Here is a 72,089-nt window from a genome sequence, read left to right on the forward strand (position 1 = left end):
CCAGTGTCTTTGCCTTTACAACCTTGCCTGATAGGCCATTGCACACATTTATTATCCTCGATGTGAAAAAGTGCTTCCTAACGTCTGTTCTAAATCTGTTTTAATTTCCATTTATGCTCCATTGTCCTATAATCTGTTCGGAGCTGAAAATAGAACCAAGGTATGATCTTTGCACAACCCCTAGCAATAAATTTTATTAGTATTTTTTTCAAACTGCACAACCTTGCAGTAAATAAGAAAGCTTTATGTGAAGGGGAAAAATAAACAAAATAAACCTCAAACCCCTCTCCCCTCAACCTTCCTAAACTTTCACCGGTATTAGAGAGTTTTCCCTTTCTCTTTTAACCCAATCTTCTTCTGGTTAAAGAAGTAAATCTAATTACAGGCTCATGAGAAATGGAAGTGATCCTCTGCATGTGGGGAATTGGTACTGCAATTTTTTTTCATCAGTCACTGGTCTTACAAAAAGGAAAATATTCCATAGGCTGCTAGGCAAAGCTTTCTCTCCGCGCTCGAAACATCTGGTTTGCTTTGTGTAAAATCTTTAGATGGGTGGGCACAAGTTTTTTCCTTCTAATTGAATTTTAAGTTTATTTCAGGTGAGGATGAAGCTGTTTTGGAGGAGAGAAATAAAATCTTCGGTTGAGCTGCTGCCATAATCAAGGGATCTAGCCCCACTACTCAAGACACATTTTTGTTCCAAGCCATCAAAAGAAGTGCTGACCAGGGCTCCTAGACCCAATGAGATGCAGTCTTGTTGTACTTACAGTATTAGCAAGAAAATCTTTGGTGATAATTTTCCCCAGTCGCTATCTTTTGCACCCTATGTAGGAAAGGCTGAAATACCAAGTCAAGCATCGCCGAAATGCAATGCAAAGGATAGGTCTTGAAGGAAGACTTGCCAAGCGCTCTGTGGCTACTCAGTAGATACTGACTGATTTTAATAATGAAAACAACAGAGGCTGAGTGGTAAAATGGAAAAAGCTTTTGATTTGCTGTTCTAAGTCATGGTTTCCAATTCTGCCCCCTATACGTTTTTGTAACTACTGTGCCGTCTTGGACAAGTCACTTAAACTGCTCTGAGACTGAGTTTCTTGAAATATCAAATCAGAATAATACAAATTGCCCTTGATACTTTATAGGACTGTTTGGAGAGACAAATGAAAAAAGCTACGTGAAATAAATCTTGAATTGACAAAGTACCATATGAATACAATGTTTTATTATTATAATGTCAATGAGGTGAGGCAAGTAATATTTATTGAATAAATGTATTAATAGACTAGGGAGAAGAATCATGATGCTGAACTTGGAGTCAGGGAGTCTTGGATTCAAATCCTGTTTCTGAGACTTAATGCTTAAAAAAATCCTTGGCAAGTCATTTAACCTCTTAGAAACTCAGTTCTTGCTCTGTAAAATTAAGGGACTAGTCTAGATAGACTTTAACTGTCCTCCATATACAAATATGCTATCTAGTGATTCTAAAAATAAGGAGAATATTTGAAACAGAATTATAGGATTATCCCGATTGATTTGCTTTGTTAATTGAAAATCATAATTCAGCTAGCAAGGAGTTGCTATTCAGTCATCCTCATCTGAGGTTTTCTTTGCAAAGATACTGAATGGTTTGCCATTTCTTTCTTTAACTTGTTTTACAGTTGAAGAAACTGAAGCAAACAATGTTAAAACACTTGCCCAGGGTCACATAGTTAGTAAGTGTCTGAGGTCCAATTGGAACTCAAGAAATGAGTATTCCTGATTCCAAGTTGTGGCTCTCTATCTACTGAGCCACCTAGCTCACAGCTAAGTCCATAGAGAATGGAGTCCTGAAAAGGTAAAATATTTATATGTTAACCCCAGAGAACTTCAACGCTTATAATGTCTGCTCTTGCTAATGAGCCTCACTGCTCTATCCCTTTGTCAGCAAGAGAAATGCAAGTAAATCCACAGGCTTTTCTTTGGACCAACCATAGTGTAGGTACTTGGGTTTCTGCATTCCCTCTGCATTAAACACCTGTACATCCCCCATCCTTCCTGAACTGACATATGCTGATTATGCCCAGCAGCATGAAGGAAAGGAGAAAGGCTGAAAATTTGCTGCATTATGATCCTCTACTAGAATACTACCAAGGCTACAGATATTCTACACAAGTGCCATGCTTCTTTTCCTCAATTTGAAAAGAAACAACAGAGGCTGATTCTGCCTAACCACACGAAGGAAAGGACAGAAAATGGATAAATTGGTTAGATGTACTAAGCTAAAGGAAAGGTGACTGAAATTCAAATGTTATCATTCCTGTTCCCCTAGAAAGTACTCAAGGCAGGTGCCTAGGATGGTAACTCCAACCCTCCAACATGAGGTTATTGAAGCTGATTATAGCCTAGCCTTTCAGTATAGGATATTACTCACCATCCAAAGGGAAGGAACCAAAAAGTAAGTGAAGGCATTTAAAAGATAAAAGATGTTACTAAAACATCCTCAGTTAATATCCTGTCCCTAAAAAAGATGATGAGCAGAGAGAATCCTAAAGCCAGAAGAAAGAATGAGTAAAATATCAAGCATTATAATATGAAACAAAATAAATCATGGACTGATGAAATACAAAACTCTATGGATTCTCCAGGGCATCCACCACAACAAACAGTAATTCCAGAATGGTTTAAGAGAGAAATAGAATTCATGAAAGAAATTCAATATAGGTCAAAAGTTTGACCTCAATGCAGAATTTTTTAGAACTGATTAAATGTTTTGAATTCACATTGGATAATCCCTTTAAAGAAAGATAGAAAAGCTAGAGCACAAAAATACTGATGTAGAAGAAAATCTAGCAGAAGAAAAGCAAATGGTAACAACACTGAAAGAACAGAGAAATTCTGCCAAAGAATTGAAGGTAGAATCCTCACAAGAGTTTTAAGGATTACAGGTTTCCTAGAAGAAGAAGAATTATATTATATAATTATATATATATTATTTTGTTTCATATTATAATATACAACAAATCCCAGAAATAGGCGTTATTATCCACATTTTGCAGATGAGGAATCTAAGGCAAACTGGGGTTAAGTGACTTACTAAGGATCACACAGTAAATGTCTAAAACTGGATTTGAACCTTCTGGAATTTTCCTGACGCCAGTTCTGATACTCCACAACAAATCAGAAGTGAATGACTCCAAGACTACCTTAGCCTCTGCTTTAGACCTTATAATAGCTCAGTAAGGTGACATAATAGGAGACAAATGAGATTGAAGGCTTTGACTGCCTCTCAAACTGCCTCAAGTAGCCATTCAAACCCCCTAGTCTTGAGGAAAGGTGATATTTCTAGGATTCTGCTGAAATAGAACCTTCAGTGGCATAGATTTTAAGTAGGTAAGTTGTACAGACTCTGACTTAACAGACTCAGGTTCTCTTCATGTATCCTAAGGAAGTCAAAGAGAGAAAATTAGGTGCCATGTGCAGCAATATATTCGTGCCAGTGTCTTTCCACTACTGAATATTTCCTATTTATAGTGTGCATATATTTGTTTACGTATGGTCGCCACCAATGGACTGTGAACTGATGTTTTCGCTTTACTTTGTATCTACAATGCTTATCACAGGGCCAGGCACATAGTAGGCACTTAATAAATGTGTATTGACTGACTGAGCTGACTGATTAAACTATAAACAAAGTGGGTGTTTACAATTGAGGAATGACAAAATAATGGTGTTGTATTTTAATGGAATATCTGCACTATAAGAAGTGAATGAATAATTTTAAAAAAGCATTTACACATTGAAATGCTGTGCCAAGCATTCTCATGAACTATGGGGAAGGGGGGGGCAGAAAATACAAAAGCAAAGTACAAAAAAAAAAAAAAATTTCAAAAGATCGTAAGCTCCTTGAGGGCAGGGGCTGTTTCTGATTTTTTGAATGTATCCTGCTTAAAGGAACATCAGAGGACATCTAGTTCAATCCTTTCATTGCACAGATTAGGAAGCTGAGGCTTATATAGGTTTAGCCTTTTGCCTAAAGTGACACATATAGGAAGTGTCAGAAGCAGGATGTGAACCCATGTCATTAGAATCCAGAGCAAGTATCCTTTCCATTGTTATCATGCTGCCTCCTAGAATCTGAAAAAGAATGGATACAACTACAAAAAATATAAATTAAAAGAACACTTAAAAGAGGTGAATGTATGTAATTGTAAAGATATATTTTGACTCAGACAAGAAATAAGGAAATGCCCCTTCCTTTTCTTTCGTTGTGTTGGAGAGGTGAAGGATCATGGGTACATAATGCTGTTGATGTCATCAGATGCGCTCATTGTGTCCATTCATTTTGCCTTTTTTCCTTTGCTTTGGGGTAGCTAGGTGGTACAGTGGATAGAGCACCGGAGCAGCAATCAGGAGGACCTGAGTTCAAATCTCACCTCAGATGCTTGACCCTCACTAGCTATGTGACCTTGGGAAAGTCACTTAACTCCAATTGCCTCATCCTGGGTCATCTCCATCCTAAGTGAGTACCTCCATAGACCTTAGCCTAAAGGGGCCAATGTCTCCCAGTGCAACCTGAGTCATCTCCAGTCATCTTGATGAATATCTGGTCACTGGATTCAGATGGCTCTGGAGGAGAAGTGAAGCTGGTGACCTGCCCAGCCCTCCCTCACTCAAAACAAAGTCAAGTGCAAGTCATGTCGTTATTTCTCTGATGACATGGTCTTCTTTGGCAACAAAGCACGAACACACACACAGTTCTACTTTCCTTTGGTTCAAGGGAAGGCTCCCTGAGTGGATGAAGGGCAGGAAAGCAGGGCACATTCAAAAACAAACATGATATGAAAAACATAAACTCAGAAACACAAAAATGAATAAAATTAAACATAAGATGATATCTGGTCACCCTGTTTAAATAATTACCCACTTAGACTCTTCCCTTAGAGGAATATAATCCCACAAAAATTCCAAGAACCATCCTTTTTGTCTACCTTAATATAAATGGTATTGGAGGCAGCATAGTAAAGTGGAAAGAAAGATGGTCTTGGAGTCAAAATAACCTGGGTTCAAGTTGTACCCCTAGAAACATACTACCTGTGTGACCATGGACAAATCACTTGCCTTGGGCAATTATCTAATATTATAATTATTGTTCTGAAATTATTGTTCTGAAAGTAAGAATTTGTTTTATTTCTCTGGAGTTAGCCACAATTTCTGGGTCTTGTGTGTGGTAAAATGAACTCACTACAATGTGGAGTACTGAAGATTGAGCGATACAACTTCTTTGAAATAGCAATTGTTTCTGTTTTGGCCAGAAACCTTGAGAGTCTTCCCCTCCCAGATTGATCCCTTCTTTTTATGACTAAGTAGAAGAAACCATTCTTTGCCTCATTTCTTACTTAGCTTGTTTTCCTGATGAAACATCTAGGGTCTGTTGCCCAGATTGAATTCTGATTCTTGTCAAGTAATGAGATGAAGCATTATCTAACTAGGCATGGATTTAGAGATAGGAAATAGGTCAAAGAGTCATAGGATTTTAAATCCAAAAAGTAGCAGCACTCTAGAATCTGCCATCTAGTTCAGTTTTATGGATGAGGAAACTGATGCCCAGATAAATACAATGAATGACCTGTCCAAGGTGACACAGGTGAACTTTAAAGGTCTTATTTAATCTGAAGATTCAATGGTTCAACAGATAACAGAGTGGGAGGAAGGCAGAGATGACATAGCAATTTACCGGGTATAGAGGAATATTCAAATTCAAATAGAGGTAAAGACAATCCATATCTCTAACAGCAACATGTCAAACTAAGGCAAGAAGATGGAGTCAAAATTAAGGAAAACTGTGCCCCACCCCCTACTTCCCATGTTCCATTCTAAACACACATTTCAGCTCATCATGTGTTGCCAGGTAATAAGAAATAAGAGTTAACGGAGGCCTCTTCTGCCACATGTCAAAGTTAATTCTATTTTAAATCAGTCTTAATTATGCCAGTGAAGTTTATAGTTTTAATGGAAAGAGGCTGTTCACTGAAACTATAACTTTTATTGTGGGGATTGGTAACAATTTAAAGTCAAATTCACTTTAAATGTGGCAGAGTTGAATTTGAAGCTCTAGTATTAATTTTTAAGAAAAGAAAACATCTATCCTCATGAGGTCTCATTTGTTATCCTGATGTTAGAAAATTTGCATGAAAGAAGCCCCATATTTTGTAAGAAATGTCTGGTACTCTGATTTTTTGAATTTTTCTTGGATTCTTAGTTTTTTTAATCAAAATATGTCTTCCTTAGGAATAGGAAACTTTGATCAGCTATATAAATATACAATAATCTGGGGATAGAAGTATCCCTCCCTCTTAAGAAATAACCCTAACAGAAAACCTATTTTGACCTGGAGGATTCCCCCAATGACTTGTAATTCCTACATTAGAGTAGAGTTTTAAGTTATGATGTTTTAGGTTAAAGATCATGCTGTTTTTGGAAGGACTTTGTTAAAATATAACTACTTAAGCAGGATAATATGGCAAGTCACTAGTTATGCACTTATATATTCATTCAGAAAGAAACATTTAGAGAGCATTTCATAGAGAAGTGACCTCTGACTCAGGGGAAAAGTATGTTTAAGGATGAGGAAGTTCCTATTTTGATGAAATCATTTCTATGTTTTAAGAAAAAAATATTCATGAAGATTAATTTATCAGATTAGGGAGCCACTTTAGAAAGTAAAGACCACAGGTTAAGGGGACATGGGACAGTTAAATGTTGATCTTTGGATGTGGGGAAAAGTTCAGAGAATGGGACATGGATTAAGGAAAAGAGGTTTGTGTTGTATACCTTGGGAAGCACGATGTCACCAACCACCTGGTTGAATAGGGTAAGGATGTGAGAAACTTTGAAAGGGTAAGTGGATTGCTAAAAACAAACTATGCATGATGATATGATAGGCTAAGCTAATACACTGACCACATATCAGCCGTGTTCTGGAGCAGTGGTGTCAAAATTAAATAGCAATGAACCCCTGTGGTCACACATTGACTTATAAAACCACAAATTAACATTATCTATGTTACACTATGTTTTTATGGATTTTGTTAAATATTTGCCAATTATATTTTAATTTGTTTCAGGTCCATTTAGAGTTTTGCAGGAAGGAGTTTGACACCTCTTTCCTGGAGAACCCTATGCTAATAAAAGGAAAAACTCAAGATTAGACTGAGATGAAATATATGATACAGATTAACACTAATTATGTACAAATAAAGAAGAATATTTTCCTCTGAGGTTCACTATTAAGTCATCTGGCAAACCTAGTTCTATGATTCTAGGATGGAAAAATTAAGTTCTACTTTGTAGTAAATGATCATCAGTATTATCATTATCACCCTCGTTATCATGGCTGACAGTTACATATCATTTTTTCAATGTTTGCATGGTACTGATCTCATGTGAGTTTCACAGCACTGTGAAATCAGTGCTATCATTATTTTTTTAATTTTTATTTGTTTTTAATTAATGGAATTAAACAAGCATTTCCATAAGATAGTATAATTTTTTTTTAAAAAATGACTACACATAAAATTGCAAATCTATTATACATAACTAATCTTCCTTTTAAATATATAAAATCATGTAAATTTCTTTCTCCCCCTTTTCTCCTTCCCTCCCTTCCTTCTCTGCCCTAGGGCTATTATTACTTCTATTTTGCAGATTAAGAAATTGAGGATCATAACGTTTAAGGAACTTGATTGGAGCTGGAAATGTAGTAAGGATCTGAGGAGGGATTCAAACCTAAATTTATTTAATTTCAGGTACAGCACTCTACAGCCCTCTATTACAAGCTGGTCCTAAGAACTGTCATGACATATAAAATAAGTAGTAGGTTTCCTGGGATCAGCTCTTTTTTCAACATTATACCTGGGTTAACTGTACAGTTTCCCTTGTTAAATGGATTTTTTTTTTTACCACTTCTTATACCAAACCCACTGATACTATGGATTCTGAAGAACAACCTGTGATTGAGAGATCTTTCAGAAGAAGCTCAACAAATATGAAAATACTTAAATAATTTTTAAAGTTTTCAATCACTTTTTTAACTTCAAAAAGTACCAATGAGATGTTTTTAAAAAATAAATCAAAGAAGAATTTCTAGACCTTTTCTTCAGGAGTTTCAGTTCAGAAACCAGATGGTGACTGATTATTGACATTTCCTTATAGTTTCCAAATGAGGTACCAGTAGGAAAGAGTTGGAATAGAGAATCCAGAGTTGCTCAAGTTCAACGCACCATCCTAATCAGGAGCAAACAAACGTCCATGGGACAATTTACAAATTCTTGTAACCATTACTTAATCTTCAGGATGATATATTCCTTAAAATACTTTCTGTCCCTGCTGCCAGCTGCGACTCTTTTGAACGTTCAGTGTTTTCTTTTGAAATAATTAAAGGGAAATGAATTCTAAAAGAAAGACTGACTGACATCTAATATTCCCTAGTATTGTCTTATTGCTTTAGGTGATTGGTATGCTTTAGGAGGGCTGGAGGCCTATCATCAGCCAGGTCCTGACCTGTAGGCCAAGGAGCTTGGCTGTAACCTGACCTGATACCAGGTGTGTGCCTGCAGGTCACAAGTCTGGAAAAACATGTGGTTGCAAATATGCCTTTCCTAAGCTTGGAGTGGTCTTTAACTGTTTCATATCTTACTTAAACTCAGGCATTTTTACATGCAAGAAATGAGACTTCCCATATAATCTTTGAATGTTCAAGCTGGACGGAACCACAAAGATCATCTAGTTTAACCCTCTCATTTTACAGGTTAGGAAAAGGGGACCCAGAAAGGTAAAATGCTCTAGCTCCTGTCAGGGTCAGCCCCAAAACCAGGTCATCTAATTCTGAGTCCAATCTCTTTTCCATTGCAACACATAGGTGGGTCACACATGCTTTTACATCATTCCAAAGGCATTGCTTTTCTCCATTCCTGTAAGTGCCTGCAAAATACACAGTTCTAGCTGAATTCATCGTATTTCACAAATAAAACAGTTTCATAGCCACTTTGTTTCAGGGAATTTGCAGCCTTTTAATATGATCTGGTAAGACCAAGATTATAGGTTCAATTTCCATACAGCCCAATTAGTGATTTTCTTGTTCCATTGAATACAGAGGATAAATCAGTACAGACCATCACAATTATTTAAAACCAATCAAGGTAACTATTCAACTGACAGTCTAATGGACTTGCATTTTCATACATAGCATATTATAGTCACTGTAATAAAATATGAAATTAAAACTTCTACTTCAGAAAGGAATTTGGAGTATGGCTTTTTGGAAACAGAGTTTTTTGAATAGTATATTTGCTTAGCACTTTAACTGCTTAGTTTGTCAATATGACAAGTTTTTTTCTTTTCTTTTATAATCAGTAAACATTTATTAAATACCTACTATGTTCCAGTCACTGTACTAATCACTGAGAATGCAAAAAGAGACACAAGACAGTCCCCCTCCTCAAGGAGCCTACACCTTAACAGAGGAGACAGCATGCAAACAAATATATTCAAGCAGGCTATGTACAGAATAAATAAGAAATAATTAACAAATGGAAGGAACTAGAATAAAGAGGGGTTAGAAATGGCTTCCTGTAAAAGATTTTTAAAAGGAATTCAAAAGATGTTCCTTAGCCAAAGTGAAACTATAATCATATTTGAAACCTGGTTATTGGAACTTGCCATTTTTAGATGCTATGGCACTATTAAGTGACTGTTCTTCTGAGTCTAACTCCAGGTATGGGTAGCAAGAAAGGCGATCTGAGCCTCCAATACATGATGCCAGTAAGCTGGTGAGATGCTGGTATGAAATACATAGGTGATCTCAAGGGAAGAGTGGGAGAGCAGCTGTTCAGTATGGGCTGAGGTAGAGTTCTCCTGACTCAATTTCCCCACTGACACCTGGCAGACTTTAAGCCTGACTGAATGCAAGTGGACAATCTAATCCTGCCTGGAACTGACATGTGGTTGGGCAGATATTGTATCCCTGCAGTGTCCTTACTATTGGTGGCAATTTCCTATAGTCAAAACGTTTGTAACCTTAATACCAGATCTATTCAATTATAGATTATTGGTAGGGGAACATCCAAGGCTGTCTAAAATTAAGCTATCAGCCACAGGACTTTAGACAAACAACAATAAGTTAGGGTCCTTTAATTCTTAGTAATACTGTGGAGACAATTAGGTCAAGAGCTTGTGAAGTTCACAACATAAATATTATCTATGTCTCAGTTAGTTAATGTTTTAAAAAAAATTATTTTGTGGTCCATATTGTCAATGTTTTAAAAAGATGTATCACCTAACCAAAAGTTTGAATTGCTTTATCTGTTATAAACTGTGTTAAAAATTTTAAAAAATAAATAAATAATAAACGGAATTTAGCTGGGACTTAAAGGAAGCCAAGGAAGTTAATTGGCAAGATTGATGGGAATAAGTATTCCAGGCATAATGGGGGTAGTCAGGGAAAACTCCTGGAGCTAAGAGATCAAGTGTCTTTTTTGTGGAACATCCAGGAGGCCAGTTTAATAAAAACTTCTGCATACATAGGTGCATAGATAGATATCTTAATATGTTACCTTATTGCCATACTTATATATAATCAATCAACAAGTATTTTGGTTTGTTCTTTTATATTAGCTTTTATTGATGGCTTCCATTTCTTTCCTTATCTTAGTTTAGCAGAGAAAATATATCATTACATCTAATGAATATATTCAAAAGTCCACAAACATGTGTAATGTGTAACACCTGTGGATCGTCCATCTCCACAAAGGGGTTGGTTGGAGCTGTCCTCACAAATCTCTTCAGCCATACTTGATCTTTATCATTTTTTTACATTCACTTATGATTTTTAATCATAAAAACTTAATCATAAAAACTTTTAATCATAATAACAACTGTGTTATTATTCTTTCCATTTACATTCAACAAATGTTTGTTAAGTGTCCACCATACGGCAGGCACTATGCCAGGGCATGCATGTTCAAAGAATGAAATGATCCCTACTCACAATGACCTTATATTCTGATGAGGGAGGAGAATATGAACACATACATCATGAATATACACATATATAATATGTAGTAAAATGCAAAGTACAATGGGCTGGCCCTAGGAGTTGGGGGTAGGGTATCAAAGAGGCATCATGCAGAAGATGATGCTCAAGCTGCATCTTCAAAGAAGAGAGAGGCTCTATAAGGTGTAAGGAAGAAAGGAGTGCATTTCTAGTATGCAAAATGTGCAAAGGCACTGGATGAGAGATGAAGTGTTGTGATTGAGGAAGAGAGAAAAGACCACTTTGGCTGGATTACAGGGTGAAAAGGTGGATTGATGTCCATTGAGTTAGTACTAGGTTGTGTAGAATTTTAGAAGCTGAACAGAAGAGCTATGTTTTTCCCTAAAGGCCAAAGAAAACCACTAGAGTTGGTTGTGTAGGAGAGCAGCACAACTGTAGATAATAAATATCCCCCTAACCTGAGACCTTGATGGTCAAATATGCTGACTTGACTCCAACAAGACACACTGGTATTTTAGTGTCTTTTGAAGTATGACTTTCTTACACCATACTTCCACCCCCAAAGCATGGGATTTTCATTCCTGTGCCTTCAAAAGCTACAGTATTAAGAGCCAGGCCACTGTTTGCCCTTCCCTCCTCCCCAAAACATCAAGATTTTCTTTCTTCTGCCATAAGTTGAGTTCTTTACTATCAGGATATCTGCTACTGCCTGGCCTTTTGCCACTTTATAATCCCACTCGCCCTTTTCTGCTGTCCAGCACTCTCTCCCCTCTCCTCTACTTTGCTTTTATTCTTGTCTCTTGTCTCCCCTGAAGCTTTTCCTGTGCTTCTTGATCTTTATGATAAAAAGATGGCCTTTTATAGATAGCAGCAGCCACTCAGGGCCTTCTTTTTTTTCCCATTTTGCAAACTGGCCTGTCTCTACACTGATGTAAATTAAATTAAATTTGTACAGTTAGGTGGATTCACAGTAAGTTGAATGGCCAGATCTAGATTAATAGGTCAATGTCAACTTAGAAAGAGTCATTCAGTAAAAAACAAAACAAAAAACCACCACTGATGATCTGTCCTTTACCTTCTTCTGTTGAACATTTTTAGCAATGACTGGGATAACAGCATAGTATCATGTTTTGTTTTGTTTTTGTGTTTGCAGATGACACAGAGTAGGTAGAGACTGCTAACACACCAGATGACAGAGTTACAATCCAAAAAGATCTTGGAAAGCTAGGGCAATGAGTCACAATAGATAAAATAAAATGGAATAGTAATAAGTACAAAATGACTCAAGTTCAAAACACCAAATGCATAATTCCAGGATGGAGCAGGTCTGTAGTTTACACAGAATACAGATATGTCTCTTAGTGTACTGCAAATTCTATATAGTTAATTGTCAACAATTAGCCAAAAAAGTGAACATGATATGGAAATGCACTGGATTAAAGAAACTTGATTCAGAAATCACAAGTCTGGTTTGAAATTTCAGCTCTGCGTTTTGTCACTTACAATTCCAGTTGTCCTTTTCTCAGTTGTCCAACTTGAATACATTGTTCATATCCAGAATAAGGGCTATGATAATCCTACTACACTCTTACATGGTCAAGAGATAAATGGAATGTTGTGCTCATCTCTGAGTACATTTTACAAAGGAAATTGACACACATGTTGATCCAAAGAAGAGTATCCAGTTTATGAAGAGAATTGAAAACTGTAACATAAAGGATATATTCAAGTAACTGGGGATATTTTGCTTGGAGGAGAGATAATCAAAGAGAATATAATTTTCTTCAAGTTTTGGAAGGATTATCATGTGGAAGAAGTTGAGTTTTTTGTTTATTTTGCTTTATTTTTGTTGTTTACCTGCTTTGACTCACAAAGCAGAACTAAGAGCGATAGAAAAAAATATTTTGATTATATGTAAGAAAAATATTTCCTAATAATGAAATATATCCCAAAGCAGAATAAGGCTGCTGCAGAAAATAGGCAGTTTCTTATCAGCAGAAGGTTTTTTTTTTTTGTTAAAGGCTGAATGACCTTTTGTCAGTGATACTGCAACAAGATTTGCTATTCATGTAGGGGATGACTACAGAGATTCAGAGATGACCTCTGAAATTCTTTCTTATTCTGAAATTTTGTAATTTATGATTTTGAGTCATGTTGATAACTTTGCAAAAGTTCTATCCTCACTCTCAGAAACATTCTCCTCACCCTAACACTTCCACTAACTTCAAGATTTAGAATTATGTCAAATGATGGAGAATTCTGATAAGCTAACCTCTGGTTAATAAAGGTTTTATTGTACTAGTGTTGGATGTGAAATCAGAAGGCTTCAGCTTGACTCTTGATTCTGTCACTTATTCCTTGACATTAGGCCTCTTTGGATATCAATATCCCTATCTATAAAGGGAGAAATTTTTAACTAGATGATTTTTAAGTTCCCTTTCAATTCTATGTCTGTGATCCTGGAAAGAATGTGAGGAATAATGTGCTTTAATAGCAAAGATATTGGATGACAAATATACTATATGTGCAGCTGACCTTCACTTTATTTTCTTCTTTCTCTCACCTATAATTCAGGTTGACCTATGTCTAAAGAGTGACTCAGAATTCCAGAAATTCTTAAATCCAAAGAACAATTATATGTATACATTCACTTTACATATATGTATGAACATTTTTTATGTAAGGGACCTTTTAGAAACCTTTTGGGTTTTCTCCTTCAACTTGAAAGATGTTCAACATTAAATTCTTTACAAATCATTCTCTACTAACATAATTGGGAGGAGTTTTTCAGGATAATATTATTGACCTTCCCCAAGTCAGTTAATGCAATCACGAAATGTAAGGGACAAGGCAGAGAAAAGCCAGGAAGTTGCCTGAGATCTCTCCAGTTTTCCTTAGAAATAACATTAAATTAAGCTGCTAAACAGATTCTGGACTGACAGAACCCACAGAAAGACAAAGTGAAACAATTTCCCAGTCTAAGATAACTTAGAAGACCTTTAGGAAAGGTCTATCTCCCTTGAGTAAAAGGGGTGTACAACTCAGAACAGAATGTGTCCAGGCAAGTTAGCAGGAGGCTCTTGGCCCTTGCACAGATCAGAAATCAAGCTCAGTTCTGGCTCAGCAGGCTGGAGGCACAGCAGGCCAGCAGTGAGGTCTCTAGCCCCAGCTCAGAAGGTGAATTGACAGCATTGGAATCCTAGCACAACAGTTGCAACTAAGCTGGGCCACCCCAGTGGAGAGGGCAAGCTGCAAGCACCTGAGGTCCCTGCAGAAAAAGTCAGCGACCAGGCTCCTGATCCCTAACACAAGAAGCCCTCTGTGTCCCAGGAGAAGAGCTCAATATTTTTAAATGAGCAAAGAACCAAAAAGAAGCCTGGCCATACAAAGATAGTATGATGACAGGAAAGATTAAAATACAAACTAGAAAGAGTACACCACCACCAAAATGCCTACATGTGAAGACTTAAAGGAGAATATGAATTGATCTCAAGCCCAAGAAGTCCTCTTAGAAGAGTTCAAAAAGGACTTTAAAAATCAAGTCAGTTATAATAGAAAAATTGGAAAAAGAAATAAGAGTTATGAGGTAGAATTATGAAAAAAAGAGCCAATAGCTTGGAAAAGAAAGCACAAAAATTAACTGAAGAAAAAAATCTTTAAAAAATAGAATTGTCCAATGGGGAAAAACCCCACTGAAGAAAATAATTCCTTAAAAATTAGAATTGGGTAAGGGGAAGTTAATGAATCTATGAGACATCAAGAATAAGTTAAACAAAATGAAGAGATAAAAAAATAGAAGAAAATGCAAAATACCTAATTGGAAAAACAACTGATCTGGAAAATAGATCCAGGAGAGACAATTTAAGAATCATTGGACTACCTAAAAGCAATGATTAAAAAAAAGAACCTGGACAGTATCTTTCCAGAAATTATCTAGGAAAATTGTTCTGATATCCTAGAACCAGAGGGTAAAATAGTCACTGAAAGGATCCACCAATCATTTCCTGAAAGATATCCCCCAAACTCCAAGGAATATTGTAGTCAAATTTCAAAATTATCAAGTCAAGGAAAAAATATCACAAGCAGCCAGAAAGAAAAAATTCAAATATCAAGGAGCAACAGTCAGGATTACACAGAACTTAGCAGTTTCTACATTAAACAATCGGAGGACTTGGAATATGACATTCCAGGAGGCAAAGGAGCTTGAATTACAACCAAGAATCAACTCCTCAGCAAAATTGAGCACAATCTTTCAGGGGAAAAGATGGACATTCAATGAAATAGGGGACTTTTGAACTTTCCTGATGAAAAGACCAGAACTGAATGGAAAATCTGATCTTCAAATACAAGACTTAAGAGAAGCATAAAAAGGTAAACAGGAAAAAAAACACATTATTCAATAAGATTAAACTATTTACATCCCAATTCAGGAAGATACTTGTAACTCTTGAGAACTGTGTTAAGGCAGTTGGAAGGAATATACATAGACAGAGGGTACGGGCAAAGACGATTTTGATGTGACAATATTAAAAAATTAAGGGGTTAAAAAAGGATTGTACTGGGATAAGGAAAAGGGGAGCAAAATAGGGTAAATTATATCACATAAAGAGGTACAAAAACCTATTAAAATAGAGGGAATGAAGGCAGGGGGTGAGCATTGTTTAAACCTCATTCTCATTAGATTTGCCTCAAACAGGGAATAACATACAGTTATTTGGGTATAGATATTTATCTTACCCTATAGGGAAGTAGAAGGGAAAAGGGGAAAAAAATCAGGGGAAACTAAATAATCTAATCCGAAAGAATGAGTGGGTCAAGTAACAAATCTTAAAAATAATCAATAATTTAATCAAGAGAAGGAAAATAATGCTGTAACATACCAAAACTTATGTGATTCAGCCAAAGTGATTCTTAGGGGAAATTTTATCTCTCTACGTGCTTAAATGAATAAAATAGAGAAAGAGAAGATCAATTATTTGGGCACTCAACTAAAAAAGCTAGAGAAAGAACAAATTAAAGATCCTGAATTAAATACCAAATTAGAAACTGTGAAAATAAAAGGAAAGATGAATAAAATTTAAAATTAGAAAACTATTGAACTAATAAATAAAACAAAAACTGGTTTCATGGAAAAATCAATAAAACAAACTTTTGGTTAATTTGATTTTTTAAAAAAGAAAGAAAACCAAATTACTAGTATCAAAAATGATAAGGGTGAATTTATCACCAATAAAGAGGAAATTAGAGCAATAGTTATGAGCTACTTTACCCAAGTGTATGCTAATAAATATGACAATCTAAGTGAAATGGATGAATATTAACAAAAATATAAATCGTCCAGATTAGCAGAAAATGAGATAAAATACTTAATCCCATTTCAGAAAAGGAAATTCTACCTAAATTAATTTACTTATTCAGTGCTCTATCAAGCAAACTGATAAAAATTATTTTATAGAGCTAGAAAAATATAATAACAAAATTCATCTGGAAGAACAAAATTCTAATCCTTGGATGCAGCCTTGGACTGAGTTCAAATTTTATAGAACAAATCCTTTTATTATGGGGATTTTTTCTGTGAAGTTTGAATTAAGTCAAGGGGCTGAACTTGAAGCCTCTAGGCCACAAGTTTCCCACCCCTACTATCGCCATTTACTTTTGTATCTTGTGTACCTAACTTATTCCACTACTCCACAAAAGAAGGTGACCTAGCTATACTAAATTTAAAATTATATTATGAAGTGGCAGCCATCAAACTATTTGATACTGGCTAAAGAAATAACATGATTGATTTAGGTTGGGCATGATTTAGACATAAGGGTGATATCATAAGCAAATTAGAAGAGCAATGAATAGCTTACCTGCAATATCTATGAAGAAAGGAAGGATTTATGACCAAAAAAAGGGATAGAGGACATTATAAAATGGATAATTTTTATTACATTAAATTAAGTTTCTTCACAAACAAATTAAAAGCAACCAAGATTAGAAGGAAAGCTACAGGGAAAAATTTTTACAAGTATCTCTGATAAAGGCCTAATTTCTGAAATATATAGAGAACTGAGTGAAATTTATAAGAATACAAGCCATTTCCCAGTTGGCAATGGTCAAGCAACATGAACTGGCAGTTTTCAGATGAAGAAATTAAAGCTGTCTATAGCTTTGAATAAAAATACTTTAAATCACTATTGATTAGAGAAATGTGAATCAAAACAATTCTGAGGTACTACCTTACACCTATATGATTGGCTAATATGACAGAAGAGAAAAATGATCAATGTTGGTGAAGATGTGGGAAAATTGGAACACTAGTATATTGTTGCTGGGTTTGTGAACTAATGCAAACATTCTGGAAAACAATTTGAAACTATACCCAAAGGGTTATAAAACTGTGCATACCCTTTGATCCAGCAATACCACTTCTAGGTCTATATCCCAAAGAGATCATTAAAATGGGAAAAGGACCTGCGTGTACAAAACATATTTATAACATCTTTTTTGTAGTGACAAAGAATTGGAAACTAAGGAGATACCCATCAATTGGAGAATGGCTGAGTAAGTTGGGGTATATGAATGTAATGAAGTACTATTGTTTTATAAGAAATGATGAGCAGGAGGATTTCAGAAAAATCTGTAAAGACTTGCATGAACTGACCCTGAGTAAAGTGAGCAGAACCACGATTACATTGTACACAGTAACAGCAACATTGTGTGATGATCAGCTACGATAGACTTGGCTCTTCTCTGAAATGTGATGATCCAAGACAATCTCAAGGGACTTGTGATGGAAAATGCTGACCACATCCAGAGAAGGAAATATGGAGTCTGAATGCAAATTGAAGCACACCTTTTCACTTTTTTGTTGTTTTTTCTTTTCTGTGGTTGCTCTCATTGGTTTTAATTTTTCTTTCACAACAGGACTAATATGGAAATATATTTTAAACATGATTGTACATGTATAACCTATATCAGATTGCTTGTTGCCTTGGGGAGGGGGAAGAATAAGGAAGGAGGGAGAGAAATTTAGAGCTCAAAATCTTACAAAAATGAATGTTGAAAACTAGCTTTACAGGTAATTGGAAAAAAATACTATTGGGTGAAAATAAAAGAAAGAAAGGAACAGATAACAGAGACAAGAAATTAGTAGTATCTTAATGATGTGCAAAGAAGGGATTTCATTTTGTTACCCTTTTACCCAAGATATAGAGAAGTTTTCTTTGATGGAAGTAGAGAGGAGCTTGCCACTGAATGCCAAAATTCAGCAATATCCCTGAAGTTTAACAAAACAATGTTGTCAGCTCTGGAGGTAGTAGCAGCCTGCGAGTTTTTAAAAGTGTAACCCTTGGTAGAGAAGCGCCAACTACGAGTTTGAGAGAAAATTAGTACTGTTAGTTGAACATGTAGCTGTGAAACGGATCAGGCCGAGAAATCCCAGCTAAAATAATTCTGTATAGCAGAAATGTTGTGCTCAGAGGGAAACAGCATGAGAATGCCTTGAAAAAAGACAGGACTTCAGGGTCCTGTAGGGTCAGAGGTGTGCTTGGTAACACACACATGCATTATGGATATGCCCATTCATTTCATTAATGCTGTGTGTATTTGTGGTGGAATATATCCAGATTTGTAGGGAATAGACTATTTGTTGTCCCACCATTTCCATCATTTCTGACTCTTCATGACCCCATTTGGGATTTTCTTGGCAAAGATACTAGAGTGGTTGGCCACAGCTCTTTTTCTAGCTCATTTATAAAAGAACTGAGGAAAACAGGATTAGGTGACTTGCCCAGAGTTATACACCTAGTAAGTGTCTAAGGCCAGATTTGAACTTACAAAATGAGTCTTCCTGACTCCAGGCCTGACCCTGTATCCATTGTGTCATTTGCTGCCCAGGATATGTTTTATACCAACTGTTAATTCTGCCATCTCCCTCAGTGACTTTGCTTTGAGCTAGTTGTATCCACTGGATGAAGGGCAATGTTGGGATTCCCTGAGGTATAGTTTTAGGATTACAGATATACAGTACACCCAGATGGTCTAGAGGACTCACCTCCTGGAGAATCAATCTGAATTGGGGGGTCAGTTCTAGGAGGGAGCCTTATATGAATGCAGCTGTTTTTGTTTCTTTTTACATTTGTTTTTTCTTGTGTCCAATAGCGGATAGTGCTGTGAATTAGTAGATTAAGGTTGTTTCTCTATGGCACTAGGGTAAAGAATGACTTATTTGGATTATTTTATGCTAAATACCAGGTATTAAATACTCCAACCTCTGGCATGTAGCCAGCTTATGGGAGATTTCCCAACTAGTTTTGTAGTAATAAATGTGTTTTATGTTTTGATGCTTGCTACTTGAAGTTTGAATATTATGTTAGTGTCAATATATTTATGGAATAGCAGTTATACTTCAACTATATGAGTTATCTGAAGAAAAAAGCTAATAATTTTTATTTGCTTTAAATTAGATTAGGAAGGAATGAACAAAAGAAGGAATGAAGGAAGAAAAGTCACTCATGGAATATGACAGAAAGCGGTAAACAGAAAATTCTTATGTATGAACAAAAAGATGCTATGAGAAGGGGTCCACTTTACAGAGAACCTCAGGAACTGCCAAGTGATCAAAAGTGAAATGGTTCTCTTTGTCTGGAGGGATGTAGAGAATGTCAGAGTGAGTAGAAATGATCTGTCTAAAAATCCATAATTGAGAATTTCAAATGATCAAACTATAAGCCCTTTAAAAATATTTCAGTTAATCAATTACTGTGCCCATGCTTTTTTATCATAAACTCTTGGATCATTCTTCCAGTCCCAACTCTCACCAGCAGGTTGTATCTCTAGACAGTGACTGGCTAGTGGAGTAATTAGGAGTAATTCTCACTGATGGAAATTTCTAACACCACTGTACAAACCTCCACAGATTATCAGTTGATATAAATTTTCATTGCAAAGTTAATTAACTTTTAGAAGTGGTATTTATTAAATTGATACATTAAGAATAGTTAATATAAAAACATTCCCCAAAAGTTGAGGACACATTCTCCTACAAGTAGACATGAAAGGCAAGGGAAAATGGTCTTGAGTATAAAAAACACATGATACAAAGGGATAATTTAACGCTTGATTGGGTCCAAATCCCTTTCTCTTGTCTTGGTGTCTTCATGAAGTTTTCCAGATGTGTAGCCCTTTGTTGGGCTCTGACATTTGGGTTTTTCTGGAGAGTCCTAAAAATCTCTTTCCACAGGGTTTCTAGTTTGTCCTCTGCCTCCTATGAAAATATTGCCTTTAGCAACTACTCTTCTGGGGACATCATTAATAGCACTGACGGGAAGGTCCAACAAATCTTCTGACTATTTGAATGTTCAAGGTTTTCCTCTGGTCATGGGGAGAAGAGGAAATAGATCGCCTTTCCCCCTCACCTCAAGTGATTCCCTCTCAGGGATTTGGCTGGAACCGCTGCACCACTAACCAGCCTGCTATTGGAATGCTACATTCTAAACCAACTTGCATTTTATTTGTATTCCAAAGGAAATGATTGATTCTCTCCACACAATCCCAATATGCTTCCTATGCATTCTCATCTTATTTCATCCAATAGCTAGAAGCATTTACTTCAATAATATGATTAAGGACTTTTTCCATACCAAATTATGCCTTTGATTGACTTAATTTAAGTGTCTATGGAATCACTCACATCTGCTTTATACCTTGGATGGATTCTGTAACTCAATGGAAGATGTACTTTTGCCTCATAAAGTCATCATGGAGGAAAGCTCATTGATAGCTACATTAGAGTGCCCAACTCACAGACTGGAGAAATCCCAGTTTTCTGTACTCTACTAGAGTGAGCTGGCCGTCACCTTCACACTTACTAAACACATAAACAGGAGCTTCAGCAGTTAAGTAGCTCCTTCATAGGGTTTTGCTTATTTGCCTAATTTCTCAGTTATCAAAATCTGTGCATTGACCACCAAGAGTCTTCTCCCCAAGATCATATCTCCTTTGTCCTCATCTCAAGATTTAAATTGGACAAACAGTTGTATTTCTCCTGTGCAACAAATCAGTCAGCAAAACACTGCGATATCAGCCATTAAGGCGAACAGACTCTTCAGTATTCTATTTTGGACTATTCTGCCTCACTTGTGTCCCATAAATATAGCACAGATATCACTAACAACACATAATGCTCACTAAATACTACATAACAGCACCTCGTCTTATGAAACACTGCCATTTCCATGTTCTATTAGACTCCAGAGTATTGCAAACATTGTATCAGAGACTTTTTTTCCTGTACTATCTGCGGTGTGAAATGAGCAAAATATGTCACTAAGCCCCTCAGAGAAGAATGACATGGATTATTCACATAGTTGTTATGATACCAAACTCAGTTAGAGGGGAATGAGTTGAGCAACTGGGGCATTACATGGAGTACTTTCCTATCATGTAGCAGAGAGCACGGCAGGAGAAGAATTATGGAAGGGTTTGGATGAGAGCTGTTCTCTGTTTTGAAAATGAAATGAAGATGATTAAATTAAGGAGGAAAGAAAAATCGTATATTGGTTGAATTCTTTTCTGCATATAATGTGATGAAGATAAAAGAATTAAAAAGGAACTGGAGTCACACCTTCATTTTCTGGAAGATTCTTAAAGTAACTAGTCAGAATTCACAAAACCTTGACAAATCATTGTAATAACAGATTACATTTAAGTAATGCTTTAGCATTTGGGAAGCATTTTGCATGTGTTATCTCATTTGATCCTTGAAACAATCCTGTAAGGTAAGCAGTATTATTATCACCATCTGACATGTGAGAGAACTGAGGGTGAGAGGCGTTGACTGACTTGCGCATGGTCAAACAACTATTAGATGTCTGAGGAAAGATTCAAACTCAAGACTTCTCCACTTTGCTATTTAACTGTCAGTACTAAATTCCATCTGATCTTTTGAAAGTAAAGTCACATGGTCATAGCTCTAGAGTTAGAAAGGACGTCAGAGGCCAGTTACTCTACTGACAGGATTTTATTAAAAGCTAGAAGGGATCTTAGGGAATCATCTAGCCCACATGTCTATTTTGTAGATAAAGAAAGTGATGTCTGGAGAGGATAAATGAATAATACTAAGGTCACATGGGCAAGCACCAGAGACATTGATTGGTGAGACAGCCCCGATTTTGGATAATCTGCAGCAGAGACATTGCTGTCTCAGGAAATGAGCCAGGGCAGGTTCTATTCTGATCCCCTTGTATGGAGACAAATTATGACTTTTTTTTTTTGTTTCTCTTCAAATTACCAGAAAAACCAGGTAAATTATAAGTTTGGAATATATAGAGAGATAGAAAAATAGATTGTGGATGTGTACATATACATATATGTAAAAATGTGTGTATATATATGCCTATTTACAGTTTACATGGTACACATAAAATACATAAGAACTATCTGATGCCTTATTATGCCTTGGAAGCAACGCTGTGTTCTTGAAAGGTATTCTGAGGGAATACAAGTTGTCAGAGGTTCTACTATCCTGAAAAGTCTTCAGTTATGATTATAGAAATACACCCAATCTTCTTTTGAAGGGCCAGCATAGCTAAATATGGAAGGTCTCATCATGGTAGATTGGCATCTTATTGAAGAATTCATGGCATGGCAACTCATGAAAAAAAGAATGTTTGAAAAATTAAGTAAGCTGGTGAAAAGACTATTCACAGAATAACTCATTATGTTTAACATGCTGCTTACAGATTAGAGCCTGGGACTATTTTCCCAAAGGAGACTTGTCTTAAACATCATAAGGGAATATATAAGACTTCTCCTTTATTAGTTACTGATTTCATCATTCCTGTGTTCCCTCACCACCACCACCCCCATCTTGTATTAACTAGTCAGAAACATAATTTTTAGAAAGGCTTAACTAGAAATATGGATGGTAAATGATATTGAAACTCCCATCATTTTTTTCTTCAATAAGAGGTATCTGAATGAATAGACAATCAGGTTCATGATCTTATTTAATTTCAAATCTGAGCCATATTAGCAAAACTTTTTATAGCATATTTTTCCCCTTTGTCAAATCAAGTTTTCAGTGTTTTTGGCAAAGAGATTCCTGCCATTTCCTTTTCTGGAAACAATTACAAGTTAAGAGAAGTACCAGATTTTTCTCCCTTTACCCCAATGGGACACAGGTGCATTTTCAAGTCCTTCTTCCCATCCTCTGAAAAAGAACAGATTTGTAATCCCACCAAAACTTCAACCTATTTAAAGGATCTTCCTGGATCGAAAGCAGATTTCTTGGGTTTTCAAATCACCAAAATAATGTTCTTCTATGTGAAAACGTAGTCCACTGTGGTCAGTGATGGGTAAATAGAACTTTTGTTAGAGTTTAGAACAGCTATCCAGGTAACCTCCTCTGAATTCCCTTCCCTTCAGCCCCACATCCCCACCAGCTGTGGCACTTCTCTCTTCTCTGAGCTTTCTTGTGTTCCCTTCTGCATCTGGCTCAGTCCATATTGGCATTCTCTGATATTCAAAGAGCTTTTTTTTTTTTTAAAACACATCACTTTGTGGATACCCATAATGGTGAGTTGTACTTAGAGGCTATGGACAATTGCCCAAACTTCAACAAGAAACCCATGTTTGCCATAGAGAGTAATCTGCGGCATGGCCGCTTTATGCTTCATCAGCTTTGGGGGGACAGCTGTGGGCAACAGGGTGGGAGAGTATGTATTTGTATTTGTTAGAAACATCCTTTCCTTATATACCAAGGCCTTGGACACACTGCCTGGCTTTCTGATAAGCTGTCTCAGTTCTCAATCCAGCACAGCTGTAACGTGATATTATCAGCTGAGCAAAAGCTGAGGCTAGAAGCCAAGGATTCCCTGATCAAATAGGCACTGGAAACATATGCCATGGTATTTCTAGTAAAAATTCAAGTGCTTTGTAAGTAATATTATAGAGTAACCACAGAGGGATGCAATAGCTCTGGGTGGGGGTGGGGGAAGAAGGAGGGAAGATTGAGCACATTTCCAGTGTACATTGTTTAAAAGGCAAATATTTTGCAAGAAAATTGTGCCATTTTGGAATGTTGTAGTTTCAGAACTGAGGATTTCAAGCTCTTTTTACTTTGTGAATCTAGTATTTACAAAGTTTACAAAGTGCCTACTTTACAACTGACCTGGGAGATATGTGCTATTATCCTTATTTTATTGATTAGGGGACCAAAAACTAAACAGGAAAACAGAATTTTCCAGTCATATAGATGTCAAGGCCTACAACCTAGACTAGAACTTAGGTCATCTGATCATCAAGGCCAATGCTCTACTCTCACTATTCCATGTGGATTTGAGTACTTTAATTCACAGTTAGCCTAGGTAACAATCATAAAAAAATAAAAATGCTGCTGTTGCTGCTACTACCACTACTACTACTACTACTACTACTGCTGCTGCTACTACTACTATGAGGAAGAGGAGGAGGAGATGAAGGAGAAAGAAAAGAAGAGATATTCATCATTTACAAAGTAAGATTTACAAAGTTTTTCTACATATTAATTTATACCTTCATTACAATCCTGTGAAACTGTGAAGTAGATTCTAAATGCGATGCATAGATTCATCTCAATTTTACTTGCTTCACAGTTCTCAGAATAAAATAGTGTGTTTAAAGCCAGTTGAGGCTTGACAGCCTCAATTACTTAAGCCAAGATGTTAAGGAAGTTAAGGTGTAAGGGTTCGATTCCTCTACAGATCAGTTAAGATAACACAGAGGAACAGTGTTCAGTAGCCACAAAGTAACTCTGACTAGTAAATGGGTGCATTTGGTCACCCAAGAGACCTGAGTGAGACAGTGTGGCTAGTTCGGAAGGAAAATATCCAACATAAATTGAAAAAAAAATAACTCAAAGAAAATGTCCTACTGATGGGCTACTCACAAAGTTTAACAATCAATTTTTGTGTTCAGGAAGAACTATATGAATCTCACCCTCAAATGTTGGTGATCTGGAGCAGCTGCTAGTCACAAAAAGATCTGACCTCAGGTGCAGACAACAGCCTGACATCTGGTTACTTCCAATTGTAACTAATTATTATTCTTAACTAGGTACTCAACTGGATTGTTTCTAAACTGTTGAAAGACTTCAACTGTTAAAAGTACCCTCTAAATTCTGGTGCCCTGGGACAAAACCCCAAGTGCTCTGCATTAGTTATGGCTCTGGTGACTAACATACTCGTATTCCTGTTAGAAGGACAGCACACTTCTCTTAAGAAGGAGATGAGGACTTTCCTAAGGGAATAATACAGTTCAAGGACCCTAGAAGATGAGTTTTCTACAAAATTTAAAAGGAAATAATCTTATTTCTCCATTCTGGCAAGCACTGAAATGATTACACAATTTGCAGAATAAAAGTTTGGACGGACACAGGGTCAGGTGCTGGTGCTACTTTAGGCTGAAGGTATGAATTATCCAAAGAATTTGTGGTCAAAATAATAGCATTTATATTACCATATGGTTCAATATTTTTTAGTACAATAAAGGGTGCCCATGGAAAAATCCGGGTCTTACTGACTGTTTGTATTACATTTTTGTGAGCTGAAATTTTGCAGGTGCAAAGGTTGTAGATGCAAATATTTTTATGTGAATATGAGCCAATTAACCAACAACTACATTTTATGAGGTTTCAACCACCTAATTGTTTTGTGTCTGAAACTAATTATTTCTGGAAGGTTTTTTGCATATGAAAAAATGTTGGTCTAATCACTGAATACTTTGTAACATAGAGGACTGATTGTAAGACCACATGGAGCAAGGGTCACACCATCTCTAAATTCCATTCAACTTGCCCTAGTGACTACTAAATAAATATGAAATGAAAAGGGGAAATTAATCTGGAATTTTTGAGGAATAAATAAAAGACGATGCAACAGTAAATTTTATATGATAAGAATGTAGGATCCATATTCAATTAACTCCATGCGAAACAGAATCCCAGAATGTCACTTTTTAGGAGCAAGTGGCTAAACTTGACTTTTTAAAACTGATCTGCCCAGAAGAAATAGTAAGTGAAGCATGTTGTTTTATGTGGATTATTCTCATTTTTGTTATTATTACAGCTGTTAGCTTAGACTTTAATGAATGATTTTATTGTGCTATGCCCTAAGGCTTTTTTTCAAAGAGTTCAACTTTTTAAAAATCTAATAATTAATAAATGAATGAGTCTAGTCAGAAACCTGGCAGTTTGAATATAAAGGTTAGACTCTAGAAGCAGGTTGCAGAGGGAGGCTTAGACTCTTTCCCAGGGGTGTTTTAGGATAGGATGAACCACTCAGAACTGGATGGTTTATGAAAAGATAGATGAATGAAGTCATTTGCTTCCAATTTTATGATTATATAATTTATTCTCTTTCCTGGGACTATCCTGAGAAAACTTATGAAATAGGTGAAGTTCTTTTGCTTCTCTCTACCCACTCTCAAGGATCCAATGCCCTCATTCTGTGCTGAGTTTCTAAATCCCTTTTCATGCGGCCCACTGCTGCAGGGCCCTTCCTGAGCCCATACCCATTGTATCCACCGTACCCAGGGTCCTGCTCTAAAATTCTTTTACTCCCTTTTCTTCCATCAAAACATTTCTGCTTTTTATTTTCTTATTATACGTAGCTATGAAAGAGGAAAAAAAAATAATCAGTGAAATCAGTGAAAAGATGCCAATGGATCCGTGGTCTCACTGATGTGGGTACTTCTTCCAACAATACAGATGGAAACCTTTTCATACCATGCAATTTTTGTCAATAACCTACCATAAACCTTCCATAAAGGATTTGTCCAATGTACTTTATCCATATGTTTTATTATTCCATCACTACCAATACAGCACTTGTTCCTTTGATATCTTCACCAGGTCAAGAAAAAATGAGGAGGGCCCCCAGAAGGTTGGACAGACCTCTTTGGTAACCATATGGGAGGGAATGACAAGGCATTACACTGGGTGAGCAAGCATGAATGGAATACACTCTGCATTATTTGAAGTGGTAGAAGCATCAATGATTTCACACATCCACTGGAACATTCTCCTGGTGATTCTACTTGTCTACAAAGCATGGCATAGCTCAATTAGTTCAGTCTCTAAATGATAATAATTTGGGGACCATCCAAACACAGTGGTGGGTATTAAACAGGTTTTGTCCTACTAACAATGAACAATTGTATTACTTAAAAGTATCATAAATCTTAGTAAAGGTAAAAGGTAAAGATACCATAAAAGAGGTTTGCCAGCAGAACAACATGGGTTTGGGATGGGATGTGGGGGACATTCATTGAATAGGAATGACTAAGTAAATGGAAAATAAACCCTTTATTAAGCACTATATTAACTGCCATAAATATAAATCCAAAAGCAAAGACAGTTCTGCTTTCAAGAAGTTTGCATTGTAATGATGAAACAGCACATTTAGTAGAGTGGTAGACAAGGCAGTATATATTTGTCTCAAAAAATCTTAGGTATAGGGAATGATCCATAAGAGCACAGATTGACTTACTCTTTTCAGAAGTAATGACCAGAGTTGGCTTAATTATGATTTCAGAACTTGAAAGAAGGGAGGGGCTAAAGACAGAAGATACACACATGGAAGCATTGTGGCTGATACATTAACTGGTAAGGAAGTCATATATTGAACTGGTTCTAGAAATAAAGGATGGCTGACAATTGATCAGCACTCACTTTTCAGGATGGGAGTTCCTGGTATAAAAGAGATGTTGTCTACTTATTGCTCTGGGAATCATGAGGGCTGGTGAAATGGCAGGTAAATAAAACAGAAATATGATATAATACGTGAATATCCTTCATGATGCTGTTTTGGTTCCTTCATCGTATCAAGAGGCCTTTAAAAAGGTAACCAGGACACGGATAAAATTGGCATGGTTTGAAAAATGTACGGATGGGTTGTGAGCTGTATTATTGCAAGGGGTACCAGGATTGATTACATCACAGACCTTTAGATGAATTAAAGACATCAGTACAACAAATATTTACTGAGCATCTCATTGATCTTTACAGATCTTAATCTCCTAATGTTGTGATTGGGATAAGGGGTGAGGATGGAGCAAAGTATATGGGCAATAGACCAAGTCTAGGAAAATTCCACATCACCAGTATTTGTTTCATGCCAATTCTGGTTATGATTCATTTTGCGGGGTTTTAAATATCTTAAAAGGTCACCTCTTTGAATGTTATGTTTTGAAGATAAGAGCAAGTATAATGTGAATCTTGCCCAAGAAACAAGAGAATTTCAAATCTTTAAATATCTTCAGCAATCTTGCTTCATTGTTTAAACAATTTCTAATCACTTTTGTAAAACTGTTGGTATGATGGGTATGTATTTTTAAAAGTGTTACTTTGTTTAAAGGGATTACCAAATTGCAGTAGAAGACAACTGATTGTTTTTCATATCTCAGGACATTGTAAAATGAGAGAATACATTATATGGATTTGCAATTTTTTCACCAATGACGCATTCAGGTCATGTTTCTTTCACATTTTTACTCATTTCAGTGAACCAAGGACTTTTAATGAATGATTTCCATTGGATAGTTATTTTGTTGTTGGGTTTTTTTTTTTTTCCTGTTTCAAGTTTCAAGTTGCTTGTCTGGATTTCATTAGCATTGTAGGGAATTATACAAGAGGGTTTTTTTCTTTTTGTTTTTCTTTTTTTTTTTTTTTGGTCAGCTTGGTTGAGAAACAAGCACTGGCAGGGTATCTGTCATATCTGTCATTGTGGGAAATGGTTTCTTTGGTAGTGGTTATGGCTATTGGACTGGCTGGGTGGAGCATTACTGTGATTTGCAATTTAGTTTGGGTTTTATACATCAAGCTGCAGTCTAAATAATTACCTGTAATGCTGATCACAATTCAGACAACAAAAATGTATCAATGCCTTGACATTTAACATAAAATACAATTAAAAATAAAGGATTTAGAAGCCATAATGGGTGAATATAGGTTCTAGGTAAACTAGTGTTTTATATATTCTCATTTTTTCAGTACTTTCCTTTTGAATTCCAGTATGTTTTGTGATAGCATCTTCACAGTCATAATCAACCTAAAAATGATGTCAAGTATCTTAATTAAGTGGTTTTCCAAGGAGGGTCCAGGTATCCTGGGGGATCATTGAGACCCTTTCAAGGGGTCCTCAAGGTCAAAATTATTTTCCTAATAAGACCAAGACATGTTACTTTTTCATAAAGAAAAAACCTGAATAGATATGAGGCTCATATTTTTAAAAAAAGAGATCTTGACCAAGATGGCAGAGTAGAAAGATACACATATGCTATCTCCTAACACACAGCCCATACTATACCTGTAAAGAACTCCCAACAAATTTGGGAGCAGCAGAAGCCACAGAACAATGGAGCAGAGGAGATTTCTGTTCCAGAGAGACCTGAAGAACTGACCTGAAAGGTCAGTCGCGCACCAGACTTGGAGCAGAGCCCAGCCCTGCCTTGGCTGCTCAGCACGGAGAGGAGCAGATCCCAGCAGGCTTCAAGGACAGAATCTCCAGCAGCCATGCAGGTCCCTGCACCCACAGGTGCCAAAGGTCAGTGAGAGGGTCTTTTCAGCTTGCCTAGAGGGGAGCTGGTTGTCTCCATAACTCAGGACCCCTAGGAAGGCAGCAGCAGAGGCAGCAGCACACAAGGGCTCCCAAAGCAGGCAGGAGCCAGGATCCATTGTTGAAGGTCTCCACATAAACCCCCTGAGGGAGCTGCCACCCTTCCCCTCCCCCCCTACCCGCATCCCCCCCCCCCCCCTGCTATGGCAGCCCTGCCCTGACCTGAGCACCTGAACTTAATCTCCCCTGCCAAAGGCCCTGAGGCTGGGAAGCAGCATTTGAATCTCAGACCCCAAGCACTGGCTGGGCAGATCTAGAGGCCAAGTGGGTGTGAAAAGGATGCTCAGAAGTCAAGTCACTGGCTGGGAAAATGCCAAGAAAAGGGGGAAAAAAAATAACACCGTAGAAGGTTACTTTCTTGGTGAACAGATATCTCCTCCCTTCTTTTCAGAGGAGGAAGAACAAGGCTTACCATCAGGGAAAGACATAGAAAACAAGGCTTCTGTATGCCAAACATCCAAAATAAATATTCAATGGGCTCAGGCCATGGAAGAGCTCAAAAAGGATTTTGAAAATCAAGTTAGAGAGGTGGAGGAAAAACTGGGAAGAGAAATGAGAGAGATACAAGAAAAGCATGAAAAGCAGGTCAACACCCTGCTAAAGGAGACCCAAAAAAATGATGAAGAAAATAGCACCTTGAAAAATAGGCTAACTCAATTGGCAAAAGAGGTTCAAAAAGCCAATGAGGAGAAGAATGCTTTCAAAAGCAGAATTAGCCAAATGGAAAATGAGGTTCAAAAGCTCATGGAAGAAAATAGTTCTTTCAAAATTAGAATGGAACAGATAGAGGCTAATGACTTTATGAGGAACCAAGAAATCACAAAACAAAACCAAAAGGATGAAAAAATGGAAGAGAATGTGAAATATCTCATTGGAAAAACAACTGACCTGGAAAATAGATACAGGAGAGACAATTAAAAAATTATGGGCCTACCTGAAAGCCATGATCAAAAAAAGAGCCTAGACTTCATCTTTCATGAAATTATCAAGGAAAACTGCCCTGAGATTCTAGAACCAGAGGGCAAAATAAATATTCAAGGAATCCACAGAACACCGCCTGAAAGAGATCCAAAAAGAGAAACTCCTAGGAACATTGTGGCCAAATTCCAGAGTTCCCTGGTCAAGGAGAAAATATTGCAAGCAGCTAGAAAGAAACAATTCAAGTATTGTGGAAATACAATCAGGATAACACAAGATTTAGCAGCCTCTACATTAAGGGATTGAAGGGTGTGGAATAGGATATTTCAGAAATCAAAGGAACTAGGACGAAAACTAAGAATCACCTACCCAGCAAAACTGAGTATACTACTTCAGGGGAAAAAATGGTCTTTCAATGAAATTGAGGACTTTCAAGCATTCTTGATGAAAAGACCAGAGCTGAAAAGAAAATGTGACTTTCAAGCACAAGAATGAAGAGAAGCATGAAAAGGTAAACAGCAAAGAGAAGTCATAAGGGATTTACTAAAGTTGAACTGTTTACATTCCTACATGAAAAGACAATATTTGTAACTTTAAACTTTTCAGTGTCTGGGTAGTTGGTGGGATTATACACACACACACACACACAGAGTGAGAGAGAGAGAGAGAGAGAGAAAGAGAGAGAGAGCACAGAGTGAACTGAATAGGATGGGATCATATCTTTAAAAAAATGAAATTAAGCAGTGAGAGAAATATATTGGGAGGAGAAAGGGAAAAATGGAATGGGGCAAATTATCTCTCATAAAAGAGGCAAGCAAAAGACTTTATAGTGGAGGGAAAAAGAGGGGAGGTGAGAGAAAAACATGAAGTTTACTCTCATCACATTCGACTAAAGGAAGGAATAAAATGCACATTCATTTTGATATGAAAACCTATCTTACAATACAGGAAAGTGGGGTAGAAGGGGATAAGCAGGGTGGGGGGGATGATGGAAGGGAGGACAGTGGGAGGAGGGAGCAATTTGAAGTCAACACTCTTGGGGAGCGACAGGATCAAAAGAGAGAATAGAAGCAATGGGGGGCAGGATAGGATGGAGGGAAATATAGTCAGTTTTATACAACACGACTATTATGGAAGTCATTTGCAAAACTACACAGATATGGCCTATATTGAATTGCTTGCCTTCTGAAAGGGAATGGGTGGGGAGGGAGGGATGAAGAGAAGTTGGAACTCAAAGTTTTAGGAACAACTGTCGAGTTCTGTTCTTGCAACTAGAAATAAGAAATACAGGTAAAGGGGTATAGAAAGTTATCTGGCCCTACAGGACAAAAGAAAAGATGGGGACAAGGGAAGGGAGGGATGATAGAAGAGAGGGCAAATTGGTGATAGGGGCAATTATAATGCTCGGTGTTTTGGAGTGAGGGGAGGGAACAAATGGGGAGAAAATTTGGAACCCAAAGTTTTGTGAAAATGAATGTTAAAAGTTAAATAAATAAATTAAAAAAAAAATAATAACCTTCTTACAACTCCAAAAACAAAAAAAGAGATCTTAGTGGGAAACGAGAGTGGGGGGAATTTTTAAAAAAATTTTAAAAATATAAAGGGGTAAATAGTATAAAGAGACCAAAATGTTTGAGAATCACTGATAATATTACCATAACAAGGACTATATTTTGAATATCCTTCTGATGCCATAAAGTTTTGTCTGAAGAAGAAGTTCATAGGATTCACCAGACTATCCATGACATACACAAAAATTAAGAAAGCTGGCCTTGTACCCTTTTCTATTTTTCAAATTACTTGTTTGGATGTGGTGCTGCACACAGGTAATCCCTGCTGCTAGGGAGACTGGGGCTGGTGGATCACATTAAGTCCAACATCTATATGGCTAATTCTTGAGCACAGAGGGCCATCAGGCTGCCTAAGGAGAGGCAAATCAGTTTGGAAATCAAGTAGGTCCAAGCTTCCATGTCAGTCAGTAGTGTGATAGTTTGCTCTGGGTGGCTACTCCAATGCCAACTTGTGGAAGATAAGACACCCAGTAAAAAAAGTATAAAAATATTGGAAGCATCCGTTCCACATTAGTCCAATTCATGTTGAGTTCAAGTAACGCATGATTTTTTTTGTACTAAAAATAAAAAGGTTCAGTAAATACAGTTCAGTGTCACTGAAGCTTCGTATTTAGTAATGAGGTATCCAGTAGTAGATTGATGAATTATAAAGTAATCATAATGTTTTTGAGAAAAGCAATTTATTTCAGGAAGTCATGAATTCTTCTATTATATCCCTCACATCTATCTTCTCTTTTTCACTCCCACTAAAACCACATTTGTACATGACTTCATTTCTTGTAGCTTAGATTATCAAAATAGTTTTATAGCAAATTTATGCCATTTTGTTAGGAATAGTACTTAGGGAAAGGACTACCTTCCCAGCTAGCAATGCATTAAAACAGGGGAAGGAAATCTGTGACTTCAAGACCACATATGGCCCTCTATTGAATTCAGTCAAAAGGCCACACCCAAGGACCTAGAAGGTCACATGTGGCTTCAAGACTACAGGTTCCCCATCCCTGCATTAGATGTTGGAGCAAGTGACCAAGAAATAAAATACTGTCCTCAGATGAGCCTCACTCAAGAAAACAGACATGACTCTCTACTAACCTATTACAAGATCATTTAATGGGCACACTGGGAAAATTTCTGACTGAATGAACAATATGTGAGAGGGAGCCAAGTGGCACAATAGATGCTAGGCCTAAAGATAGGAAGACCTGAGTTCAAATTTGACCTCAGACCCTAGCCAAGTCACTTAATCTCTATCTGTATCAGTTTCCTCAACTGTAAAATGAGGTTCAGATGAGACAATACTTGTAAAGTGTTTAGAACAATGCCTGGCATACAGTAGGCACTTGACAAATGTTTGTTTCCTTCCTTCCTGTTAAAATTATTTCTACAGTTTAGTATAAAATTCTTAACAATAACTGCAAAGATACAGGTACAAGCATTCCTACAGAGAAGCTCAAATTATCTTATAAATCAAAACTCATAGAGTACTAGATCTTAAGTTGAAAGGCACCTTAAAGAACTACTATTAGTTGAGGAAACTAAGACAATATTACTTTCTCTAGCTCACAGTGGCCATAAGTGGTGGATCTGGAATTTGAACTCATGCTCCAATTCTGTTCCCACTTTACCATATTATCTCTCAAAGAGCCCCTGTAGATTTATTTGACTTGAGTTTACACAGTGATAAAAAAAAGATGTCACAGCCTTTGGAACAGTGAAAGGGATAAGTTAGCCTCTGACCTAGAAGCAGGTGAAAAAAACACCAACAAGAAAAGCTGTGATCAAGTAAACTAGAGAAGATTAGGCCTGAAAGTAGAACTCACAGAATCCCAGAATTTGGAAGATGAAAGGGATCATAGTAACCTTCTCATCCAACCCATATACAAAAAGAATCTCCATTATGAGATACATAACAAATGTTGGTCCAGCCTTGGCTTGAAAACCTCCAGGGAAGGGAAACCTACCACTTCTTGCAAGAAAATAAAATACAAATTACTGATCTTGAAATCCAAAATCTTCTACAATTCAACCTCTTTCCAGCCTTATTTCCTATCTTCTTTGTGTATGATACTTGATAGCCAACGTGGATTACACTCAGTTACCTATTTTTGTCCCTGCTCCACTCCTTTTCTGTATGTTTCCTCTTCTGGGACGGAGATCTGTGCCTTTGGAAGTCCTTCCCTTTCTTCAAGGCTCTGCTCTGCTGTGTCCTCCTCTATGAATACTTCTCTGCTCCCCACAGCTAAATATGATTTGTCTCTTCTTAGAATGCTCACTGCAATCCTCCTTTGAATTTATAGCACTTTCTCTTGTATCATAGTTATGTACGTATCTCCCAGTACAACCACTACCACCTTAAAACCTAGGCTGTAATTTCCCTGAGAACAAGGTCTGAGTCCAATATATCTTTGTTTCCCCAGTGTCTACCTAACGTGTAGTAAGTGCTTAATGAATATTCAGTTGAATTGAATTGTTGAGAGACTCCTTCCTGTCCTAGAGGGAAAGCAACTTAGTTACATTTTCCCTCCAATATCTTCCCATATAAATCAGACATAATAGGACCAGTATACCTTATGCATGATAGAATTGCTGTAACTAATTAATGCTTTGAAGTTGCTAATTTATTATTGTTTTATTGTTATTGTTCAGATTAATCTCGTCTTACTATATTACATCAGCATGGGCCCTGTTATTTAAGTACATTATAATAATTTGTTGGCACAGAATTGTTATTACTTTACTCCTACTACTAGCATTAATAGTAATATAATAATTCCATGTGACAATATTATGTATCACATTTGGAACACAGATTAAATTAACACCTTTGCTACAACTTAAATGGTGACTATCAAGAGATGACTGTTTTATACTTTGAAAAATATATTTTTTGACCATGATGCTAAAATGTCTCTGTAATGGCTTCCTAACTACAGTTTCCACAATGGCAAGGGTTTCTTTTTTGAATCTTTTTACTAAAGCTTACTGATATCATTTGTCTTTAGATTGCATTGAATTTACTCTGCAACTCTCCTCTGGTCCTCTCCTAAAGAGTTATCTTGAATAATAAAGAATGTTACAGGAAAAAACAAAAAAAAGAGGAATTTTCTTAAAGCAAAATCAATCGATATATTGGAAAAAAAAACCTGACGTGCTATGTGATATTTCATAAGTGTGAACCTTCCTACCTTGCAAACAAGCAGAAAGATCTTCATATAAAGATAGGATTTTTGTTGGGACTTAAAGGAGGCCATGGGAGTCCATAGGTGGAGTGAGGAGAGAGAGTGTTCCAGGCAAGGAGGACAGCCAGAGAAAATGCTGGGATTCTGGAGATGAAGGGACTTGTTCCTGGAAAAGCCAGGAGGCCAATGTGACTGGATTGAAGAATTCTTGAAGGTGAATAAGGAGCAAGAAGATTGTAAAGGTAGAAAAGGGCTAGGTTATAAAGGTCTTTGAATACCCAAAAGAGTGTTTTGTATTTGTATTTGTATCAAGGGAGCCACTGGAGTTCACTGAGTAGGGGAGCGACATGGTCAGACCTGAGCTTTAAAAAATAATCAGTTTGGTGGCTGAATGGGAATGGGGTGGAATGGGATGAAATGGAATGGAAAGGGATGGGGTGAAACTTGAAGCAGGCAGACTTACCAGCAGGTATTGCAACAGTCAAGGCATTTGGTGATGAGGGTCTGCACTAGAGTGGTGACACTGTCGGAGGAGAGACAGGGCCATATAGCAAAGTTGTTGAGAAGGTGAAATAGATATGCTTTGGCAACTGCTTGAGGGACTAGGAGAATGATGTTGCCCTGTATGTAATAGGGAAGGTAGAATGGGGATGACCTTTCCCTTTAAGACCCCCTCTTAATTCTAGTGACTTCTCTGTTCATTGCTTTCCATTTATGCTGCTTATAGCATGTGTTGAACATATTTGTTTGCACCTTTTTTGCCCCCTTAGATGATAAAGTCCTCGAGGGAAGGTGCTGTCTTTTGCTTTTTTTTATTTTGTATCCTTAACACTTAGCGTAGTGCCCAGGATATAGCAGGCACTCAATAAAGGTTTGTTGGTTGATTGATCTCATTCCTTTTGGGAAGGCAAATCTTGTTTATAATTTTCCATATTCATTTTCAAATGTTTTATGATTTATTGTTATGTTGTCTCTGCTTTCCTCATCAATTCATGTAAATCCATGCTTCTCTGGATCACTCATGGTCTTTATTTCTTATGACAGCAACATCCCATCCTATTTATTATGTACCACCATTTGTTTAGCCATTCCCTTTTCAAAAAGAATCTAATTTATTTCCAGTTATTTGATACCTCAAAAAAACTTATTGTTTTTATTTTGTTTGATGAATTTGGAACCTAAGCATGGAACCTACATATAAGCAAATATTTAGTATTCTTTAGTTAATTGGTCCCAAAATATTTTATGCATTTCATAATTATTTTATGTGGAATTTTCTTTTCTATTATTGCCTCTTGGTTTCGTTATTATATAGAAACTATGCTAATGTATGTAGAATATTCTGGAAGATTTCTACATTTATAAAGGTAGGAAAACAGTGGTAATGTGGTTATAATTCCAGCTGATACCTGTGAGACAGTATCCTCAGGAAAGCAAGGACATTTATTGGATCAGGGTAGGATCTTAGTGCACATTGTCACTGGCTTTCCTGAAACCTTCACAATCCTGCTTTTCGTTGAGAGTCAGTTAATTTTCTATCCCTTAAAAGGAGCTGCTTGTATAAACAACAAGGTACCTTAAAAAATCTGTCCAGGGATCATCAGGGATCATCAGCTCATAGATTTAGAATGATAAGGACCACAATGGTCAAGTATTCCAATTCCCAAAGTTTTCACATGGGGATTGAGTAGTAGAGGTTAGATTTATATTCAGGTCCCTTGGAGTCCAAATCTAGTGATTATTCTACTGTACCATGTTAGAATTCCCTCCTGCTACAACTCCCCCTCCTTTTCTTCCTTTCTTCCTAGCACTAGCAAAGTACTAGACTCTTTTTGGCACCACAACCCTAAACCACAGTGTTCTTTAGTTTGTAACAGACAGCCAAAAACAAGAAGAATCAGGGTTATTACAGCTTATAGGGCCATGGCCCAGTTATACTCACACAGCCTAAGGGTTCTGGATGAGAAAGTTCAAAAAGGCACACTTGACAAATGAAAATAAATGTAGCATCTCTTACTACCCATAATTAAATTTCATTTAATAGCCACTATTTTTCCATGTAAAACATGAATTTTTTTTTACATTCATAAACAAAGTTTTCCCAGTCTTCCAAGTATAGAAAATATGATTTTCATGGAGAGGAAAACTGTCATATATTTCACTATGCAAATGGCTAAAACTTTGTGGAAAAAAATATAGTTTTCAGCCTGAGGCAAATTCATGGTAACAGAATTTCACTTTTTCTTTAAAGAAAAGATGCTTTTGCCAACCAACAAAAATGAAAAAAAATCCACCCAAGGACTTATTCTTTTAGAGAGATTTTTTTAAAATAACTCTCCCACATATGAATATGTATGGTAGAAGGGACAGTAGAAAATTTTGTGCTCAGCTCTAATACGTAAGTAATATAGCTGGAAGCTCTGTTCTTCTCTGAGATGAAAGGAACTGAACGGATCCTTCAGAATTTTTTCAAAATATCTTTCTTTCCAGCATGCCAAACAATGGAGAATTTTTTAAAGAGTTATTTTCCACTTGTGTAAGTATAGAAAAAGAAAACATAAAATTGCTGGTTTTGTTTGTTACCATTGTTGTTTTTAAACAGGCTTATTTTTCTACATAAGTTAAAAATAACATTCTTAAATTTGGAAACCTTGGAACTTTTCAAGATGTTCCTGCCAACTGCGAACCTCTTTGGGGTTGTCATTTTAGGAATCAAAGCAACGGGCTAGTCTCAGAAGCATTGCACAAGGAACAGCAAGGGGGAAAAAGAAATATAATTTCCCCTAAATGCTGACACATTTTTAAAAGAGTAGGTTCCATAACTCTGATCCACACAAGAAGGAGATATTTCACTTTGAAGAGGGTAAAACACAAACTATTTAATTTTCTTTCTAAAGCTATACTTTCTGTATCATATATATGCAGCCTAATATGCATTTTAAAGAATTACCACAGTCAGCTTTCTGGGACATGGGAAGGGTTAACTGGCCTCCCATTGTGTTTTGTTCAGTGTTCTAAACTTTAAAACAGATATCGCTTTGTTTGTCTCCATTAATATCCAATTCCAAGCTCATTAGGGAAGAGGATGGTGCTGTACAAAAATCACTTTGTCCCAGCAAGAGATGTAACACTTGTTATACAACAAACTTCTCATGTTTAATCTTTTCTCTATTCTTCAGAAGACACCCGCCGTAAGGACTTAAGGCTAATGAGCTACTGAGTCTTCAGGTCATGAGGTCAAACTCAGGAGTTATCATTTGATGTCCAGTTGATAGTCAACTGGATGAGCCTCAGTCTATTTCTTTGTGTCCATATTCATCACAAAAGCTTTTTAAGAATTGGAGGACTTCTTTTTTGGCTTTCCCTACCCAGTCAACTTTTTAAGTAGGAAAAAGATACTAAAACTTGAAAAATAGTTGTTCTCAAATCCAGATAAATTCTTGATACTCACCTGAGAACCACTCTACTTTGTAAACACGCTAATGAAAAACAGCTTGTTTTGGAAAGAACAAGTAAGAAAAAAGCAACAAACTCAGACCTCCAATTAGATGGATTCTTCATGTTCCCTGGTGGATGTTGTTAACCAAGGCGATGCTAGAGGATTGCTGACATAAGAATTACATAATAAGAAAATTTTTAAGTTGTCCTAATTGTTGTCCTTCATAGCAACATCTGCCAATTCAATTGCTATTTTTGTGTGGCTTGGAAATCCATTGTGTGACCTTTCCTTTCCTCATCAACCATTTTAGCCTCTTGTTATTAAAAATAACAAGTACAATGACAACACCAAAAAGATTGTTTCCATCTCTCCAACAAGCTATTACAAAAATCTCAGCTAAGCATGCGGAAGGACCTTTGGAACTCTTTAACATCATTAAGAAATGTATCCCCAGTTGATAAATGGTCAAAGGATATCAACAGGTAGTTTTCAGATGAAGAAACTAAAGATATCTATAGTCATATGAAAAGAAAGCTCTAAATCACTATTGATTACAGAAATGCAAATCAAAACAGCTTTGAGGTACCACATCACACCTATCAGATTGGCTAACATAACAAAATACGAAAATGATAAATATTGGAGAAGATGTGGGAAAATTGGAACACTAATGTATTGTTGATGGAGTTGTGAACTGATCCAACCATTCTGGGAAACAATTTGGAATTGCCCAAAGGGTTATAAAACTGTGCCATACCCTTTGTTCCAGCAATAACACTACTAAGGTCTGTATCCCAAAGAGATCATATAAATGGGAAAGGGATCCACATGTACAAAAAATATTTAAAGAAGTTCTTTTTGTGATAGCAAAGAATTGGAAATTGAAGGGATGCTCATCAATCAGGGAATGGCTGAACAAACTGTGGTATATGAATGTAATTGAATGCTATTATTATTGTTCCATAGGAAATGATGAGTAGGTGGATTTCAGAAAAAGCTGGAAAGACTTACATGAACTGACACGGAGTGAAATGAGCAGAACCAGGAGAACACTGTACACAGTAGCAGCACCATGTGTGATGACTAACTGGTAGATTTAGCTCCTCAGCAATGCAATGATTTAAAATAATTCCAAAAGACTAAAGATGGAAAATGCTGTCAACATCCAGAGATGGAACTGTGGAGTCTGAATGCAGATTGAAGCATGCTATTTTCTTGTTTTGTTTGTGTTTTTCTTTCTCATGGTTATTTCTATGGTTCTGATTCTTGTTTACAACATAATTAATGTAGAAATATGTTTAATATGATTATACATGTATAGAAAATATCAGATTGCATGCCTTCTTGAAGAGGGGTGAGAAGAGGACAGAGGACTCAAAATCTTATGAAAGTGGATGTTGAAAACTATAAATAAATAAAATTTTTAAAAACTATACTTTTAATATAAACACTTCTGTTTCTTAGGCCACAGTGAGTGGATTGAGACAGTTCTTTGTACTACTTGCTTTAGAATGACTGTGTAGGGAAGCTGACTGGAGATTTCAAACTCACTAAATATGATGTCTTCTTCACAGTTCTTGACAGATACTTTAGAAATTATTGCTAATTTAGCATTTCTTACAACATCTACACACTACTAGCATAGCATGGTGAGGTAATTTGTATGAGACAATAGATTGAATAAGGAGAGATCTGAGGCAAAATGATCAATAATAATCCAAGAAAGAAGTGATAAGGACCTGTACTTTGATAGGGGCTGTGTGAGTGGAGAGAAGGGGATATATACAAGATATATTGTACAGGTAAAAATGACAAGCTTTGACAACTGATTGGACATGTGGGGTGAGTGTGAATGAAGGATTGAGAATAACACTGCAGTTATCAATCTGGATGTCTGAGAAGAATACAGTGTTCTCAACAGGAACAGAATATCTGAGAAGAGGATAGAGTTTAAAGAGGAAAGATACTGAATATCATTTTGGACATGTTGAGTTTCAGATGCCTTTGGGTCATGCAATTCAGATAGTCAAAAGGCAGTTGGTAATGTGCAACTGGAAAAGAAGGATTAGGGGTATGTAGATTTGTGTATACAGATCTAGGAATCATCTGCATAAATGAAAGTTGATTGAGATCACCAAATAAGATAATGTTGATAGAAAAGAGAAAAAGATCCAAGACAAGGTTTTGGTGAATACCCATGGTTAGTGGGCATAGCCTGAAGATGCAACAAAGGATGCTAGAAAGAAGCTGCTAAGTATATAGGAGTAGAAAAATAGAGAGAAGTGATACAAAAACCTAGAAAGCATTCATGGAGTTACGGTCATCAACAGATGCAAAGGTTGCATGCAGTTCAAGAAGCACAAAGAATGAGAAAAGTACAGATTTGGTGATTAAGAGAATATTGGTAACTCTGGAGAAAACAGTTTCAAGGGGATGATAAGGTTGGCAGTCAAAACTGTCAAGGATTTAGAAGGGAATGAGAAGAAAGGAAGGGGTGTCATGTTGTGGAAAAACATTAGCTGAGAAAATGTAGAGAGATATAATATGAGAGTTTTTTAATTGTGAGGGAGACAAACATTTTTATAACCAGCAGGGAAGAAGCCTGTGGATAGAGAGAGATTAAAGGGAAGAGATAGAGTGGGGGTGACTGTGGGGTAAGTCTGCTAGAGAAGAGAGAAGGAGATGGGATCAAATGTTCAGGTAGAGAGTTGATGAAGGACCACCTCTGCGTGAAAGACAGGAGTAGAGGAAGACCTACTGGGGAAAGCCATATAAATGATTTGTGATGAGGGAGATGGAAAAACAGAACACTTTCTTAATGGTCTCAAGTTTTGTGATAAAGCCTAAGTTAAGGCCCTCACTTGAAAGGTTTAGGGAGAGGAGGGTGGAGGCTTGGGAAAGAATGAAAAGATTTGGAATATTCACTATGACAAATGGGACACTGAATCATTTAGGGTAGGCATGAAAGAATTGTCTTCTGCAGTTAAGTACCCAGTTGAGATTATGTAATATAAATTAGTACTGGACTGAAGGCAGTATAGGAGAAAAAACTAAGGTGAAATTCTGTACCTCCTCTATGCTCTATGTGCATGCAGTACATGCATTATAGATGATACACAGGTAAACATACATAAGTATTTTATATATATATATATGTGTGTGATATTGTATGTTATATAATATGTGTATATGTATACATATATATGAATCTATATGTGTACATGTATACATATATATGAATATATGTGTATATGGGGATTTTTCAAATTAATGGATGTATGGCTCTCTTCCATGGTTCTCTTTATTTTCCCTGAACTGTGATCCTCATGTATCAGAAAAGAAAAATGCCCTTTTGGCCTCTCTGCATAAAAATGTTCAAGATGAAAATGTTAGATTTGATATTCCTTGCAAACTGACCTTTGGCAAAAAGTATTCTATATCCTGCAATTACATATCTATCCTGAGCTTTGGGAACTTCAATTTATTTCTCTTCTAGAGGCCTTGAGAATTTCTGTTGAAAATACGAATGATCTCCATTGAATCCCATTTTATGAAATATTTTCAGATCTTCTACATCCTTCCCTTCCAGACATTCCTTTGTATTTCCTCATATTGCCTGTCTGCTTGCTCTGTTCTATTCAGGTCATTTGGCTTGCATATCTTTTTGCCACTGGATGGTATTTAATCCAGTCCTGATATTTTACAAGTTCAGAAAATAAGGCTCAAATAAACTGAGAAGTAATTCTGTCTGTCTAATTAAATACTGAATAATCATTTACATGGACAAGCAACTCAAAATACTACGTCAAAGGCTCACATCCCATGCTTTAAGGCAGTGGTGGGGAATCTGTGGCCTCAAGACCTTGTGTGGTCCTCTAGGCCCTCAAGTGCATCCCTTTGAATGGATTCCATTAAAAGGCCACACTCGAGGACCTAGAAGGCCACATTTGGCCTTGAGGCCACAGGTTCCTCACCCCTACAAGGGAAATCCATACTCCAAGGTGGTGGCACCATGATGCCAAAACATAGAATTCTGAGGGTTTTAATGACAGAATATCACTACTTCAAGTTCACAAGCTAGTCAGTGACTAAGCCAGGACTAAGACATTTTACTTAAGTTTGAAATTTCTTTAGGGTAAGAATAATACTTCTGATTGTCTTTCAATGGAATATAATCCTATACACTAGTACCAAATATAATTGAATTCATTATATATGTTGCTCCAACTGAATCTTTCCTTACTTAAAATTTTCATAAACTCTCATCACCAACTTCTGATATCCTGATTCTAAGAGGTGGAAATGAGGGAGGAAGGGAGTGCATAGTAGACCCTTACCTAAGATTATGTAGCTTGTTAAGTTCAGAACCCGATTTTTCTAACTTCTGTTTTGGTGTTTGTTTTTTCTCTACCACATTGCTTCTTTCCTAATAGTTAAGGGAAAAAAAAAAAAAGGTCGATTACCTATATAACAAGGGAACCTGTGGGAACATTGTCATTTTCTGGAATTGGACAGCTCCTACAGAGCCAGGCATAAATACTTTTGCCCCTAAGGGGAAGTAACGGTTCTCAGGCTCAGGGCTGAAGGACTTGAATTTGGGGATGACGTAGGAATCCTTTATGGGTCCCATGACTGGAAGCTGAACTGAAAGGATTGACCATGGAACCAGGAAGCATCAACCCTTGTGTGCCATATATGGAATGAGAAGAGATGGCTTTTGTGCATCTTCTGAAGCAATGTCTTTGTTGTAATGTAACCAATACTGGGTCTCCCTTGAATTTCCAGTGAAGTGGGAAGGGGAAATCTTTCCTTTTTTTTCCTTTGCCCCTTCCCCATCCAAGAGCAATGGGGATTGTACACACATGGCAGTTGAGGTATATACTTCTCTAGAGAAGACTGAGACTGAACCTCAAGTTTCTGACAGTCTCTTGCGATTTGTGTTTTGCTCTCTGAGCACAGATGAGTGAACAACAATAGCGACATTAATATTTCTATTCCTGGCAGATACCTTGGGAGTTTGAGAAATTTGGGGTTCCTTTATTCAGGTGTTAGTTGTCCAGCTGGAGTTACCTCGGTTCAGCCTCAGGAGGTTTTCCTCATTACCTGGTTTAGTTGCTTCCAAAATGAGTTAATGGTTAGGAAAATATTGGTAAATGTTTAATATCACATCTCAAAAAAAAAAGTACATTCATCACTTTTTAAAGATTAGACAATCAGCAAAATAATGAACCAAGTCATGATTTGTGGTGTTTGCCAATTTCTGGAATATAAATGCTCACACTGAAAATTTAACAGTCAAGAGCAGGTAAGAGCTGGCTCCAGGACAGCATTAGGTAGTAGATGTTACATTTAGTTTGGCACCAAATACAATTACAAAAAAATACATGTAAATGAAAATGTCTAGTGTCACTAATGACATTGCTAGGTCAAGTAAAGATTCTCTAAAGGGACAGAGAAATTACAGATACTTTATCCATTAAAGTAATAAATAAAGGTCAGATTAATTTATATGGGTCTCATAGGATCCTTCTTTTGCATTAACACTCACTTGCAGCAGAATTTTAAATAACTAAATCTTCCAAGACAAAAAAAAAAAATCATTGTTAATTTTCTCCTGTTAGTTCCTAAGAAGTAAAGGTGAGATGGCATAATGGATACAAAGTTTGCCTCTATGTCAGGAAGACTTGGGTTTAAGCCTCAACTCTGACACGTATTGATTGGACAAGTCTCTTAATCTGTGGAATGCTCTAGATAATACTAAGACTATAAGTTGTAGAACAGTTACAAATCAGCTTGGGTAGAAAGGGTTTCCCTACTAAGAGTTATCTATATCAATCAAACTACAGATTCAGTTACTATCCACCATTTCACCCAAAAAAGTTCCCAGAAAAGGTATGTAAGTATGCAAAGAATAAAGGTTTTTCACTAGATGAATGTTATTTAGAAATTATTTGTCACTTATATTTACAAAGTCTTGCTATGCCTTGTAATTCCTAAAAACAACCAAAAATCTGCTCTTCCCATTAAAAAAAAATAAAAAAAGAGGAAAGTGAAACTCGAAGTTGTGAGGATGATAGGAATGTACTTTGAAAGAATTAGAGAATTATAGAACTGCAAATTAAAGAATTCAGGTGATAGAAATGAATTGACTATGGAAGTATTTTAGTACAACTTCCTCAATTTACAGATAAGGGAACTGAAGCCCCGATATATAAGATGATTTTTAAGTAACTTACTGGAAGAGCTGGGATTATAACTGGTCTTCCAACTCCCAGTAAAATGCTCTTTCTACTGTTCCATGTTGTTTCAACTGTATAAAAATGCAGATAGTTTCTCTTAAGAATGTTAAATGCTTTTTGGCATTTCCCCTAAATGAAATTTTAACATTTTTGGGTTCTTTTACAATGAATTTCTGTGAGATGGAAAATTAAATCAGAGATAGAATCTAGGTTCTTGTATAGGTCACTTTTCATACAAGTGTGTGTTGGAGAATTTGAACAAAGGAGAATGGAACCATTCTGAGTACTACAATGTTCCTAGATTTGAGAGAGGTCATTGGGAGCTTGTAAGACTAACACATTCCCTATTTGTGAGCCAATTTCCAGTACATATTTTATCAAAAATGTTATGGAGACTCAAAATCAGTAGGTGTCCCTGATAGTAAATGATGGTGTTTTCTCTTGTTTGTGAGACTGACAGGTGGTGGGACAAGGTTTATCTGATATCCACCAACCTTGAATATTTTGGTGTGCTTTTTCAGAGTTCAGGAAAGCTTCTGGTTATAATGGGCAGAAAAACACAAGCTGATTACAGCCAGAGGTGATGTTACTGGGGAAACAATACCTGTATTGTACAAAAAGTTTCCCAGCAGCCTAGAAATAGAGTTTGTGAGAAAAAAAAGAAAAAGATTTCTTAGGCAAACAGATTAAAATATTTGCTGTCTGTCTGCCTTGGGTAATGAGGAAAATGCATGTCTTTCACTGTAAATCTCTTTGTGGTGTTCTGTCTCAGAAAGGATGTTGTCTGAGGGAGGGGAGGTGATGAGCAGTTTTCCAAGTCACCTCCAACTATGAGTAAAAAGGCTGAATATTCTGACTTTCATAACCTCGACCTCCTGTTTTGACTTTGACTTTCTCTCAAACCTCTCTAGCTCTTGCTTCCACAGCTTCCCCCACCCCAGTCTTGTTTTCCCTCCTTTCATATTCTCTGAAAATGCAATGGAGAATAAAAATATGGTGAGACCTACTGCAAGCACCTATGCCCTCCAGTTCCAATCTGACAAAAATGTCAAGAAACTGACAGTAAGATATGCGAATAAAATCCCAGCAAACAAGAACAAAACCCAGACTTTTATAGTATGTTTTCAACACACTGTGTCATGGCTTTCAAATAGAAATATCACTTTCTTGCCTAAGTTGTTGGAATCAATATCTTTAAATTTAGCTATTAAATTTTACATTATGAAAATGATATAAAGGATTAAAAAAGGTGACAGAAATCGAAGAAATCAAGTCAGAAAAGGAAACGGATAAATGGACCATCACAGTACTGAAGAATGTTTTCAGAAAACCATGAATAAAAGGATTTTTTCCTGTCTCTCTGCATGTTTATAAGGTGGGAAGGAAGATTCAGGGAATGAGAATTGGCATATGAAGCATAGGTTATATGTACACAATATCAACCTAACTCATCCAAAAAGAAAGAAATCACCACCTTTTTCTCCCTCTACTTGTTTCTACATCCCATGTACACTATCTGATTTCTTTCCCCTTCTCCATTTGACCAGTTGTTCTTACCAGTATGTAAACATAGCTTTGGTGATACAATCTCATATCCAGACCCATTTCTGAAATGAAACAGATCAGCTTATGGGGAATTTCTGAACAGCATCTTCTCCCTAATAGGACAGACACCTTTGTATAAGTTAAAGTACAGTTAAAGATAATGCCATAAAATCAAGCTACCTATCTCAAATGACAATTAAAAAAGGTTTCCTGGTACATGGGAAAAAGTAAATTCTTCTCCACTCTTCCAGATTGAAAAGGCCAACTTTTCAAACTACACCTCAGAGTTCTGATTCTAGATAGGAGGATGTCTGACTTCTTCAGAGCTGAGTCCTACCATAAGAAATCACACTTCATGTAGATGTGATTGACAATTTTCAAGTGAATTGAGGTGCACTTGGCCTCTGTAGGGGCAGCTCAATTCCACCTGCAACCGGGAACTAATGGTCTCTAAAAACAGAAGAGGAGGAGTAAGTAAGAAAAGCATGCCTGACTCATTTGCCCTTCAAATTTGCATGCAACGTTTGGCACAGGCAATTAATCTGTGCTCAGGAATAAAAGGGAGTTTGCCTTTAATGTTATGTGACTTATTCAAGGACACCCAACAAAATGCTGGCAAAACAGAAAATAGAACCCAGGGCTTCTTCTGTGCATGCCTCTCCACCACCAGACAACTTTCTCCGTCATTATAGGTGATAGCAATGACTCTGCACCTTCACTGAGATAATAGCTGTAAAAAGAGTCATAAAAGGGCTATTGAAATCCAAATACCATATCAGTGGAAATATCTAAAGCACATAATGGCTTCAGTGATAACCTCTTAATGTTAAAATACATCCCTACGGAAAGAGGAGATACACAACTGCCTTTCAAGATGGCCTCTTGGAGCTTTGGCACCATGGGAGACCCTGTGAGGCCTTCCCCATGCCCAAACTCCTTCCCACTCTTTCTACTTCATAGAATTTATTATTATTTTTAAAGCCATTCTGGAGAAGAAAGAATAATAGTTTTTAAAATACAATTTACATATGAATAGAAAACTATTTGCAGGTATTGGAGTAGAGCTCCTAGCTTAAGTGGGAGCTACAGAACAAAGGATCTGATTAGGAGTCTTTGTTTAAGGTTACAATGTGCTCATTTATTTCAGTTCTAGTTCAAAGTGATCTGAAGAGGCTAAGACCATTTTTTGAAAACTTTCTTGCACATCCTTTATTTTCTACAGTTCTTCCTGAGTTAAATGGTCCTGTATTGCACTTTACGTTGACAGGGCATATATATCCTTGGGACCCTTCAGTAACATGAATCTATTCTACAATGAAAAGTTTCTTCCACTTCAAACTTTAACAAACTACTGGTGACAAGATGGAAACAGACCTCAACTCTTATTTCTTTTTAAAGCCAAATTAAAGTTATATTCAAATGTATAGGTTCCCTATGTCAATCAAAGCCAGGGTGTTTTATGATCTGAACTCCTTAGAGCATTTGGGGGTGGGGGCAAGGCAATTGGGGTTAAGTGACTTGCCCAGAGTCACATAGCTAGTGTCTGAGGTCGGATTTGAACTCAGGTCCCCATGTACGATGCCACCCAACTATCCCTGTAGCGTCCTTTTTGAAAGAGAAATATAGGGGTTCCTTACATTTTACCTTAGAGGAAACCAACCTGATGCAAGTCTGATAACTGAGGACCAATGTTCCAGGAATAAACACACAAAATTATGGAAATCGCTAGATAATGTGAAATATTTCCTACCAGTACTGTGTTATATTGTCATTTGCCCCAGAAGATGAGATAAGAAAGTAGGACAGTGTTTAGAAATCAGTACAGTAAATAAATCCTAGCTGGTGATACGTGGTCTCATTGGTCATCTTGGCTAAATATTGCATTGTTAGTTCAGCCTTTAATTAAAGATATAAGGTTAAAATTGTTAATTTTTTACCATCACTGTTTTTCCTTCCATGATTGATGCAGGTAACTACTTTATATAAATTAGTAGATTTCCCCTCTGGAAAGTTCATTATGGGGATAGGAAACTATTTGTTAATGAGAACTACTTCCCTTTTGTCTTCTCTCAAAATAAGGTTTCTGTCAATTTACATGACAGAAAAATTATCTTTATTTTCTAAATCTTAAAAAGAATAACCGCAACTGGCAACCTCCATTTGTATAGCACTTTGAAGCTTATTAGGGAGTTTACTCACAAAAACCCTAGGAGGAGTTCATTTCATTATGTGATAGAAAGTCTATTGAGATTCACTAATCTTTGGAAACTTCTCCCTGAAACATGTTCCAGACATTTTATTTACAATCAACTCCTAATTATCCAAGCTAATGAATATCGCAGGAAGGATGATACAAAATTTGCATATTTTGCCATGGACCTCAGAACTACACATCCCAGCTGTAATCACTGGATTATTCATTTCAATTCAGTACAAGTTTATTGAGTACCTATTAGGTGCCAGACACAATTCAATGTGCTGGGGATATGAACTAGCCAATGAATAAGCATTTATTAAGCCACCTGTACGTGTTAGACACTGTGCTAGCCTCTGAGAATACAAAGACAAAAATGAAATATCCCCTGTCTTCAGGGAGTTTATACTCTACTGGGGAAATAGCATCAATCAATCAATCAACAAACATTTACTAAGTGCCCTACATTACATTGTAAATATATACAAAATAAATAGAGGTTAGGATAGGGACTAGTCCTGTTATTACCTTGGTATAGGGAACTTCCAGAGGAGGAAACTCCCTTTACCAATGCCAAGGCCACCATTTTCCACCCATTCATACAGGCTCACAATCTCAAGGTCATCACCCTTGCTATTCAATCCACCATTGAATCTTTTCATTTCTTCCTTCAGGGCATCTCTCCTGCAAATCCTCTCTTTCTATTCACATAGATGCAATCCTACTTCAGGCTTTCATCATCTCTCTCCTGGATTATTGTAACAGTCTTCTAATTGGGCTTCATGCCCAAGTTTCTTCCCACTCCAATTCATCATCCATTTAGCTGCTGATTTTCCTAAAGTTGAGGTGTGATTTCGACAACCCCCTACTCAATAAATTCCAATATTCTCTATTATTTCCAACATCAAATACAAAATCCACTGGCATTTAATGTTATCATAACCTTACCCCTCCCTACCTTGCAAGTCTTCTTATATTCTTCTCCAAGGCACACTAAAAGCTAAAAACTATACACTGATCTACTTACTATTGCTCAAACATATCACTCCATCTCCCCTCTCTATTGCTTTGCAATAGCTGTCCTCAGCACCACAAAAGGCACTCTCCACTCTCCCTTCTCCCATCTTGACCTCTTAGTTTTCCTGGCTCCCTTCAAGTTCCAAAGAAAGTTCTGATCTCATCAATCCCATATTCTGTAGAAGTCCTTTCATGGTGCCTTCCTCTCTGAGATTATCTTATATTTACTATATATAGATATATCTTGCATATTATTTATGTATTCCCCCATGCACACCCCAGCCAATTTAAATGAGACTTAATTGAGTGAGGAAGAAAGTTTTTTCCACCTCTTTTTTAGTCTACAACTTAGCATAGTGCCTGGCACAGTGCTTAATACATATTTGTTGACCAACTGACTGCAAGTTGCTACCTTCTCTGCAATGTATAACCTTAAAGAATTGACTATGGCATCTAGAGGTTATGTGATTTGGCAAGGCAATACATCCAGTATGTTTCAGAGACAGGACTGAAACCCAGGTTTTTCTGGTTCTGAGACCAGCTCTTTATCAACACTCCAGGATTTGTGGAGCTGTGGGTACTTTGTTAAGAAAGAGGTAATATTTGAGCTGAGACTTGAAAAATAGCAGAGGCAAAATTATTTTATTTTGACATAAAACTGTTATGCTAAAATACATATTTTCATTTATTCAGTTCATTTAACAGATATTTATTGACCACTTGTTTTGTAAAATATATGATACTATTAAGTAATAAGACAGAAAATATGGTCACTAATCTTTTTTTAACATTTATATATATACATATATGCACATATATGTATATATATAAAATTTCCCCCAATTACACCTTAAAACAATTTTAATATTTTTTTTAAAGTTTTGAGTTCCAAATTCTATTCCTTTCACATCCCTCATATCCCCCCCTGCCTGAGACAATAAGTATTCAGATATAGGTTATACATGTGCAATCATGTAAAGCATTTCCATATTTGTCATTTTGTATAAAAAGACTGAAGTAAAAGAAAAAGAAGGAAAGAAAGTAAAAAAATGTGTGCTTCAGTCTACATTTAAACAATAGCAATTCCTACTTTGGAGGGGGATAGTATCCTTGATCCTTAACAATATTGTTGTTACTATGTTCAATGTCCTCTTCTGGCTCTGCTCATTTCACTTTGCATCAGTTCATGCAAGTCTTTCCAGGTTCTTCTGAAATCATCCTGCATATCATTTCTTATGGCAAAATAATATATCATTAGAATCATATATCACAGCTTGTTAGCCATTCCCCAACTGATATGCATTCCTTCAATGTTCAATTCTAACCACCCCAAAAAGAGCTGCTATAAATATTTTTGTACAGATGGGTCCTTTTCCCTTTTCTGAGCATGCCTCTGGGAGATAGACTTGACAGTCGTATTTCTGGACCAAAGGATATGCACAGTTTTATAGCCCTTCAATCACAGTTTTATAGCCTTCCAAATTGTGCTCCAGAATGGTTGGATCAGTTCACAATTCCACCAGCAGTGCATTATTGTCCCAATTTTTGTATGGTCACTGGTCTTAAGGAACTAACACGGTAGATTTTCAAGTCATTTTAAAAGGATGCTCCCTTTTTATACTCAAATATGAATATCATCAGCTTATAACTTTATTACATTTGAGCTGATGGAATTGGGGATGTCTGGAACTATATTTCATTAATACAGGAAATCCTTGATGAGAAAAGTATTTCTACTAAAACAGAGGGTTGTTTGTCAGCTGACAATCTTACAAAATTGCTTGGTCACTGAGAGATTAAATGACTGTCCTTGGGTCACCCAGTTTGTATGGAGTGAACCTCGTACATGAACCCTACTCCTTCTGACACTGAGCCTGATTCTCCATTATGCCACTTTGTGACTCTATATTTTCAAAATTAATTTTCTGTTTTTAATAATCTGATTGAGGAAACTATAATTTTATGGCACAGGAAAAAACCTACAACTCATAACTCCTAAAATCTGACTCTACTGCTCCATCTATACAAGAAGGAGACTAGGCAATGTTTCCATAGCTTTCAACTAGTTCAATAAACATCAGTTGTAAAGTTAGAAATTCACTTTGTTGAAAGTATGTGCTGTGTTTATTTCAATTTCACTACTAAAAATGTCCCTCCCTTCTTCACAATAATAATATAATTGTATTTCAGGTCTTCCATAAAACTTGTAGTAGAATCTTTGAAAGTTCTGAACCTCCAAAATGGCTTAAAATTTGCTGTGTAGAAGGTATCCCAAAGTGTTGATCAGATCAATAAAAACAACTCCCCATGGCAGTCGAATGAAACAGGCACAGTATAGAAAGCTCTCTCATATTCTCAGTTTGCTCCCTAATTTGTCATTTCTAGAATGGCTGTTATAACCATACTGATGAAAGGGAACTTGCATGGCCCGTAAACTCAATGAGCCATTAAATAGGTGACAATAATCTTGATAGAAGTTTGGAATATTTAATTAGCACAAAAAATACACTTAGTGAGGGAGCTCAATTACTTCCATGGATACTCCTCAAAATATCAACCAACTCTTTTACATGTCCATGAAATGCTTTGGAAGGTATTTAAGACTGGAAAAGGGGGCAATATTTCATCTATTAATTGAAGACCTGGCATGCTTGTGCATGTACATGTCTAGTAATAAAGTTTCAGAGCAAAACCATTTTAGATCCTTGAGTTTGTTAAAGGTGACATTTCTATCTTTAAGGTCAAAGACCAGTTCACACATTCTTTCTTGAAAAGGAAACCAGAAGTTATGAGAAAGTCATAAGACAGTACCTACATGCAGCATTCTTACTGCCAAAATTTGCAACAAATTACCTTTATTCTATACACCGCATAGTTAAAAGACAATGGAAGCAATGAATAAAAACCCCGTTCTGCATGTATTAGAGTCCATATAGACATTTTTTTCCAATAAGTTTCATTCTGAAATTGGCATACTCCAACAAAAATTTTGGGTGAACAGTCTGAAATTAGGTTATCTAAAATAAAGGCTTTCTGGACTCAAATAAGGAGTAGGAAAGAAAGCAAAAGGAAAAAAAGAAGGCAAAAAAGAAGTTCCTGGTTCTGCCCAATTATTGGATCTAGAAAGAAAAAGTCTGATTCATTTTGGTGAGGCTGTGCCCAATGTCCCTTCTCTGCCTTGATCTTTAATTTTTCTTGACTCTAATTAGGTCCTAGGAACATAGGTTTAGGGCTAAGAGGGACCCCAAGGTCATCTAGTTCAAGCCACTAGTTTTAAAGGTTCATTTACTGTGATGAATAATATCAACTTTCACTTTTCTCCTTTTCTTTTTATTCTTTGAAGGGGGTTCGAATTCCTCTGAGGATATTAATTATATCCACATTTCTTCGGTAGAAAAGGCATAGTCTGTCAACAAGAATGATGGGATCACAGATTTAGAACTAGATGTGTTCATGAGATCATCTGGTCCAACTTCCTTATTTTACACATGAGGAAACAAAATCTCTGGAAATTTAAGTGACTTATCCAAGGCCACATAGGCATTGATAACAGAGCCAGAATTCAAAACCCAGATCCTCTGACTTCAAATCTAGGACTTATTTTTTTTTTTTGTTTTCCCAAAGAAAGTATAAGATTAAGGGGATTTTATTGTTTAATCAATAGAATACAAAAGCAGGTAGGAAAATCAATTTCAGTGCTTTCTCTCTGGTCTTTCATCTTCTAAGCACTTAAAGTATTTCCTTTTTATGATACTAGACATTTAATTTTATTATAAATGCATTCCAAGTATGAATAAATATAATTTAAACCTTTCTACCTTAGATTCCTTTACATAGGAAAAGGTCTAAGTGTTTCTTAAAGGGAAATTCATTCGTTTTTCTCCAAAATAGACTTCAGCTTTGTCTTCCAAAATTTTTCTAGAACAAATACTATATAAATTTTAAAAAATTTGGAGGCGTAGGTTCATTACTGATAGATCCAGATGTCTCCAAATGGCTACTCCAAATGGCTACTGTGCTAGAGACAGGGGAAGGTTCTTTTAGGAACTGTGCAAATGTAAATTTTAATAGGTATCAGCTACTTCTTTTAAAGCTGGCCCCTGGCCCATTCTCATTAGCAATGTAGCTTCAGTTAATGGCTGCAACTTTATCGCCTTCTACTTAAATATAGCAATACAAGGTACTTCTAGAACTGGTGGAAGAGACAGTCGCATAAGCACTTTTGAAATTGTTTGGTGATACTTGAACTTTTAGGTAACTAGCTGGCCAAGTGGACAGATTGCTGGGCTGGGAATTCAAATTAAACCTTGGATAATGGCTAGCTCTCTGGCCCTGGGCAAGTCATTTAATGTCTTTTTGCCTTGATTTCCATAACTGTAAAATGGGGATAATAATAGCGTCTACCTCATAGGGCTGTTGTAAGGATCATATGAAATAATAATGGTAAAGTACTTTATCGCTGTGCCTGGCACGCAGTAGTCCATATAAATGCTTGGCCTTTTCTCTTCTCTCCCATCCCCTGAGCTCAACAATGGACTCACCTTCCACCTCTGGGAAAGAGAAGGAGGTAGAGGAGGCATAAGAAAGAGAAGGAGGCAAAGGTTAAGCAATGTATAATGGAGCTCCATGGATCTTGTTGCCCAATGACTTTCATTTTACTATAGGCAGTCATGGAAAAGGAACCTCCTTCAAGAGCAAAGCTACCTCTCTTACAGCCTGTAGCTTATCGCTACAGAAGAGCAGCAAAAATCTTTGATTGCTTGGAAGATGCCACCTTCTACATTAAGCATAGTGAAAGCCTCACCATAGTCATCCCCAGTACCCAAGTACACAGTTCTGTCTTGGATGAGGCAATGGTAAAAGCCTTTAGTTCTCAGTAGACTGCATCACAATGGGGTAGAGCTTTTAAAATGTTAATACCTCTTATCTACCTACAACTGGACACTAAACTTATAAGTAAAACTGCCTATTGTGGATATAATTCTGCCTACCAGAATATCACCCAGGTATTTCCTTGGTAAAACAGATTTTTGGTGTAATGAATGTGATCCAAGTAGGTTTCCGACATATTAAAATGTATTATTCCCTATTAGAGTTGTCAAATGAGAAATTCCTATCAATATCATACTGTTGGTCATTTTTTTTTTAAATTTTTGTATTGTATCTTGGACCTGTTGTAGTGTAGCAGTTGCCCTGGTACTTAAAACTATGCTACCAAAGACCAAACTCTGGCAATTTCCAGGAAATTGGAAGGCTCCAAATGGATGTAAAAATGGACAGCTTGGATAAGTTCATTGCCAGAAGATAAGATGAAAGATGTAGTTTTCCTGTGCAATTTGGGAGGATCATCCACTAAAAAACAGAGGGCTTTGATCTGTGTAACTGGAGATTATAGTCATTTTTCAATGGTTCAGTCATTTTTCAGTTATGTGGGAATGCTTTTTAGTTGTGTCCAAGTCTTCATGGCCACAGCTGGGGCTTTTTGGCAAAAGATACAGAAGTGATTTGCCATTTCCTTCTCCAGATCATTTTACAGATGAGGAAACTGAGGCAAACAGAGTTAAGTGACTTGCCCAGGGTCACACAGTAAGTGTGTGAGGCTGGATTTGAACCCTATCCACTGTGCAGCCTAGCCACCATAATTGAAAGGAGTAGTATACCAATAAAACCATGGATCCCTGATAGTGTTAGGTTCTGGGAATACAAAGAAACTTAAACCACTTTTCCTTTCTGAGTTTTAGTTTCCTAACAAGATGGGGTTACTTTGAGGGAAGCATTTTGTAAATTGTAAAACAGTATAAAAATTTAAGCTAATATTATCATTAACATTAAAACTATTGTCTATTTTCCCCAAAAGCAATTCAATTCAAATCTCTTCCTCACAGGACTGATGAGTAGAAACCTTAAGAATTCCTGAAGGCATTTTCAGGATAAATTTGGACAGTCCTCTTTCCCTAAATGATAGATACAAGAGATCAAATAGCTAACATTTTAATAATCATTAACATTTATACAACATCTACCATGTGCCAGATCCTATGCTAAACATTTTATAAGTATAATCTTACTATATTATATTATTATATGATATGAATTACATTATATTGTAGTGCATTATTATATTATACTGTTGTTATATCACATTATATCATATCATATTAAATTAAATTATATTGTATCATCAAATATCATCTTGAATGCTATAGAGAGAAAAGAGGTATTCTTTCAGTGGTGCCAAACCCCAAATATTTCTCTGTTTTAGTCTTTTCATAGTGGAATAAGTTCTGTCCAACATTTATAAAACTAAAACAATTATTTGTAAAAGTGTAAAATGCTACTAACTTGTAAAATTTGAGAGAGGCATTCCAATTAGCCTCCTCTTATGGATGAATAAAGTAAAACTCAGAGAGATGAAGTGATTTAAGTGCCCAAAGTGACACAATTAATAGGTGCCAGATATGGCACTCAAACTCCCACCTTCTAATTCTAAATCTAAAGCTCTTTCTGTTTGACACTGCTGCTTCTCAAAATTCGTATTGTAATAAATTAAGGATCAATTTTTTGTTGGTGTGATATCAAAGTAATCCTGTAGTATAGGCAAGGTATTCGTTATCTTAATTCATTCTATGATAATTGAGGTGATCAATAAACTTTGCTCACAAAATTGGCTTATAAATTCCCCAGGGTCCTTTTCAGCAATAATTTTTAATTTTTTTTCTCCTAGCAACTAATTTTTTCTCATATCTATAACTGTATACTTGACCCACTAACTATTCCTCCCAACAAGTTCATTGCCAATCTTTTCATAGCTACTGTTTTTTTTTCTTGTTTTCTGCTCTTTTGCCTATAAATTAGGATCAGGATATAGTAGTGGTGGTACTGTTAGCAGGATCATTCAAGCATTCTTATTTGCCACCAACCTTCTCCTCTTATTGCTTACTCCAGTTTGTAGTCATGCAGGTATGGGAACCAGAGTCAGTTTAGCAATGCAACATCTACCCTAACATGCCTCATGCCCAATTAACCCATATGACCTTGCTCCCAGAGTCCTAATGCTTACTCTTCATGGTGGCTGTCCCCACCTACACTTTCAAATATGTACATCTGTGCATCTTCTATGTGTCTCATCTGGAACTGGGTTTCTCCTTGATTTAGAGTGGAAGCTAGCAAAATGTCTTCTTTTAAGGGCTTGCAGTTCAATATTCACTCAAGTAGTTCCCAGTTCTCCTTCCAATTCAACCAGGAAAATGTCTTCACAATTTTTAAAGAGATAATAGTACATAGGTACATATTAACACCTGATTACCTATGTTATCTGCTCTCACTTTCATGCTGGGAGGATGAATTGTTCCTGAAAAGTCCCGACCTGGAATCCTTTATGATTCCGTGTCATCACATTCATCACTCATCACATTTGTAGCCAAAATTATTATCTTTTAATAAAAATTGATCAGTCCTAAAAAGTACCTTTACCAACACCTCCCCAAATTAAACACATGGTAGGTATCGTCAGCAAATAAGTTGTGGTACTTTTGACACTTGTGTCTATGAAGCCAATTCTGTATAGCTCTCTAGAGTCTTTGGAGTAGCCCCCTAATTATCCTTTAGGATGCATTACTCTAATTCCATGTACTGAAGAATCTTAATCAAGTCCATGTGGCACAGTTCTTAAAAATTCTAGAAATTAGCCTTCTTTCATGAAGATCCAGGCCTATCATAGCTGTTGAACCTAGGTCTCAAATTCGGCTCAAATATATAATGGAACAATTTTAACTAATAGATGCAATTTTATGAAATTATTAAAAGCTATTCCTTGTTTTGGTACTTGTTTGTTGGTACTCTGGTTTCCACCCCACCTCCTATTGATGTTTCATCTTAGATCAGAAAGCCAGTCCCTCCAATAAAGTTTGAAAACTCCTTGGGACAGCCCCACCCCTCTCTCTTTGCCCTGATACAAAAAAAAAAAAAAAAATGCTTTGTGTAGAGTTCCAAAAGGCAGACTATATTCCTCCCCAAGAGTGGAACATTTTTAGTACCATTTAAAAACTCAATCATAGTATCAACAGCATATGTAATAAACAGAGCACAGTTATGACCTTCAACCTACAGTAGAACTAGGAGGGACCACAGAGGTCCTTCAGTCCATTCCCACCATTCTGCAGATGAGAAAAATGAAGTCCATAGTGATTAAGTGAGAGGCCCAAAGTCCTACCAGTAATTAAGTGGCATTTAAACTTAGGATTTAAACTTAGCAAATTTGATTAGAAGTCCAGACGTCTTTCCTTAGTACCACACCAATATACTATGCTCATATCTATTCCAACCTTCAAAAAAAGTCATTACTCAATCCCACCATCTCTCAGGATGTCACTCTATATCTCCACTTCTTGACCAAAATTTCTAGAAATTGTCCTTGACTTTCTCCCTCAACTTTTATTTTTACTACCCACATACTTCTATATCATTGCAATTCTCTGTATTATTATCGTTTCTAATTTTACAAATGAGAAAACTGAGGCTGGGAGAAAATAAGAGTAACTTGGACAGCATCATACAGATAATAAACCTCTGCATGGTATTAGAACTCTGGTTTCCCTGAATCTGGTTAGCACTCTGTCCAAGCTAACTCAAAGGGTCATCATTAATGGGTCATGGTCAAGTGGAAGGGAATTCTGCAGCGGGGAATGTCAACATGATTTGGAGAGTTCAGTAGACTGCAAGCAGAGTGTCATTTAACAATTTGACTTGGCAGTCAAAAAAACTAATATGGTCTTAGGCTGCATTAAGAGAATGAGTTGCTAGAATGAGGTAGTGGATAGCCCTGCCCTTGTCAGGCATCTGTAATATTGTGGCCATCTGTGAACATAAGATTTTAGTAAATACAGTGGCAGGTTCAGTCACATCCAAAGGCAGGTAGCTATTAAGGTAAAGGGACCTGAAATTATGCCACATGAATATCATTTAAAGGAGCTAAAGATGTTTTTACCTGAAGAAGGAAGACTTTAGGAAAGGAGAATGATATAACATGATAGATTTAAAGAAAGAATGGATCTTAAAATCCAACTTGTCGTTTTATAGTTGAGAGAGTAAAAGTGACTTATCCAAGGTACCACCAGGAGCAAAGGGCAGACATAATTTGAATACAACTTTCTTTAAGTATTTGAAGTTTGATCAAATGGAAGAAGGATTGAATTATTCCTACTTGGTCCCAAAGGCAGAACTGTTTGCAAAAGTAAGTTTAGGGCCTACATAAGGCAAAATTACATAAAAATTAGAGTTGGCCCAATGAGTAACCTCATGAGGTAGTTGTTTCTAGGTGCCTTCAAGAACAGGCTGGATGACCTATCCACCATGAATGTTGTAGAGGAGATTCTTATTCAGGCATTTACATCTTCTGCAATGTATTTCAATCCTGAAATTCTGTGGTTCTGTAATCTTGGAATCAGGTTCCAAAGCATATAATGCAGGGTTCCGTACACTGAGATCTCCAGGGATCTTTGGTGTTTGGGAAGAATGAAGCAACAACTTGTATATGAGATTGAAAGTTTTTAGCTTGACTGATCATTTCTTTTAAAGAAAATAATTTAAGCTACAAATGTGATAAGTGATGAATTTCATGACATGGAATCAAAAAGGATTCAGATTAGAATAAGCTAAAATCACAAGCCTCTTAACCAGAAGGTCTGACTGGCAAAGAAGTTTTTGCCTGGCATGGTGAATCCTGAGCCTCAAATAAGGACTACTTGGATTCTAATCCTACTTCAGATACCAACTCTATGACCCTGGATAAATGACTTAATCCCTCTGAGCCTCAGTTAACCTGTCAGTAAAAATCAGAGGCTCATAGAATTTAGATCTGGAAGGAACCTTAGAGATCATATGGTCCAATCCCCTTATTTCATGTATTAGTGAGGTCCAGAGAGGTTAAGTCAAAGTTCAGATCACACAGGTAGTAACAGGATTTGAACTCAAGTCCTTTGATGTCAAATCCAGTGAGTTTTTTTCCTGTCACTTTACACTTCCCCTTGTGATGAACACTCAGACTACTTCAGTAACTTCCTATTTGGTTTCACCACCTCAGGGTTCTACCTACTTCTATTCATGCTCCACATAGTCACCAACAAGATTTTCCTAAAGTGTAGGTTAGATCATTTCACATTCCTACTCAATAAAGTCCAGTGACTCACTATTACCTCTGTGTGTGTGTGTGTGTGTGTGTGTGTGTGTGTGTGTCTATCCTTTGTTGCGAAAGAAGACCATGCCATCAGAGAAATAATAACATGACTCGCACTTGACTTTGTTTTGAGTGAGGGAGGGCTGTGCAGGTCACCAGCCTCACTTCTCCTCCAGAGCCATCTGAATTCAGTGACCAAATATTCATCAGGATGACTGGAGATGACCCAGAATGAGGCAACTGAGATTAAGTGACTTGCCCAAGGTCACACAGCTAGTGAGTATCAAGTGTCTGAGGTGAGATTTGAACTCAGGTCCTTCTGACTCCAGCACTGGTGCTCTATCCACAGCACCACCTAGCTGCCCCCACTATTACCTCTAGGATCACATATAAGCTATAGTGGATACTTAAATTTCTTCACAGCCTGACCTCTCCCAATCTCTCTAGTACCCTTACACATCACTCAATTCCACCCTCTCTATGATTCTCATACCAAAGTTCCATATCCTGTCTCTGTGACTTTGCACTCACTGTTCCCAGACATGGAATTTGTTCCTTCTGCACCTCTGTCTCTAGAAATCCCTGTTTTCTTTCATGATTCAGCTCTCGTTTTGTTTTCTATAGCCTGAATTTCCTGGTTCTTCTCCCCCATCTCAGCTTCTAATACCTTTCTATCCTAGGCCTTCTGCTTATATCTTGAATACACCTTACAAGTAAAAATATTGTCTTGTCCATTACAAAACAAGCTCCTGGGAACCAGGGACTTTTTCACCTTTGTTATGTGTCCCCAGGGCTTAGCACAGTTCCTAAAGGATAAGTACTTAGTAAATGCTTATTGATTGATAATCACATAGATAAATAGATAGATAAAGTATTTAAGAGCTTTCTATATACCAGGCAATGGCAGCTAGATGGCACAGTGTATAGAGTGCTAAGTCTGGAATCAGGAAGACTCATCTTCATGAATTCAAATCTGGCCTCAGACACTTACCAACTATGTGACCCTATTTGCCCCAGTTTACTAATCTACAAAATGAGCTGGAGAAGGAACTAGCAAACCACGCCAGTATCTCTGCCAAGAAAATCCCAAACAGGATCACACAGTTGAATAGGACTGAAAACAACATATTCTAGGCACTATGCTTAGCATTGGGAGGACAACCAAAAACAAACGGAAAAAAGTCTCAGCCTTTAGGAAACTTACATTCTAATAGGAAAAAACAACGCATAAAAGGATCTAAAAAAACCCAAAAGGCTAGAGATCAAGGAGTGGTATCCAGCAGTATTCCAAATCAGGAACTATTGACTATCCCATTTAAGTACCTTTAAGAAGGTATTTAATTTCTTACTTAATTAGACTGTGGAATGATACCACAGCAATAAGAATTTTTCCAAATTTTTTTTTGTTTTTCCTTCACTTGTTGTTGCCATAAGTGATTATGGGAATTATTTTGATGGTATTAATTTTTACAAATCCCCAATAAAATATTCCCCAGTCATTGCTCCCTTCCACTTTTTTCTTTTTACCTCTTCTTTCATTAGATATAGACAAGTACAAACTAAACCTTATAAATAAGTATAATCTCTAAAACCATTTGTAACCAAATATTTCTCACAAAGAGCTGGACACAACTGAAATAACTGTACAACAATGACAAAATTTCTCTCATGTCAGTCTTTATCATGCTGGTGGTTCTTACGGTTATACAAATAAAAGAGATGACTTTCTGTGAAGTTAATGCTCCTTTAATCACTAAAAAACAACTTATTTTCAAGTTGAAATTCTAGGCATATTTTAGCTGTGAGCAGACCACGTTTATGTCTGATCTGAAAGCAAAAGGAAATTCCATCTAGCTTCTTCTAAGAATGACTTTTTGATGGATATTTTAAAATGAACCTAATTTATGTGAAGGGTGTTGTGTTAAAAGAAAAGTTCACAAAAAATCTCATGCATGATTGATCTCAAGACTGTATCTCGATCCAAAGACAACATGGGAAAGCAGTCAAATATACATTTTATGGGCTTTTGTCTGTTTTGCAATAATACCAGAAAGCATTCCTTAATTAAAATTTAAAACCGTAACTGATTAATTTTCTGTGTAAACAGTCCCTGTAAACATGGAATGTCAGCGTTTTAAGGGAACTGGTATAAATTTTAGTTTCCTGTTAGAGGCATTCTAGGAAAGATGGTAAAAGCAAAACTTTCAGAATGTGACCTAGAGGGAGAGAAGTTCAAAGCTCTAGCATGTTCTGTAATTCCATAGATTTCCACTTAGACAAGGGCCAGTCAGAGGTTATGGGCTGCTGCCCATTGCCCTGTGTGGGAGTGTTGGCATGAGCTCACTTTTCACTCTTGCCATGGCCTGTCATTAGCTACAAAATTGCCAAAGGGCGGTAGAAGACCCATTCAGTAAGCACAGCCTGATGCTGACCTCCTGTGATTTAGCAAGGGTGAGGTGTACAGCAATGCACCAGTATCTGTGGGTGTTCTAGATTCCAAAGATTTCAGTTTTTTAAGTGCCGTTTCCCTGTTTTTACAAAAGTCAGAATACACTTTAATTCCTCCTTATCCTGCAGAGGTAAAGTATCTTTCACATCTTTTTTCAACTTAAATAAGAAAAAAATAAAGTCTGGTATTATGATACCAGAAAAAATGCTATCAAGAAAAATGGGGGTGGGAGGAAAAGGGAAGGGGGAGTGTGGTCAAAGCACATGGTCTAAAAGCCTTCTCACATAGTGCTTACTTAAAATTTGAAATGAAATTCATAATCAACCTAATTTCTCTATATTTTCACTTCAAACAATCTGAACCTATCTTCATTCTTCCAAGGTCTAGTAAAATAAGAATTAAGAACCTTCACCATTCCTCTGAGTACCTCTACAAATGTTCATAGCCTTGGTTTGTGTAGTCAACAGAGTTTAGCTCTCTTGGATGGGCTTCAAACCCTCTGGGTACTTAAACAGACCAATTCTACTTGACAAATATCTGTGTTCAGTGCCAGATAACCTTTTAGAGTAAGAGCTTTCACTTTTCCGGACCTCTTGGTTCTCAATGGATTTACTTTAGCTGTAGTCATGGATCTAAACTCTTTAAAAGAAAGGTGTCACTATGTACATTCATGATGTTGTTATTACTGATGGATGAATAAATATGAAGTTAACCTTACGACTGGGTAGATAAATAGAAATCCCAGAATGCTTTCAGGCAGAACTGGACCTAAGCCATTCAGTTAGATGAAAACCTATGACTGTTTTTAAAGTCTTCTGTTGAATGAGGCACCTTCTTCTTCTTTTATAACACACATTAAGTTTACTGACTTAGAGTCTTAAGTGTTCTGAAAATACTTCACAGTATATCTAAACTACATTACTATTTAGATTTGATATCACCATGTATGAATATATGCTTGTATTCATAGATCACATAGATGCATGCATATTTATATGCATGTCTCTGTGTGTTTGAATGTATATGCACACATATTTAGACATATGTACATACATATACACATATTTACAATTGTGTTGAGACTGAGTAAGGATAACCTGGGTTCACTTCCTAACTCTGACACTAATTAAACCAGTAAATAAACATTTATTACTATTAAACTCTCATATACCTATTTATTATATTTATTTTAAATATAAAATTTATTACTGTTATACTATAATATACTATTACCAACACTATCTTACTGTGTGTCAGGTGCTATGCTAAGTGTGTGGGATACAAAGAAAGGTAAAAGACAGTCCTTGGTCTCAGGGAGTTCACAGTCTAATAGGGAGACCACATGTAAATAACTGTATAGAAACAAGCTATATACAGGACAAATTAGAGAATATCCACAAAAAGTAGTTACTATAAATAAGGTAGAATGTATAGAAAATGAGATTTGAGCTGGGACTTGAAGGAAGCCAGCAGGCAGAGATGAGGAGAGAGAGCATTCTAGGCTTGGGGGATAGTCAGTAAAAATACGGAAAGCAAATTAGAATGCTGGGCCTGGAGTCAGGAAGACCTGAGTTCAAATCCAGAGTCAGACACTTACTAGCTGTGTGACACTGGGCAAGTCATTTTAACCTCTTTTTGCCTCAGTTTCTTCAACTGTAAAATGAGGATAATAATAGAAGCCACCTTGCAGGGTTTTTGTGAAGATCAAATGAGATGATATTTGTCAAGTGCTTAGCATAATAAATGGAACATAGGAGGCACTAAATAAATGCTTATTCCCTCAATACAGGGTGGAGTTAGACAGGCAAGGTATCTTGAGGAGATGGATCTTGATTCAGGTCTTGACATAAGTGACAAACATGGACTGCAGAAGAGGTAAGAAAACACTTGGAGGAAAATGCAACATAAGGAGCATGAAATTTTCAAGTTTTGTTTTGTTTGTTTCTGAAAGGAGTCAGAGGACATGTTTGTCATTTTCTTATTTGGCAGTGAGATCACATAGTTCTATGCTATGATATGAAGACCAGCTTGGTGTTATCAGAAGACTTTCTGGGCTATAGAACATAACACAAAATAGCCAACCTATATAAAAAAGTTCTTGCGAATTGGCAAGGCAGGGAGATATTGGGGATTGTCATTAGGAATAGATGTCCTGGAATTCATTCATTCCTAATTAGCTTGAGGGAGGTGAGTCACTACTTAGGAAATCTACAATTTGATCAGATACCCTCAGAAACAAGTGTTATATAATTGTTATCTACATCTGCTCCTCTTTTTGGAGCCATAGGTTCATCAGACCATTCACTCCTAAAGTTATTTTCTAGTGGATCATTTTTATATTGCCTAAAAATGTTGTGCTTCAAACTGGATGACAATTTTCAACCTGGCACTGTTTGAATTAGCAACGAGAGAATTGCTTGGAGTACAATATTGTGTTATGAGGTCAACTGATGGGATGATAGATACACATAAGAACAAGTGGAGAGGCAAAAACAATTCCTTTTCAAACATTAAGTTCCATAAGTTCTGATGGGGTCTTCCATATTTTAGCAGAGGATAGCCAAGATTACTTCTTTCACCCCCTTTTTAATAGCATATACAAAATGAACTGTGTGTAAAAGTTGTACGTGTTGTTTTTCTGCTTCTGCAAGGATAGTAAAAAAAGACTTCACCGTGGAACATGTGGGTATTTTACATTTATATGATGCCTGCTTCTGAGAATTTCATATCAGAGTGTACCTTTCCAAATAAAGAACTCACCTTTTCACTCAACAATGGCGCCAAGTCAGCTTATTTTTTCAACCACACCTAGTGACAACCCAAAATATATAATTTCATCCCTACAAAGCCAGTTTAACAGAAACAATTCACACCGTAGTTTTTTTGCACCACATCCTTTGTCTCTCCACAGCAACATTCCTATGTGTGTTCCTTTCCAGAATATAGTTATATGTAAATAATTCTGTAAACAATCCATGAGAAAATGGTGTTCATTATTCATATTTTTATGACTACCATTTTTCGGGTGAAGAAACTCTATGTCCTGCTAGAGAACTCTGGGGCTTCCAAGCACTTCTGTCTTTGTCAAGCAGCTAATCCCACACTATGTTGTCAGTTTTTAACTCTAACCATTTTTTTTAAAACCAGGAAATACCAGCCTGTATTTATCTCCTTTCAGTTTGTTCCTACAAGCTTTTCCTACCCTCCCCACTCTGCATACACAGACACACATGGTGTCAGGTTTCTTTACACTGCTACAGAAGAGGTGTTCCTGTTGATAAGAAACCTTCATCCTTTCCCCATTTTTGTCAGTCCTGCACTTAGGAGCTGAGGTTGAGTTCAAACAAAGGTCAGCCTGAGATAAAAGCCCTAGGCTTTCTCCACCAATTCACTCCTGCCTAAAACTTCCTTCATTCATTTATTGCCATTAAAATGGGACAAGCTGGTCTCTGCTTCACAAAGGGTGCATGAAGGATCCCCTGTCATTTATTGCTTCTTTGGTATATGGAGCCTACAAAGGCCCCACTATTACACTAAGGCACGCCAAGAAGGCCGTCTAAACCAGGATGGAAACATACAACAGTTGCGTCATGTTCTGGGGGAAGATATTTTTCCCCCAACAATCAGCAAAATGCAGACATTTTGAAATAGCTGTCCGTCATAGAAAGATCACACATAAGCTGAGGAACGGGTATGGAGGGGGGCATAGAAAAGGGTAAACACACATACACAGACACACACACAGACACAGACACACACACAGACACACACGTACACACCTCCCAAGGGTTGCAGCTTCTAAGCTGAAAGAGATTTACTGTAGCCACTGCAAAGACTATTGTTAAAGGAGAGATTAAACAGGAGACCCCATTCAGAGCCAATGGTCACTTACAAGATCTTGGAAGCATTCCTGGACAAGAACATAGCCAAGATGGAGCTCAAGCAGGGCTCCACAGAACCAGCCCGCCCTCACACAAAGCCCCCATGACTTGTTCCCATCCCATATTCAATTTGGCATAAATACTCTTTTAAACGTTACTGAAAGGGAATATCAGCCAGGCACACACAAAAAAAGGACAATTACATTATAGATCTGAACTCCAAAGCCAATCTTTCTGAATGGAAACGAAACCTGAAAGGCGCCAACAAGGGGGGCCAGGGATGAGGAAAGGGCTTCGGGGCTCCCTGCATTTGCTCAAGAGCCCTCATGGCCCTGAGCGGTGCAATTTCTCTCATGCTACAGAGCCCCTAAGTTTTCTTTTTCTTTCTTTTCCCTCCCCCTCTTCCTCTGGCAGTGAAAATGGAGATCATAAACGTCAGATGTAGTCTTGTCGCTTTAATGGTCTCATGGCTATGAATAAAATGGCGTGGTAACAGATTTGTTAATTGACTTTCTGTGAAACCAGCATACATTAGGCAGGGTTGCTAACGCTGCTGCTGCTTGTGTGTGCATGCGTGCGTATGTGTGTGTGTGAGTGTGTGCGTGTGTGCGTCTGTTGCTCTCTCCATCCTCCTCAAATTAAACTTTTAACAGTCGAGAGACCAGAGGGTTAAGCCTAGAAGGCTTGAATGATATTTTCAGCGCCTTTGATGACACACTAAAATAAAGAAAGTCTCATTTTGCAGCGGAACGTTCAGCCTGTGAAGCCCATGTACATGTGGTTACTATTTGCAGAATTTGGCATTTTCTATGGGTAGTATAAAACAGGCATTGGATCAGCTGTCATGTTTTGACAGGGTTGTCCTTTTTTTTTTTTAACCAGAATGCCATTTTTTACTCCCCCTCCCCCTTTCCTTATTTCAGCAGCAAACCCACTACTTTTTTTTTCCTCGCAAGTGGACTAAGAAATATGATGAATAATGAATTAAAAGCCATAGCAGGTCGGGAGTTTAAGGCACCAGGAACCAATCACCCTCAGGGAGTGAGGCCCTTCAAGGGCCGTGAATCCCTATTATGACTGGTGGTCAGATTGTCTCCAGACACAATCTCCACCAGCCCCTAGAATATGTGAGCAGGGTCAGTGACCAAATTAGTTAACTGTGTGATGCAGGGAGTCTACACCGGCTTTATTTACAGCTAGCTAATCAGCTAGACAGCAGAGGAAAGTGTGCTAGCTTTTCTCTTGGTTCCAGATATTTGATTCACTCTGAGATTTTGGGGGTTTCTTTGCTTTTGCTTTCATATTCCTAAATCCCTGACAATTTCAGGGCCCAAAGTTTTAGGGAATAGAAATTCACAATGAGAAGTGATTGTGATTAGTTGCTGTAACACACATCCATCAGACTCATCTGAAAAGTGGAAATCTAAGTGTAAAGTTGTAAGTTTTTGGTGAAAGATAGAATTACCTGATGTTAACCAAGTACACCATTATTGGAAACAGAGACATTCATAAAGGAAAATTCTTTTAACCTCTAGAGAACTTTGTGTTTTTGGTTTTGATTACCAGTACTGCATCTATTAACCTTTCATTTCAAAATCTGGCTTTGACTTTTGTCTGGGTAACACTTTCTATTTGTCTTTTACTTTGTTCCAACCAAAAAATCCATTTGAATTTTTTTCTTTGTCTCTGCAATGCCACATTCCAGAGTTATTCTATACTGATCACTTTTCCTAACCATTCATTCATAAAAACATAGATGTGGAGCTGGAAGAGGTCATCTAGTCCAATTTCCTTATTTTACAGAGGAGGAAATTGAGACACAGAGAAATTAAGTGACTTGCCCTATGTCACATAGATAGAAGGAAGAGAAGGTAGGATTTGAACTTGTATCCTCTGACTCTCAATTCAGAAGTTTTTCCACTGTACTCTGCCTTGAAAGCAGTTTTCCACTACAATATTTTCTTTGAATAAATCCTTTCCCTTATTATAGGAGGCCTGGGACAGACAACAGACTTTCAGGGGAGACACCTAATTTATATCTAAAAACTCAATAGTATTTTGATAATAATGGCATTATCACATGTATTAATCACAATAAAAATGAAGCACAATTGTTAAGAAATCTCTGTTTATCCTTGAAGGTTTACTGCACAAATTTAATTGTGGGATTTTGCAAAGAAGAAATATAAGAATGCTAAACTTTTCATACAGGGTATTATTTGTTATTATTATATATTTATCATTTTGGCTTGCCCCCATATTTGGTTAAAGTGTTGAGAAAGTTCTTGGATAAGAAAGTTCTTTTTTTTCCCATCATTTTTATAACATTTGATCACAGAATGTCAGAATTAGAAGAGATCTTGGATAATGATGGTAGCTGATGTTTATATCACACTTTAGTGTGTTGATGTATTTTGCATGTTGTGCCAGGCCCTGTTGTCAGCACCGAAGAAAAAAGAAACAATCATTACTCTTGAGGACCCTGTATTCTGCTGGAGGAGATAACACGTATGTAAGAAAAGAGTTGGTTCTTCGTTACTGAAGAAGACCACGCCATCAGAGAAATGATGACATGACTTGCACTTGACTTTGTTTTTGTTTTTTGAGTGAGGGAGGGCTGTGCAGGTCACCAGCCTCACTTCTCCTCCAGAGCCATCTGAATCCAGTGACCAGATATTCATCAGGATGACTGGAGATGACCCAGGATGAGGCAATTGGGGTTAAGTGACTTGCCCAAGGTCACACTGCTAGTGAGTGTCAAGTGTCTGAGGTGAGATTTGAACTCGGGTCCTCCTGACTCCTGCACTGGTGCTCTATGCACTGCACCACCTAGCTGCCCACCAATCCATAGAAGCATGGTAAATAGGTAGAAAATATAGTATGTCTAGATCTTAGATAGCTAGATATTATTTTTGTTTGTTTTCCATGATACACACAATCATGAGTGTGTGTTTTTATACATGTATGTATTTATGAAGAGAATGAATATAAATGCATAAATACATAAAAGCAACAAATAATAAATTCAAGGTATTTTAGACATTTCACAAATATGCGCTGAGTAATTAATCCAAGGCCAAACAGCTAAGAAGTATTCAAGGCAGGATTCAATCACAGGAACTCCTAACACAAGTCAGGTAGTCAATGAACATCTATTAAGTACCTCCTATGTGCCAGTCACTGTGCTAGCCATTAGAGATACAAATATAGGCAAAAGATAATCCCTGCTCTCCAGGAGCTCCTTGTTCTATTGTCCACTAAGCCACGCTGACTTTAGAGATAATGGAGTCCCACACCACCATGTCACATATAAGGAAACTGAGCCCTCTTCCCACTCTGTCCTAGGCTGTCTTATCTATCACTTGGTGATCTTGTCAGTTCTCTTGGATTCAATTATCATACCTGTAGGAGTTCCCAGATCTATCTAACCAGACTTAGTCTCTCTCCTCACCTACAGCCACACATTACCAACTGCTTACTGGACTTTTGTAACTAAATGTTGCAAAGACATCTCAAATTCAAAATGTCCAAGACACAACTCATATTTTCACCAAAACCTACCTCTCTTCTGAACTACACTACTTCTGTTGAGGGTCCCACCATTATTCCATTTATCCAGGATCATAACCTCATATCATCCTCAACTTCTCATTCCAACTTTCCCCACATACTCACATGCCTACACATACAAAATTAAGTAATTTCTTTCTCTATATTATATTTCACATATATCATTTTCTGTCCATTTATACATCTGCCACTCTAATTTATATCTTCATAACATTTTGCCTGGCCTCTTGCAATAATCTTCTCATTGGTCTCTCTATCTCTCAAGTTTCTACCTACTACACATCCTCCAAAAGTCATTTTTCTGCTAGATTGATTTTCCTAACAGATAGATGTTTGATCATGCCAACCTAATACACACTTGATGGTCCCCTATTATCTTTTGAATTAATTCTCGGTTTGGAATTTAAAACTGTTTATGATCTGACCCTTTCCTGTCATTTTAGTCATTTAATATATTATTCCCATTCATATATAAATTGGCCTATATCAAAGCTTGGCACTGACCATTCCCTCTGATCAGGGCTGGAGAAAAGGGGTGCCACCATCATACCAGAATGAACAAGAAGATCTACAAGACTGGTCAGGGCTATCAGATCAAGGTTGGGAAACTGATCAAAACCAACGCATCCACTGATGATGATTTGTCTGACAAGACCTTGAACCATCTTGGAAGAGTTCCCCGCTATGTGATCAATGACTTTATTATGCTAAAAGGCTGTGTTGTTAGGACCAAGAAGCATGTCCTCATCTTACAAAAGTCTCTGCTGGTATAGACGAAATGTCATGCCCTGAAAAAGATTGACAAAGTTCATCAACATCACTTCCTAATTTGGCCATGGTCAGTTCTAGAATATGGAGGAGAAAAAAGCATTCACAGACCACCCAAAAAGAAGTGTGTCGCTTAAGAAGAAGCTCCTTAAGCTTTCTAAGTCTACTTGGAGCTAGTAGATTCTTATTACATTGAAATTGTATATGTACACATACATATACACATATATGTATATATATACACACACACACACACACACATATGTGTGTATGCAAGATACCACACCAATTAAAAAGTCAGAAACCCTAGATCACCTCGAATGTTGAGGTCAAGTACTAGGCCTAAAAAAGGTGAGTGACTTACTGAAGGCCACATAGATTTTTTCACATTTGCATCACTCTTGTAGATCTGCAGTATACACAGTCTGCTTTGAGGAAGAAAAGCCCAGATGGGAAAGAAAAGATTGAAAGGAAATAAACAGTGAGGCGTAATTGAAAAATAATAAGTCACATCTATACTTCCTCCCCTCTTGGTCTTTCCTTGGATCTCCACTTGCAACAGAGGTCATAATTATTTCTTTTACCTTAAAGATATTATTTGAACCTATTATCTCCTTGACTTTAGCTGTGGCCCTGAAACTCCTACATTACAACAAATAGCTTTTTTTAAAAAATATATAGCCTTATTTCTAACCATCTTTTCCTTAAATAAAATTTTTTTTTAGCCAGCAAGGATGGAATCTTCCATCACTCAGAAGCAATGAGAACAATTATCTTACCTTATTTGACAGTTAATTATCACATCAGCTTCTTCATGGTAGAGATGATTAATGTCTAGTAATCAGTAGACTTACCACAGTCCCTTGCTCTGAACTTTACCTGATGTTAAGAGCCTCTCTTGGTAACTTCCTGCAAATACTTCTGATAGTCTGAAAGCAGGAAAATGTAAGGGAAAAGAGCTGGCATGAAAGGCCAAAGGGAGCATTTTAGTGTGTGGAATAACTGTTAGGTAATTTGGCAAAGACTTTGGGTGAGGAAATGGGGGGGAAAATCACCTGATGTGTAGGCTGAAAAGCTAGGAAACTGAGTGCAGGCTTTTGCCTGACAGTTTTAACCATCTTTATTGTTTAGTTTCATTCAATGATATCTTGGATGGGTAAAAGCACATTTCATTCAAGAGTTAAAAGGGGTCAGCTTGGGGCTGGTCATGGAAACTTTTGATCTTTCCTGCTGACCTGGAATTAGTGCATGTATACCTGAGCAACTCTCAAGCATACCCAGTGCACCAGAAAATGTGTTTTACGCTACATTGATATTGCTGGCAAGGCACAAAACAAATGTACCAAGTCTAAAATAGCCTGACTTTTGCTTTAATGGTTTCCTGAGAATGGGTTGTTTGAATATAGTTTTCAGGTCTCACTTTCATAGGGGTTTACAAGTATGTTATTCGGTCTCTCACAAAATGATTCCAA

At 36.9% G+C, this 72,089-nt stretch overlaps 1 long non-coding RNA gene across 1 annotated transcript; it reads left to right on the plus strand.

Annotated features, from left to right (window-relative positions):
- Positions 1–26,660: 26,660 nt before the first annotated feature.
- On the plus strand, positions 26,661–40,170 carry LOC140509594 (uncharacterized). The gene is made up of 3 exons (XR_011968832.1): positions 26,661–27,171; positions 27,592–27,662; positions 39,747–40,170. It is a non-coding gene; the product is annotated as an uncharacterized lncRNA (long non-coding RNA).
- Positions 40,171–72,089: the final 31,919 nt, after the last annotated feature.

This window comes from Notamacropus eugenii, chromosome 1, assembly GCF_028372415.1.
Source record: "Notamacropus eugenii isolate mMacEug1 chromosome 1, mMacEug1.pri_v2, whole genome shotgun sequence".
In the NCBI taxonomy this organism is placed as follows: domain Eukaryota; kingdom Metazoa; phylum Chordata; class Mammalia; order Diprotodontia; family Macropodidae; genus Notamacropus; species Notamacropus eugenii.